The sequence below is a fragment of the Centroberyx gerrardi genome, chromosome 7 (assembly GCF_048128805.1).
Source record: "Centroberyx gerrardi isolate f3 chromosome 7, fCenGer3.hap1.cur.20231027, whole genome shotgun sequence".
NCBI lineage: Eukaryota > Metazoa > Chordata > Actinopteri > Beryciformes > Berycidae > Centroberyx > Centroberyx gerrardi.
Genome location: NC_136003.1, coordinates 3274205 through 3335609, shown reverse-complemented (window position 1 = coordinate 3335609; position 61405 = coordinate 3274205). Strand labels below are relative to the sequence as shown.

The window sequence follows — 61405 nt, the reverse complement described above, 5'->3', positions numbered from 1 at the left end:
AACATGTAATCTTTGGCTGTGAAAAGGGAAACCCCATTAGATTAACTCAACCCAATTAAAGGGATAACTAGAGCTGGCTGTTAGAATACTTTGGTTAACAATTAGGCCTGATTTGTGCAGCCCGGCCCAATATAAACCAGAGAAACTTTGGCCCTTAACCATCAGAGTGGAGTTGTCAGCACACAAGTCAATCAATACATCTTAATAGGATTTTAGGGTGGAGGTGCACTCTGCTTCATAATGCTAGAGTACAATGTGGGAAACATGTAGCACTTTTGAATGGCATTTGATTCCAGTTCCTGGCGTTTCAAAACAAATACCCTCTTTCAACACTATATGAGAAAGTATTGGTGCATTTTCTCTAATTTTACTACACAAGTCAATGTAGAAGTTAGACAGAAAAGCCTACTGAACAGTGCGCCCTCTGTACTCGTATGTGTCATGATGGAAGGAGGAGCTGATCCCAGTAGCTGGAATCGAACGCTATTCAAAAGTGGTACACGTTTTCTACACTGTACACACTACTCCCATTGGTCACCTTACCCAATGTGTGGTGAGAGAATTTGCACCAAAATTTTTGATAGGGTTGTTGATCAATACCAATGATGTAACGATTACTTGGCCAGATGCTGAGATTTCCAGCTTTCAAAACTCACTTTCTGGTCTGCACTCTGCACAACTGTTTTTGCAGTTCCTACTGGTTGCCCACAAGTCATAGATTACTTAAAACACCATTAACATGTATTGAAGGGATCTTTTATAAGAAGAACCTGAGTGCTATATACAGTACAGTATTAATGTGTCATGCAAATTTAGGCTAGGGTTAGATTCAGGTTCTTATGCTTTCATTTGGGTTGAGCTTTGGAATATTGAACACCATAGTTTGAATTTTTCGATCATTAGGCTATAGTTTGATATACCAGTACACCAAATGGCAGTTACTTTGAGAAGATAATTATGGATAGATCGTGAATATATGTGAGTTTGAATTTGAATTTTTGCATCCCATAATGTATGATTTTGCCATGTTTGTTGCTTTTCTTGTTGTTTTATTGAGTGGAACCGTAGAACTCCTTGAAAGGACCTACTCACAACAATATAGACCTCTCAAGCGTGACATCATTTTTTGTCTCAAATAAGGGATTCCGGATCCTATCCCTGTCAGTCATAATGTAAAATGACTGCCTTTAACTACACCCAATGCTAATCTTGCATTGCAAAAATGCATGTCTTTGTTGAGGTGGATTCTGATGGTTTTGAGGCTGCAGTGAAAAAAAAAAATCACTAGCCATACTTAGCATTGCATGGCTTTGTGAAGCGAGGATAACAGACAGTTAACATAACATCCGTCCCATGGTTATTAGCAAAATAGTAATTAAAAATTTAAGAAAACGGTGTTCCTACACAGTTCTGGAAGAGTCTGGAAAATGTATGGAAAAAATGTGTCTATTTCCAGGTCTTGAAAAATTGCAAAAAATGTGCACAAAAAAGTTAAGGAAAGCATGGAAAAATATTGTTGTACTGTCCCAAAATACATATGCTACACGTTTTCTGTGGTTTTAGGCCCCTATCATCTCACCTATTCTCATATTTGTTGCTGTGAATGTCTGGTAAAAAGTCTGGAATTTTGAAATTGGAACTTTGTAGGAAACTGGAGAGAAAGCAAATGCTGTGATTTCTTAAGGGGGAAGAATAGGTAGTCCGGATTGGGATTACAACTAATAATGTCACTTACTCACTTACTGTTTTGCAGAAATGTCTGTTACATCTTCTAAATAAAACACAAAGTGAAACATCAGATGAATCAGATTCTTTACTCCTCCTTGATAATAACAAAAGGTAAACTGCCTTCATAATGCAATTTCTTTGTGTTTTCCCTTGTTGGTCACTAGGGGGGATCCTGTGCACACTAGACAAGAACAGCAGACTACAGTCAAGACTAGAGCAGCAGAGCGCCTCCTCCTCCATACTACAGATACAGAATTTCAGATCAAAAACTCCTCATAGGTGAGTTGAGGTGAGGTGCGTTCCAGAGCACAAAGTCAGGGAATTTGATAAATTCTCAGGGGAAGTCCGGGAACATCAGGGAATTACGAATGGCTCCATTTACAGGAATATAGCAGAATGTAGCTTCCAACTTGTTTCACACATTCATTGCATTTCAGACCAGCTGGAGTGGAAACCAGAGTGAAAAGCAACATGAACAAAACAGGATCCAACAAAATCCAACCTAGTTATGGAAAAGTCCTGGAATACACTACGAAACCAAACCCCTTCATTTCTCAGTACATAAACATTAATTATCCATTAAAAATAACAGCTTTAAAAAAGTAAGGTTAGTATCATGGGTTTATAAGGGACTTATTCATGGGTTGATTCACAGAGACACTAGTAATCAAGGGATTTTTCATGCCTTTTGAGCATGGTTCAGGGTTATTAAGTGGAAATTAATGGAAAAGTTCCTGTCTCCCTGAATTTTTCATTAAATTAGAAAGTAAGGAGTCAAGATGAAGGAGGTTTCGACGGGATCTCCTCCATTAATAACTCCCTTCATTCATTTTAAGGGGACTTTGCATGAATTAAGGGATGAATTAATGAAAATGTAAGGTTATTTTAAGGGATTACTGGTTCATAGAGGGCTGCTTTATGTCAAAACAGGCTCGTTTGTCCGATTGACTGTTGTCTGTTCCCGTTGCTCTCTTGGGCCGATCTGATTGGCTGATCCGGCCCCAGCTGGGGTAAGTCCCTCCTCCTGCTGGGGATCCAGGCCAGGGAGAGATTTATCCCGGGTACCCAGCTCTCCTGTCGACCTGCCGGGCTGCAGACCAGAGGCTTCACCCGCAGATCTCGGTGACCATCGTCCGATCCTCGGTAAGTCTCCGCTCTGACTTTTATTACCGTCATCGGGCTGAGTGGCCGCAGCCCGACGCGACTCCCGACCCGTCATATCCAGGTTTGCAGAGTGATTTCATCCCGGATCAACAACACAGCCCCCTCTCATTTCGCTTGGTTGCGTTTCTTTCTTGCGTCGCTTCCCCCGGACTCGGTGCATGTTGTTGCTGAACCCGTCAGAGCATCGGGTGCGTTGTGGCCGCAGTCTGCAGCGTCTATATGCCAGGAAAGGAGTTGCAATCCCGTCCTAATTGATTTATTAATAATTTATGGCCTCTAGTCTAACCTATGGCACTCAGGAGATCGCTGTTCTTTGCACAAGCCAGCCAGATCCAGTCGGAACCAGTTGATTGTATCAAAGGAACGCAGGATTGTGAAATCCACTTTCAGCAACTGGGTGCAAGTCCCCAGGCAGCCTGAACAACAGGCTTGTGTCATGCAGACTGTTTTTAACAGTGAAGTCTCTGTCTTGTCTCACTCTACATGCGTCTATAGCAGTGATTCCCAAACGTTGTCATGTCAAGCCCCCCCCCTCCTATTTGTAAAGATTTTGAGGTCCCTGGACCCCACTTTGGGAAAAAAGGGTCTATAACAAGGAACTGAATAATATTTATAATATGTGTATATTAGCCTATATAATATGTGTCAGAGGTCACAATGCAAGAGGCGTCAACAGACTTCACAACTTTTGAAAAATTTCCCCTGTTATGTCCAGAAAGAGACCAATTCCTTAAGGTTATACATTTCTTTTTTTATACACAATTTTTTCTAAAAGCAAACCTACTGGGCCAATAAAACTGATCCTTATTCATATCAACCTCTCACTCGCTGAGGGGGAAATGCACAGATGAAGCTTCATTATCGCATCATCCAGTCTATCCATCTCCATCTCCAAAACAGTCTTCGTGGACCTTGTCAGTAATGTTCTTTTGTAATGTCAAGTACAGCTCAATTTGAGACCTGCACAGAAACACTAAAGGTTTGAGACCGTTTAGATGCAAAACAAGTGTCATTTAGTGAGCTTGCTTTGCATTAAGTTGTCAAAATTGTTGTCTGTTAAAGTTTCTTGCATTGTGACATGTGACCCAACTTGCAAATACCGTTCAGTTCCTTGTAGAGGGAGAACCCCCCCCCCCCCCCCAGAAATACAGGATATTAAAGTCCCATATGATTCAGTTTTCATGACTTGGTGTTCAAATATATTGTGGCTCAGGATAAGAATAATGTGATGGTTTGCAAAATAAATGCAACTTAGTTAAAAGGGTATTTATTGAATGACTCAGTCCTCATAGGCAGAACAGTCACAATGCTGGATGACAATACCAGCTACTTCAAATGAAGTATAACCTGCTGAGCGGCGGCTTTCCATTTGCCTGATTGGAAGGATTTCAGTAATTGTTGAGTGAGGGGAGCCAATCGAGACCAAATCAAATTGTGATGTGTTGACTAGAGTTAGTGTAAAACTCAGACAAAATCTAATTTTATATCACCGTGCATAATACTGGAATAATAATACTGCTTTGGTTGCTTTTTTGTCTTGAGAACAAGCCTTTTTTTTGCCCCTGAATCGCTTTGGCTATATTTGCTGTAGGTCTGGAATTGCTTCAATTAACAGTGGTTTCACTGAATAAAAATCTGTTCAGGCCAGTCAGCATCCGTTGCTAGGCAGAATTCGGAATAAGCAATTTTGTGATTGGTTATGGGATAGCCTAAACCACAGAATTTAAATGGATAGAACAGCTCTTCCACTGATTGCCATGGTAATTTGGCTAGTAAGCATAAAATGGCGATTATGGAATTTTAGGGTGAATTGCTGTGGTGACAACACGAGTCTGGACAAGGGTTAGGGTTAGGCCGTAAAGTCTGTCACACTTGCCTGAGAACTGTGCAGTTGTGTCTGTTGCACGAGTGCTTAGCAAACTGTCAAAACTCAACTGAAAGCTAACGTTAGCGACGAGGCTAACGTAGCTTTATCAAAGCTTCTCTCTCTAGCTCTTCTAGTCAGCATTAACATATAAGCAATCCATGGCAGGAAGGCGAAGGAGAAGCTGCTTTGGTTCTTGCTGTAAAACCTCTTGCCTCAGTGACTTGGCGTAAGTCTGTTTATGCGGAAACTGGCCCAACAGTACACATAAAAATGGCCGACGCTAGCTAACGTGTTGCAACGATTGCATCTTTAATGGAATTGGACATATGTAAACAACAAGCTGTAGTAGTGGGGAGCGGTGGTCATTAACGGCTAGTTGTAATTATACCATGATCGGCTTAGATTTTGTTTGGGGTGAGTAGTAAGGCGAGAAGATGAATTTTCATTATCTTTACAATTTAACAAATTAACAGTGTTTTTTATTTTTTTTCAACAGTAGAAGGGCCACTGCCGCTGAATAAATGGGAAACACTGCACTTGATAGACATTCTAGAGGTGTTTTGTTAATACCATCTGTGACAGAGCACCTAAGGATAGTAAACAGAGGCATTGCGTTACAGGAACAGTAGCCAAACTCCATATTTAGGTCACATTCCTGACTCGGTGACCTGACAGCTCTCTGCCAGCTGCCAAGAGTTCAACTCCAACTGCACCGCTGGATGAATGTGGCTTAGATCGTTATAATGATCAGACAGACAGACCCTGTAATAACTGCATCTGATTGCCAAGATAGAGCAATGAGCAACAATCTTTTTATCATTTGGGGTGATTAAAACAGGCTATATTTCCTACTCACCCTGAAGTAAGACTGAACAGTACAATTGCAAATTCAGGAGTGACATTTCTGTTTTCCCTGAAACTTGTGTTGCAAAACATGCTGAACCCATTTCTATCTTTATCACCACTTTGATGCTCCCACATCCTGTTTCTGGGACTCTTGGCTGCATGCCTGATTAATGAAGATGAAACATTATAGGCAATTACAACGATACCTCTCTTCGTTCTAACTCTTAGCTCTGCTAGCTTTGACATGCTATCTGCCTCATAAACCTTTCCCACTCTCTTGCTACCCTGACAGCCCATATCTTTATCTCTTGCAGTTTAATGCTCAGAACAGCAGGCATTCAAATAACTCAAATAATATATATTCATGTCTATCAGTCTCAGTTCAGTTTAGGCCAGGCCAGGTTCTTTATTCAATCCCAAAGGGCAATTGCTTTGCAAAGACAAAAAGTATGCAATGACAAGTAATACACAAACATGCAATACAGTAAAAACAAAACAGTAAAATGTGCAGTAATAGCAGTGCCTTTCTATCTCTCTCTCTCTCATGCGGGAACCTTGTTATAATGATCAAACATCAGCGGACCAAGCGGCAGGGCCAGTTCCAGTGTTCAATAATACCCCACTGCAGCTGTGGTTACACAACAGTCTTTTTTTGACTCATTATTAGCCTTTGTCTCTCTTAGCAGATGCTATTCTACTCCATATAGTCAAAGAGCACCAGTCTGAGGGGAGATATATCATCAATGTTGCTATTGTGGTAGTTATCTGTTCTGTTGACCACTGTACAATGGTTTTCGAGTATACACTCAGTATCCATCTTATTAGGTATAGGACTAGGCTTGGGCCGATATTCTATATTATCGAATATCACAATATTTTGTGACTAGAAATTTGATGTCATTTGGAAGAAATAAAATAAAATACCCCTCCAAAAAAACCCGGGGAAAAAACGGACAAAAAAAAACAAAACAAAAAAACGTGCGATAATATCATATATCGCGATATTTTGGCAGGACAGTATCGCAATATTTTATTTTGGATATCGCCCAAGCTTAGGTAGGACCCCCTTTTGCCTCCAGAACAGCCTGAATTCTTCAAGGCCTGGATCCAACAAGGTTCTAGAAATGTTCCACAGGGATCTTGGTCCATCCTAACTCGATAGAGTCACTTGATTCCTGCTAATTTTTTGATGGTACATTCATGCCGTGAACATCCTGTTCTACCTCATCTTTGAGATTATTGCAGATGGCTCTTTGCTTCTGAAATCATATGATTTGTAGCATAGTTAAGAGTGATCCTCTTGCCTCTTTTTAGTTTGAATCTGATCTGATTGCCATGTAGAGGATAGGAACACTTCCATGCGGCATGCTGGGATTCATTCATGTCCTCCTGTAGATGAGAAGAAAGGCAGCAGGTTGCTTTTAGGAGCAGCCTATGCTGGTGTTTTGCAAGGCAAAGCACCATTGACCTAGAAAGGTGTGTGTTTTGTCTTTGTGTGTGTGGCTCAGCCTGTTTGCATGTTGAATCGGAATGCTTACACAAGTTTAGGACCAAAATTTCATGTTTTCAACTTGAGAAATGTCTGCTTCAACAGAGACGATTTGTCACAGTCATCACATAACCACTCACATTTTTATACAGACTCAAATTTTATACATACTCTCGAAATAAATAGTATATAGGATAGTTTTAGTCATAGTAATTTCCTCAAATCTCTTAGCAAGAGATGCTATCCAAACTGGTCTCGGGCTCTTTTAGAGTTGTATGACAGAAATATACATACAAATCCAAAAGCAGGTCTTCGGAAAAGGCTGGCAATTTGTTGGCTAAAATGCTATAAAAATACATGTATGGTTTACACTCTATGGTTAGTAGCAGTGGTAGCAGCAGCAGTTGCCGTAGAAGTACCCTTAATTGTCACTCATTGGGGAATTGGTCTTCCAACACATTAAAAATAGACAGGACAATCATAATGGCAATATATTGATTGCAGCGGGAAAGGGAGGTTTAAAGTGTTTGGGTTGGTCAAAGGCCTAAATGAATTCTTCACCAATGCAATGACCTGAGGAACTACTGTGTTCTTGTTTCTTGTATCTGGGTTTTCTTGCTAATGAGTTGGCTGGCGGTGAGGTGTGAAACGGGGCATTTTAACTTGTCGCCCCTGGGCGACAAGCTAGCTGGAACCGGCTTGAAAATGACAGTGATGAAGGAATGAGCAGTTTTTTTGACCCGCCACCACTTTCGCAGTATAGAAGATGCTCCTCCCTCTTGTTCATCTCAAGACAGGAATATATGGGGGTTTTTTGCACTGAAGCAACTGTTGTGGAAACTGGTGAGCTTGGCTTATAGATGAGAAAATCTTATGCAACAGTAAAGATGACACAGGAATGAACATATAGCTGGATAACCTCATTGCTTAGAGTTAACTAGCAACCCCAACGATGGACACAACCACTCTCCAAGCATTGTGTTTGAGATGTTTGTTCCTGTAGTCTGAGAACTGTCAGGCTTTGAACAGCTGTAATCAACTTTTCGTCCATTTTTCACTTGCCAGGTGGAACTATGTTCATGCAACAAAATCATATCGGTAGGGAAACAAGGAAGCGCTGATATCTGATTGCTGCTGACAGTTTATGACCGCAACATAAGTTCGCTGCCCTGTTGCTAACACATTTGACATCTCTAGTAGAAGCAAATATTAGTCTTAGTAGCAAACAAAACTAAAAACCGGTTTGTTCAGGTTAACTGAGTTGACTCTTCTCAAGCTACAACTCAGAGTGTTTTGGAGTAGAGAGACTAGGGCTAAAGACAAGACAGTTTACTGTGACACTGTAACCTAAATTTAGAAACAAATTATGTTATCAGACCATTCACTTTTACTTTTAACATTGCTGCACTCACAGTCTTTCGCAGATATCTCGCTTTTTCTAGCCTGGTTGTTATATATTTGGACATTATTTGCGCACAACCTATTCTCCACTGGGCCAGATGTGGTTGATAGCAGATGTGACGCAACTGCAAAGCCTTTATAGGTCAAGCATTACAGTACAGTATACGCTCATTTAGCCGAAACCCTGGGAGATAAAAAGATCCTCATCAATGGCCATAACTAGGCTAATGTTTCAAAATGCTAATTTGAACCCGGATTTTGGATTTCATCTGCTGTGCTCAGTCAGATTTCACCTCACTGCACAACAAATGACAACACATAAGCACAACAACTAAAGTTTGCTCTGTTGGCAAGCTGTGCCAGTCACTGGTGGTTATAAAACCAGTCCTCCAAACCTTTGTGGAATTAGGAAGTACCGACTGGTCCAGTTCACAATGGGCTTGCTGTTTCAGTCCTTGTTCTGGTCACCTTGGAAACTGAAGGCAGATTTTTCAGTTTCCTTGGAGAGGCCTGACCGCCATTTATCCTTTTTGTTTATATTGTATTTAGCCGTCACAGTTTTCTTCCTCCACTTTTCTCTATTGCTCTTACGATTTCCTGCCCAGTACACAGTTTTACACTGGCTGTCACTCTGTTGTACTCTTTCTTTCCCTTCATCCTTGGACGTCCACTCCTGCAGTCTCTCAACATTTGCCTTGTAACTCCTCTGAACCGACTAATATACACACTCAAGCTCAATCTCTCTCTCTCTCTCTCTCTCTCTCTCTCTCTCAATCTCTCATTCATTCTTTTCTCCTAGACCACACACACACACACACAACCACACATACACCACATCTTTAGTTCCGTCCCTCTCCTCCTGTGCCTGTCCTGTTGCCAAGGTGACAGATTAGAGATCTCAGCTGCATATTAACCCTCACACTGTTTGATTCCCAGATGAAGATATAGTGGAACAGCAGTGTGCACAGAGACTGATCATGTATGACTCCATGTATGTATTTAAAGTAATAATCTGTGGATGTATTAGATAATCTCAAACAATCAGAAAATAGAATTTAAAACTTTCTGGTACACTCGGCAAGTATATAATCCTCCAAACGGCTCGTATTTTAATGCATGGTCAGGCAAAGTTAAGGTCAGGCAAAGTCATTTCCTTCTGACCTTTGAACTCCAGGCTGGATTGAGTGTGTTTGTGTTAGGACTATGCAAGCAGTGTCACCATCATTAGACCAGTAGCCTGACAAACTCCTTATATAAGAGCCCAGGACTAAACCCTGCATTCATTTCAATCTATTAAGCTAGTGCAGAAAAGCAATGAAGAGCATGGAGGTAGTGATCTTTTTAGCCTATCCAAAAGCCGTCTGAATGTAACAGTGCAACAGTTCCTGCATCTCTGTTTGCACAGGTTATCACTGGATATTATCAGTAGCCACTTTTACAACTGGTAGGCAGACATCTAACTACATGCGTAAAACAATTCCAAGAATTCAAGCATTCCAAGAATTCCATGCAGTAACTTCACAAAGATTTAAGAAACCTGTCATGTTTTTTAAATACCTTATACTTCGTGACTTCTTCTCGTTGTTTTTGCCATTTTGCTTACTCAAGCGCTTTTGGCGACATGTAATATGCTGTAATCAAGTAATTGCTACACCTCCTGTTCCCCCCTGTATATATTGTCATATTTTAGAAATACATAGACACTGATTTGGTTATTTTATTCCACAGTTTTACAGCATGACATTGTATTTCATTTGTACATTGGGGTTATAATATTGCTGTGGATGCAGACATCAGCCGTAATGTTGTGCGGTCTGTTGGTGTCTTTGCTTGGCTGGTGAAGGGGATTCAAAGTCCGGCCTTTCAAGTGTGCGTGTGCAAACTCTTTGAAGTTTAGCGATGCTCTTTCCTTTGGTTCGACGTTATATTTGCAGCGAAGCTGACCAGCAATATATTTTCGGAAACGGTTTAGGATGTAGCGTTCACTATATTAAGCACAGGTTATTTCTCGACTATAAAGAAAAATGGGCTACTGACATCTGGCTCAAACCAAAACTTAGAACATATAATCAAATTAAAAACATGTATAGTCCAGAACCTTATTTTACTTTACCCTTGGAAAGATCCAGAAGATCTCTGTGTGCCCAGTTGAGAACTGGTACCCTCCCTCTGGCAATTGAGGTGGGCAGGTTCAACTCTATTGATGAGGAGGAGAGACTTTGTACTGTATGTGAACTGGGTGTTGTTGAAGATGAATTTCATTTTTTGTTTCATTGTACGTTATATGAGGAACTAAGACTGCTTTTAACTGAGAAAATGCAAAACAAGAAGCCGGAGGTATTCTGGTTAGGAGATGAGGTTAAGTTGGAACGGTTATTCAGAGAGGAAGTTTTCAGTGTGGCCAGTTTTATTGGGAAAGCATGGAAACTGAGAATGGAGAAGCTGTTTATTTGAATGTATGACTTTGATTTGTATGATTTGATTATTATTTGTATATGGTTCTTGTTTGTTTGGCGGAACTCAACGTCTCTGTGTCTTGGAAGCCCATACGGGCTGGGCACGGGCATGTGGTGCACAACACATTAATAAAATCTATCTGTAGCACAGTCAACAACATGGATCTCGTTCCAAAGCCACATATGATGTCATCAATCAGCACATTGTTTATTTAATATTATGACCTATTTATTTGTTATTTCATGTGCTCAGTTTATTATTACTTCCTTGGGGGAAAAAAGATAAATTGTAAATCGCAATTATTTGTGAGACAATATCATTAGAAAATTTCATAATTGGCCACAGCCCTAGCTTTAATCATTACTGTGTTACTTCAATCGGCAATAGAGAATAGCAAAGCGCACGTCTTATTTATATGAACATTTTATGTATTATTACTTCTCATAGGCTTGCAGATTTTCTACTTACCATCTAGTTGTTTTTCAGTAACACAAGCAGCATCCTGATAGGCATGAATGTCTTTCTCTCAATTTTCTCATTGCCAATTGCTGATGTGAATGTGATCTTGAAGTGTGTTATCATCACAAAAGTTCACTATCCAGCAATCATATTTTATGTTAAGTCGTGATCACAACAAAATCACTTTAGCAGCTCCATTTTATTCTGCTGTAGTAATCACAAATGAGACCATCACAATTTCACAAGTTCTACATCCAAATTACATTATTTGCACTTTGTAATGACATTTTTAAATTGTTGTTTACATTCTAGCAAGCCAATTCCATTGCTACAAAAATTTATGGCTCAAAAATAAACAGAATTCTGCACAGTCATACTTTGTTGTCATTGAACTTTTTTTTACTACATCGTATCATGGTTGTATCGAATCGTGAACCCCACATCATGTATCAAATCGTATCGTGAGGTAAGCATATCGTCCCATTCCTATGGCCTTGACATAAGAGGAAAAAAAATATGCATGCAACCAAAGCAGCTGTCTGCTTCTGTAGGAAAAACAAGGATGAAACTGCATAATAGACTTTGCTAAAGGACAGTTTAGTGCAGCAGGACAGCCAAAGTCTGGTATGGTAAAGAGGCCTCATGGTCAGATTTGAATGAGTCATACAACTGGTTCTTTCTCTAAGCGATAGATGCTGTAAACCGTAGTCTGCTAGGGGTGTTACATCACCTCTAATGGTGTTGTCTGACATCTGTAGTCAGTATACTTAGCACAAACCTGTGGTGAGTCAGGTGCCTCATGGTTATTCCTTGAAAACAGCCATTTCACATGTGCACATCCATATGCACACACAGTTTTCATACCCTTATCCGGTGTGTATTGCTCTCAGTGTCGTATGTTCACTTTAAAAATCGATTGTGGCTTAAGCAGCATTCACACTGCAGTCCTTCATGTTCACTTCCACATTACTGCTCATAGCCTATCTGATTTTTTTGTGGATGACTTCATCTAGGATGTAACTCATATCGCATACCATTATGAATGGTTGGCAATGTGCGGAGTAACAATAACAAAAGATGTCACATCTGTTTTTTTTTCTTTTTTTCTCTCTTTCTTTTCACTTTCTGAACAAACTGTTAGCTAGCTAACTAGCCAGCAAAGGTACCGATGTTAATGTTAACATGCTAAAGCTAGCTGCTACTAGCTACGTTAGCTAGTGTGCTAATCAGATGTGTTAGCAACAAGACCGTGATGGTTAGCTGACCAGATACTCTGGTTAGCTAGCTAACAAGCTGACGTTATCTAAACACTAAATCAATCAGATGGATCAGTGATGAAATGATCAGTTCCCAGCCAGCACAGAAATTACAAACGTTTTTGTTTCCAGCACATTCCAGTCACAGTAATTTCTCTATTTCCTCTTCCCTTCCCCCCCTATTTTTCCTTATCGTTTTATAATTTACATCAGCTTGATACTAGTTACTACTATGAATTTACCTCCTACAGATTTATGTTAGCCTAAAAAAGACTGTTAAAATCTATTCCGCAAATCAAAATGTGGGTAAAGTGAGTTTAGGTGGGTTTACTGCATCCCTGGCTGTAGCCAAATGGAAATGTATGACTTTGAGTTTATTATTGTCACTCTGACTCACAGTACTGACAGGTCCTCATCCTTCATCAGTGTAAGGCTTTACCCAAACAGCCGGGCTGCCAGGGAAGAGAGGCTGCAGAAATAGGAAAGTAAATTACCATGACTGTACACTTCATGAAAGGTGTTTGAAATTAAACACTTTGCGTCTCATTCAGTCAGTCACTCGCTCTGTTGGTGTAGAAACCCTGAATTCTCTTGTACACTGGATCTAATGTTTGTCGTTTCATGGTGAAAATAATTTGCATTTTAATGGCTTTCTTCTGTATTTGACATAGAGAATTAAAGGACCATGCCAGTGTTTTTGCATGTTTTAGCCCATTTACTATACTGCACGCATACTTAACATTACTACCAACCATATTTCAAAGCATACCATATTTTTTTTTGATTTTGGAATATTTACTTGATTTCCCTATTTTTTATTTTTTTCAATTCAAATGTTCAGGTGATAACCTAACATTCGTGCCTGTTATGGCCGTGGCCGTACCCCCAGAAGATTCCCTAGTGTTTCCTTGTGTTTCCCCTTCCCTGTGTTCCCAGTGCTCCCCTGTCTGTGTCTCTCTCTGTCTGTGGGTGCATCCCAAGTCTCTTAAATTGCATCCATGTTTCCCTCACGCGTCTTAGTCCGTCCCACCGAGGATGCATGGAGAGACGCAAGGAAACCATGCGAGGAGAGAGGAAACGAGGAAATATGTTTTTAGAGAAATGAGACGTCCTTTCCTCTGAAGCGTCATGTGAAGCGACGTCCGTTTCTGTTAATGTCATGGCGTTCAGCTGAAAGTCTTCCGGGAAGGCTGCTCTCGTGTATCCTCGCTCATAGCTCCTCAGAGATCCCTCCTCGCTCCTCGCTCCTCGCTCCTCGCTCCTCGGAGCAGAAATAAGAGCTTTGGGACGACCTTCAAAATGGCGGACCAGAACGACTTCCGGTTCAAGCGAGGATCGAGGAGCGAGGAAATATAAAATAAGAGACTTGAGACGTACCCTATGTTTTGTTTGTATGTGTATTGGCGTGGGCGTGGTCTCCCTTCCTCGTTCTCCTGGCTCCCGGCTCTGCTCATCCTGCACACCTGTCTGCAATCGGCTCATCACCTCTCCCAGTCTGCTCACCTGCCTCTCATCAGCTCATCTGCCTGCAGTATATCTACCCCGGCTCTTCAACCATTCTTCGCCAGATTGTTGTTTCAACCTCAGTGGTAGTTACGCTTCAAGGCCAATCTAGCTAGAACTCCTAGTGACTCTGTCTCTTCGTGTTTCCTGTGACTAACCAGCCTCTCTTGTATCCCAGGATCATCACCCGCCTGCCTGTCTTCCTGCTTGTCTCCCTGCCTGCCTGCCAGCAACCTCCTAGCCTCTAAGCTACCCCTGCCTGCCACGCTTCCCCTCATCCCACGCTCACGCCAAGCCCCGCTCCTCCCTACCATCACTCACCCCTGCTGCCACCGGATTCCCATTCCCTGCCATCAGCCCCTCATCCAGATCCTTCCTTACAATAAAACCTTTTCCTTACCAACACCACCCTGTCCGTGTCTTGCGTTTGGGTCCCTCCAGTGTCCGTAACAGTGCCCGGGTTTAGAAGACATTTGAATTTAGTTCATAAAACAATCTTTTTTTCAGGGAGTATTTTCTGGTGGAGATGTTAGTATAGATAGTTAGTCAGACAAACTATCATTACTTTATTTAAAGCAACAAGAAGCCAAATCCACATCATCCTTTACACAACATCCATGGTTATCCATGCTGTTTGGCAGCCAACATTGAAGTCCAGCATGTGAACGCACCAGAAGACACGTAGACTTTTCAAAATCAGTGTGGGAATTAAACTAAATTACCACTAACAATAAAGGGCAGGGTGTTTACTGTGATGGATTACCTATCTCAAGCAAGTTTCAAATCTCTGCAAGTTGATTTTTGTATCGTACTGAAATAAGTGGAAACAAATGGCTGCCTGGGAGGTAGGAAAAACCCATTCAAACATAAAAAAAAGTGAGGTATGCTTTGGAAAATGGTCAGTAGTAATGCTAATTATACGGGTATTGTAGTAAATGGGCTAAACATGCAAAAACACTGGTGTGGTCCTCTAAGTGTGTGTGTATGTGGCTCGGGGAAGCGGTCTGTTGGTACGGACACAAAGATAATGAAGCTAATAATAATGTATTTTCTCTCTCTATACATTCTTTCTGACGACTCTGTAGTGTGTGTGTGTACAGGGAACATATGCATTTGTACATACAAGCACATGGGTGTGAGGGGCCAAAGTGGAAAGAGACATGAGGAATGATGATCAGCTCACTCAGTGGTGGATTAGAGCCAGGGTTCTCGAGCGTTTTCCTGCTGAGGGCAGACGAAGAAATGAAAAAACCTAAAAAATGGTCAAGAGGAAAAAGACTTTTGGGCGACACTCAAATAGACCAAATATGGTTCATTTTACTGCTGGGGATCGTTGGAGAAGAAGCTCACTAGAAAGACTTTGTGGCTAATGTAAAACCTGCCAAGTGACTTTTTGGCCCTATACCCAGGATTATCTGTAATCTCAGAAACTGTAAAGGCATGATCGCTCAGCCCTAAAGCCTTTGCAAATGGTGTGATCATGACAGGGTTCACTTGGCACCAGATGCTGCCATATTTAGTGATGCTGCTTAGTCAATAACAGGCTTAGGTCGATTATTAATTGAAGTCCTTAATAATGCGAATATATGGTCCAGTGGGTCAGGTGCATAACGATTTCTCCTATTAGAAATACAATAACATGAAACCAATAGTCTCTTAACTTTATGTATCTGCCCCACTCATTCCAATGGGTGACATTAGCCAACATAGATCAGTCCCAGAAAAATACATTTGTATTGTATACATTGACATTGTGAAAATCAACAAATTCACATGGGATTAGTACTAATGGGATTAGCCCTATTCACATGGGATCAGTACTACAGTATGTGGGGACCTCATGTAATTAATGAATTATTTTTGCACAGGATTAATATTAACAGTGGACCTCTGTCTTAACCAAAATATGTCAGGTAATTTGCGCTGGATTTTTTTCTTTACAAATTACAGGATTAAAATTGCTGACGATTTCCACAGTTATTACAAATCGCTTCACGATCCCATGTAATATTAGTCCTGTGCAAATAGGGCCTCAGATAAATGATGTGCCAAGCAGTGCTTAGATCAGACCAAGGCTTTGGACACACTAGAGGATTATCGGGGCGATTTACACCACATTTTGCAATCCTGACAATTGGGAGAGGAAATCGTAATTGGAGGCTTGGCCAAGATTATCTGGTAGTATGAAGGGTTTACAGATTCGATCTTAACCGCCCGATGGACTGATAGACTGATCTGAACCTCGTTTCCCGAAAGCATCTTAAGGCTAAGATCCATCTTATGAAGCCTCTTTAGTTTGTGAGGTGTTTCTGAAAAGCATCTTAACTTAAGACACTCTTAAAAGTGATCATAGATAACGACTGCCTCTGATTGGTCCTAGAAAGCTAAGTGCGTCTTGAGAACACTCCCACTAATGATCTCGGTATAAAATGGATGGATGTGGTGGTGAGCTTCAGGAGACGGGAACACTGAGTTATGATATAAAAAAGTCTTTGGGTGCTGAGGGAACCGTGAAAGAGGAGACAAAGCACAAAATGTGTGGCGTCGGCGATTGCTGCAACTGGAGTGGTGAGCTTTTGGAGAAGGGACAGGGAGGGGAAAAAGTTACTTTCAAAAGAATGTTCAATAACTTGCTGACATGCAGTGAAACCAGTCTTTTAAGGTGTGCTTCTGTTGTGGTGCCGCAATGGACGGCAATGTTGTGTGAAACTGCGAACACCTGAACAATGTGTCATTAAAACTTACAGTTGTCTTGATCAGAGAGCAAAAGCTGTGATATGAATCATCACTCCTAAATCTGAGGCTAGTTATTAATTTTTGTAAAAGGGCAAGTATCTCGAGCAAAAGAAAAGACATTAACATTAAACCCACGAACATACTGTATGACTATTGCATTAAATGAGATAACAGTTGGCTGTAAGCTCTCTACAGGCGATTTAAATAATGTCTCTGTGGCAATTCAAAGCATATATAATTGTTTCTGTTGTGTATTTCATTTCTGTTTAGTAGCCTCTTTGATGTATTTGCACAATATCATTACTTAATCTGTTATTATGAAACAAAGTCTGGTGCTGCTTGGAGAAACGCATGTAGGTAATGAACAAACCTTCGTAGGACCACACTTAAAAACACTCCTTACCTCTAACAGCCATCGCTATTGGGAAATGAGGCCCTGAGCCACCCCGATCATATTAAACATGTTTGATGTTTACGATCCAAGATCTGGAAGGGTCCTCTAGTGTGTGTGGATCACAGATTCATTCCAAGAGTGGAGACCGCCAATAGCCAATAACAGCCCAGTTTACAGTGTTAAAAAATATTTATTCGTTATTAAAAGGTTTGATTCATGTTAATAATGTGTACCCATTTAATGGCTTTTACATCAATGCGAATATAAATACACACTGACTGACATTGGATTGCACAAATTCCAGCATGATTAGAGGTTGTGGCATCAGTATCAGGAGTCAGCAGGATAATCTCAGTTATATTTGGAAATCGCTTTCAAAATTGTTCAGGATTTTAAAAGACTTCTAGTGTTTCCCCAGCCTAAAACAAACGGACACGGGATTCGTGTAGACACTCTAACATTGTTTTTATCCTTATGGGAGTTATGTGAAGCCTGTGTTTCCCCACTAGTGTTTCCCTTTAAAGCCCAGCAGAGGAGGAAGTCAAGTGGGCCGTGAAGCTTTCACTTATCCAGCCTGTTTCCATTTCAGCACTCACACTGGAGATGGGCTGGCAGCTCTGTAAATTGTTTTATGTGCTGTATAACCGCCAGACCAGACCGACCAGATCAATCCAAATCGTTTGCAAAAAATCTTGTTGTACTGGTATGGAGTTGTCAGGAGACTTGAGCCCATTCACACTATGGTAATATAATCTGACCAGCTGTCTGACTCAACTAGCCCACGTACATTCTGTTGACTAGCCTGGACTCATTCCAACTAGCCCAGACACATTCCGTTGACTAGCTTGGACTCATTCCAAATAAAAACAACTGTAATTTATATAACACTTTTCAAAACAAAGTGGTTTCCATAAAATAAAAGATAAGAAGAGTAACAATTACAATACAGCCCAACAAGGGATAAGCAAAGCAACAAAACATTGATTAAAAGAGGCAAATAAGTTAAACAATAAAACCACAAAACAATAAAACCATAAGACAAAGATAAAACACAGGTAAAAGGGGTGTAGATAAAAGAATAAATCAATAAAACTATAAGAAGGCCTTTGTATAAAAGTGAGTCTTAAGAAGTGATTTAAAAGATGATACCGATTTTGCTTGCCTGAGATACTCGGTCAGTGAGTTCCATAGCTGAGGGGCCTGGACCGAATAGACCAAATGATGGTCGAAACGGCTGATGGTATGATTATAGTGTGAGGAAAAATCACTGTTTCATTGTTTATTGTTTTTTGATTATTGGTTCTGCAAAGAAAATACCTTTTACTCTGTGTTGAGAATGCATTTAAATACGGTGGGGGAAAAAATAGTTTTTGCCTTTTTAGAATTCACAGTAGCAACCTTTTTGATTTTTAGAAATAATAATACAGTAACTGCCTTTTGAAAACAAAAAATAATGGATCGGATTTAGTGTAGTAGGTCAGTCTTTTACACCTCGCATAAACCGAATGACCAAACGGGCAGTAAATTATGGCACCAAACAACTTCTCAGAACTCATACAGACAGCCCCACCTGGAAGAAAACCTTGATTAGAAGGAATGATGGAATACATACATAATACATACATATATAATTTTGTCAGAACTGCCGTTTTGATAAGCTTTTTAACATACGACGTAATTGATGGATGCTGCAATACTCCCGTTCCTGCTTTGTTGGCGTTGGCTTACATTCCATTGAAAGCATCACAATTTTAAATTGAATCCCCTACCAGCGTTTCGTTTCATTGAGCAACTTACAACCAAGCAAAACACATTTCAATTTTTTTTTATTACCTTTACTTAAAAGACTTAAACTGACTTAAAATATCATATCACAATCTTTTTAGGCAGTAGAACGATCCACGATCTAGATCTAGATCACGATTTCCAGGTGTTGTTCATATCTACTGTTTTTTCTGTAAATGTCATTTGTTTTTTTGCCTGAGGTTTCAACAGTTCATTTAAGGGCAGGTATCACACCGAAGTATTTCGACACTTCTTTATTCAGAACACTCGCCTAAACTTTTGATAAAACTAAAATAAAAACTTAAACAATACTGTTAGGATCTCTTACATAGGATCTCAGGCTGCGTTCTGGCTCATACTGGGTTAAAAGAAGCACAGAAGGTTGCTTTGAACCGGCCTCATGACTAACATGCCATTACTAGGGTCCCAAAGACTTACAGAATACAAAACAACATTCCAAGCACTTCATTTTTGTGTGCAGTTTCCAAACGGCTGCTCCGTGGTGGCTCCAACTTTCACCCTTCCTCCTAGGCCTTAGTATCCTGTAGACAGTACCCAGTGGTGGAAAGAGTACTAACCCTAACCCTGTCCTACTCAAGTAGAAGTACTGTTACTTTGCTGATATTTTACCGAAGTATAAGTAAAATATTGGTGTAAAAAGTAAAAGTAAATAGTAGCTCATTTAATGTACTCAGAGTAAAAGTTGCTGAGTTACTTTTTCGAAAAGAGAACGTTTTACATGTGATCTCTTCCATGCAATTCTAAAAGGACGAGGGGAAACTACATTCTTTTAATTGGAAAAATTTGAAATTAGTAAATTAGTAAGTAACGGCAGATTACTCTTCTCTTCTTTGTTGACTGACCGTTCACTGTGAATGGCTCTACAATTTGTCAATTCACCATGGTCCAGTTTCTGATGCTGATGGAGAGCCACAAAATCTGTCCTCTAATGGATGCGATTTAAAATGTAGTGAAGTAAAATACTTTAATAAGAATGTACTTAAGTAAAAGTAAAATTACTAACTTTAAAAAATACAAAGAAAAGTATAAGTACGCAAAAAAGCTACTCAATTAAAGTAACATGAGTAAATGTAATTAGTTACGTAGCTTTCGGGAGATGGGAGGTAAAGCTAATGCTAGCTCGCTGATGACGTCAACCCAGAGAAGGGGCGTGCACGATACTTTGCAGGTTAAGAAGTGAGTTCTGGATGACAGTAAAGTTTATATTTTGTGTAAAATACAACTTCTTAACCCGCACATCTGATTAGTACACTAGATAACGCATCTAGTAGAAGCTAGCGTTGGTAGTGGCTAGTAGTCACATGTCACACATAACATCAGTTGCTTTGCTAAATTAACCTGCTGGCTAGTTGGCTAGGTAACAAAGCCACCTGTGTGTTCAGATTCTTTTCAATCCACAACCACAAAAAAACACTCCTCAGTCACTCTGGATAAGAGCGTCAGCTAAATACCAAAACTGTGAAGTGTCTTCAGTTCATCACACCGTCAGTGAACTGGAGTGAACAGTGATTGTAAGCTTAGCCTCATTTCTAACTCTAGCTCGACGCAACACCGCTCCCTCTGTATTCCCTTCTTTTCTTCTGAGTCCAGTTTATCCCAGTTCAGACTCCCTTGCTGTCTCTCTTCCACCCCCCTCCATCACTTCATCATAATCTCTCTCTTTCTCTCTCTCTCTCTCTCTCTCTCTCTCTCTCTCTCTCTCTCTCTCTCCCCTTCCTCGGGGCAGATGGAGATGCAGCCTTGTGTAACACTCAGTCTCAGAACCAGTTTTATCCAGTCCATGAGGTGTCGCCTCAGAAAGGGGGTGTGTGTGCATGCGTGCGTATGTGTGTGTGTGTGTGTGTGTGTGTGTGTGTTAGGGTAGGGTTTCCTTAGCTGTGTGAAAGCAGATAGCTTATGTTGTCTGGAATTTTCCTGTTTGCGCTGCCAGTATTACATAAGAGTTGGGAAAATCAGGAAGGAGAGATGGAGCACACAGCCTTGCGTTTGTCTGCGTTTATCTGTCACTCAATTCAATAACTTTATTGTCATGACTGTTTGAAACAATATTGCCAAAGCTGTTTACATTTCCAAAACCCACAAACAACAGTTTATATATTCAAATCATGTTGAGATGATTAATAATTTGGCTTGAAAACACGGACTATGTAATAGTACATAATTACCAGTATCTATAATAACTATTAATTATCTGGTATGAAAACATCTACAATGCAATAGTACATATTCATAAATATCTACAATAATGTAAAATAGTCCAAAATTGAGAATATGTAGTTATTCAAATTATTCAAGTTTAAATTTTAGTTCTCTAACCTTTCTCTCCCACTCAATTGATTTTTGATTTCTTTATATTTGATGAATTATAATGAATTGTTTCAAGTTGCATTGCCATTGCAATGCCAATGTAAACACTGGAAGGGCAATTAATAGCAGTCCTTATGTGGTGCATTGGTACATTGTGGCACTGTGCTGTGTGTGTGTGTGTGTGTGTGTGTGTGTGTGTGATTGTGTTCGCTGTGTGGTGTGCAGATTATCTGTGGTTATGAAGAAATGTATTCCCATTTTAGAGGGAGAATTAACTGGAGACCGACTCCACTGGTCATGTTGTTATGTGATGAATCAGGAATGATCATTATGCATGGACGTGTATGCAAGCTATTTCCATAGGACCCAGGCTTATAAAAAGAAAATTGATTGATTTCTTACATTGTTTACTAATTAAAAATTAAACTATATAATGTTCATTCTTAAGTAATGAATTAATGCCATGTTAATAAATCAATTAATTATTTATATATTGTATTGCAAGTTAGGGGTTGGGGGGGCATCTTTTCTGTGAACATGCAAGCATGCACACACTCATTTATGCCAATACAGTATATGTATTAGAGAGCGAATGTGGTTCAGGGGAAACACCTCCCTCTGCTCGCTTAGCTGCTGACCTCAAGTAACTTCTGCTTCCCACATGACTCATAAACACATTCCCAGTCTCTCTCACACACACACACACACACACACACACACACTCCACAGGGTGCGCGTGAGCTAAACCCTACAGCTGTGCAGTACAGTAGTGAGCACTACTGACTACACACACACACACACACACAGAAACCTGTCAAACAAGACTGGGCATAGCTGCTTGCTCTTCCACTCACCTCCTCCTTCATTTACAATCAGCCCTCCACTCCACTTTAAGGTAACATCACTGATAAGTATATTAGGATTGCTGATGGATCAGTTTGCGGATATTACATAAAATAATATAAATATGAAATCACTAGCCAGCTGGCATTGTGTGTAGGCCTGTGTGTTGCTTATGCATGCAGATTTTCATTAAATGAGCATAAGAATTGGACATCCTAAGTCCAAACCAATGCAGATAATACAGAGAGAATAAACAAGACACAGCTTGTCTGATATCCAAGTGTTTCTATGTATGTACTCAACCTACTTAATAGCCAAAGGACTAGCAGTCTTTAGGGTATCTGCAGGTTTCAGAAAGAAAAAAAATAGTTAATTTAAGACAAATTTAATACCTTTTAAATGCTACCTGGAATTGAATTAAAAACCAATTTAGCAACCAAAATAAAAAAGCTCCTGACAAAGCTCGAAACCAGCCTGTTTCTTACTGAACATAGATAATGAAAGTTGTGAAATTTTAAATGGGAAGAATAAGAGAAGAGACACCAGGAAACCCTGTGGACATGCAGCGCAAAAAAAAAACTGTCATTGCATGGTAGAAAGAAAAAAAATCCCCCCCCAAAAAAAGAGTAAAAAAAATAGACTGCTCACAATAATATTGTATATTGCGATATTTTGGCAGGACAGTATCACGATATTCGATTTTGAATATCGCCCAAGCCTACTCTAGACCCCTCCTCTCTTTCAGTCTACTTCATAAATACTGTACATATCACTGAATCTCTCTCTCTCTCTCTCTCTCTCTCTCTCTCTCTCTCTCTCTCCAGGTGACGTGGTAAAGGTGGACATTGAGGGCAGCTGGTGCCTCTCTCTCTCACTTGTCCCTGTCTCTCTGTGGTTTTGTCATGGCGTCCTCCTTGCTCAGCCGGCAGCTCGCTCTCTCCCTGCAGAACAACCTGCGGCTCAGCGCTCAAGGTAAATCTGCCTTTGCCTACATGCAAACATCCTGAAATGGTTACAATACAATAACACTTCTCATAATATACTCTAGAAATTGGAGCATGTTGCTTGTATAGCTTCATATTTTATGCATTTTGAAGGCAAAGCAATCCAAAATCAAAATGTCTGAAAAGAAATGATCTAAATTTAAGGCCTTAAATGTTGATGTTGATTTATTTATTTTGATCATGTACTGTGACACAAATATACAACAAAATTTGCATGTAAAATAAAATATACAAGTTTGTTAATTTTATACTAGTAATAATATTGTATGACAGTATTTTTTAAATAGTATTAAACAGGCTCACATTTTGCTGCTAACAGAAAGGTCAAAGCTCTCAGTGCTACTTTTGAAATGACACATGCAGTTTGTTCATCCAATAGCAAAGTAGGTATCAGAATAACATTGGTGTAATACAAATTGTTTTAGTCTAGCTTATGTACTGTGCTATCTATGAACTTTGACTCAAAATATGTTTTTGATAAAATTTGACTTAAAATATGAACACTAAAAGTATACAGTATCTACATCATCTACATCATTATCATCAAGAGGTTGCATATGAGAATGTCGCTTTTTCATCTTCAAGGCTGGATTTCCAAATTTGCAAAGAGATCTTATGTTCTCAGTGGCTAAACTGGGAGAAACCGCATTGGAATGTCATTTTCCCTTGTTTAAACAGCCATGAAAAGATGAACTCTGTGCTACAAATGGTTAAAATTTGTTTTTAATGTCCCTGTGGAAATACAGCAGCAGTTATATAATCAGTGTAAATGTTTGACCTACCTGCGGCCGTGAAATGAAGTTTACAGCCACTTCAGAGGCTGGTGCGCGAGTGATGGCTCGAAGGTCCTCTCTCCTGTCAATGATCAACAGGTGGATCTGGCTGGATCCGGTGTGCTGCTGGTTTGCCTGTCTTGAGGCAGAAAAACACAACAGTGGTTCTAAAGCTGAGGGTCAGGAACCTCCAAGAAATTACTTTGGTTGGTCGCAAGATCATTCAACGGGGCATCAAGTAATCTATGACCTCTAGCAGCGACCAGTAGAATCTGCAAAAACATCAGCATAGGTTGCCTCCTAATACTGCTTTCTCATTTGCTTTTTTGGATTAAGAACAAGGCTTTTTAGCCTTCGTAGCTGAAATGTGTAACGAATTGCGAGTATCCTAAAGCAGTGATTCTCAACATTTTTTATATCAAGGACCCCTAATTTAGTCCACATTAGGGCCACAGACCCACATTCAATGAGATTTTGTCTCTCGGACCCAAATCTGAGAATATTGTTATTGTTAGATATGATGCACTGTCTGTATTGCAGGTAGAGATTAACAGTGAAACTATGACCAAAATAGTAATTCTTCTACATTTTCTAATTGTGTTAACAATTCATCAGTTTGCTGGGGACCTCCTAAAACCCCTTCAAGGACCCCTCGTGGTCCCCGGACCCCACGTTGAGAACCACTGTCCTAAAGCTCCAAATCCTCAAACTCCTGGGTGGATTGTTTTTTTTTTCCAAAACCAAGTATGGACTGGAAAGTGAGTTTTGAAAGGCAGAAATCTCAGCACCTGGCCAAGTAATTGCTGAGTCATTGGTAATGATCAACAACCCTATCAGCCCCTGCAGATATATTAAGCCAATTATAGATATTCACGTTTAACGAGGCAGATCATGCTCTAAAATTATAGACATGCATAAAAATCACAAGTCAAACAGTTACCTTAACATTTTCGTTCTTTTAAATTTATTTTATATCTCCTGCATTTCAGCCCAGCTAAACTATGCATAGTGCCTTGGGGGCGTTATTGTTAATTGGAAAGTCACATGAATATTTAATATGGGAGCAACAGTCGGACATCTCAGCCTGAATTCACACTTTCACTGGATCGGAAACGAAGTTGTTGCCATTCTCTTCTCTACCCTGAACTGACAATATTCTACTGCTACAGTGCTTTGTTTTGTGTTTGTGTGTGTGTGTGTGTGTGTGTGTGTGTGTGTCTGTTAGACTTGGGCCGATATTCAACATTATTGAATATCGTGATATTTCGTGAATATCGCGATATTTCCCGTGATATTGAATATTGCCCGGAATTTGGAAGAAATAAAATAAAATACCCCCCTAAAAAAATTTAAAAAAATTAAAAACGGGTTAGGGTTGGGCTTATGGAATGATGTGTGTATGTGTGTGTCATGTCCAGACATGACAATGGTTGAACTGATGACTAACGACATATCAGTCTAAAATCTAACATGTTGGAACTATGCAATGATGATTCTAATGTGTTTTCCAATTAAACTGCTAACACACCAGATGTTGTTATTGTTAATGAGGAGAAGAGAGAAGTGGCAGTCAGCATATATGGAGAAGGCGTTGTCTTTTGTACCCTTAATGCCATTGCTAGGCGTCCATGTGTGTCCAGGCATTGTTCTGTGTCCCTATTGTTATATCCTTGCTTTATTATTGACATTGCCTGTGTTTTCTCCCACAGGCTGCAGGTACGTTAGCAAGGCAGCACCCAAGACCCAGGTGGAGTTTGAGTACGACGGACCCTCCATGAAAACACAAGTCCCTGGGCCACGATCGCAGGTACCACACACACTCACACACACACACACACACACACACACGCTCACACACTTGAATCTTTTATTTATGAGTGCACTACACTGACCCATGTCTTAAAGGAGTATTAACTGTCTTTTCTTCCATACTCAGGAGCTGACTAAACAACTGGGAGATATCCAGGTAAGCTGAGTGGTGTGTGTGTGTGTGTGTGTGTGTGCGCGCGCGCGCATGTGTGTGTGTGTGTGTGTGTGTTAGGGTTGTTTCGATAACCAATCAGTAAATGGAAAATAGAGCACCTTTAAACATCAGTACATCGGTTCTTTGCTTATGGAACAGGCTTGTACCACTGTGAATAAAGTTTGTGTGTGTTTGTATTCAGTTAGTGTTCGTCACAACTGGGGGAAAGTGATCTGAAAAAATACCTCAATCTACGCTTCTCATGTATCTATTTGTTACACAAACACAAACTTTTACACATCTTTTGCAAACGGGCACAGTGATATCTTCAGGTTCACCTTTATCATTGGTTTTGTAGGCAAAATACTGTCATATTTGACTTTGAACGCCCTGCTTCTCTACAAGTTCAGGTAGTGTGATCAACCGCTGCCATGCGGCCACAGGCTGCTAGCCCCACCCACCATGTCACTTGAACTTGAATCCTTAGAGGCTCAGTCTTTATTTACCCATGGATGGCGAATTTTGCAAAATGCTGGTATAGTTCAGTTTTAAAATTTTGGTACTATGGTACTTTTATACTACGGGTATACCCTGTGTACCCTGTATACCCATGTGTCTGTATGTTGTATGCACTCTACCCCAAAGGTAATTTCCCCCTGGGGATAATAAAGTTCATCTAATCTAATCTACCCTGCAACCCTAGTGTGTGTGATTGTGTCTGTGGTGTGATGTGCAGATGATGAAGATTCCTTTTGCCAGTAAAGCAGCAGTAGAATGAAAATGGCAGCTTAAAGGGAAAATCAACCAACCTTTTTGGTCTTTTTGTTTGGTGAATCAGAAATTGAGGATAATAATGGATGCACCCCCCCTCTATCTCTCTGTATGGGAATTTTCTGTAGCATAGTAGGGACTACAGACATGGCTCCGTGTGTATAGGCAGATTAAAGTTCCTATAATGTAAAGTCAGTGAACTAGTTAAAATCAACCCTGGAGGGTTAAAAGAGTGTTCCACATACAGTATTATGCTCATCTGCTACAGTGGAACTTTGCTGGCCTCCAGGTTTGTATTCAATTAGCTATCTAGTTTCTGATCTAACCTTAACTGAGGGCATCAGCAAAATTGGTCACGTTCCAAGTCTTTGCAAATCAGATAGCTACCAGTTACAGTGAGGAGAACTAATTATAGATTCATTTAACAGAAGGCTACTCTCAAAGTAACTAAAAAAAATGGAACTATATGACTGAATGCCTGAATAATTAAGATGTGTTCTGCTCACTAGATACTTCCTGCAGTTAAACCGACATTTTTATATTGAAGCTGACGTTTTGTGCTGTATTTTGTGTTTCCCCCATAATGTTTCTCGTGTCAGAATTGAACAATATGAATAAATAAAATGTGGAAAGAAAATAACATTTCGTTGTGGATTTTACAGTAAAAGGACGATATTGGCTTAAGTACCTACCTGTTGTTTGTAGGAAGGGTAACTTGGGACCAAAGTTTTCTTATGGTTTTACAGAATCGGTTCCCGTGCCTGTAATGGTTAAAAATGGCTGGACACTAATAATGCTAATATTCTGGTCAGGCCTAATGTACTCTTATACACAGTATGACTCTTTTTGGGTGAGCAATGACATGGCAGGCGCGACTTTCCATCCTACCATTAATATAGGAGGAGAACCTAAACCTGCAATAAGTGATGTCAGACCTAACCAATTCTGAAACTAATGTGTGCTATGTGGAGATTTCATTGAGACATAATGATATAAACCAATATCCACACACGTGGGCCAGCTGTGTTGCTGTTTTCACCTCTTTTCTAAAGCTTGTTGTCAAATTCCACTCCAGAATGAAGCTCCTTCTGCTCCAATCAGTAGCTTTTCATTTTTTAAAAACTAGCTTGTCTCCTCCCTCGCTGTTTAAAAGCATCGATCAACCCCTCCCATTCCTGAAAAAAATTATCATAATGGCGCAATCGATGAAGCGAGTGAGTAAACTTGTTAAACTAGTAGACTTGCTACCTACCTCTTTACTTGGGACATGTAATCTTCAGCGGGAGAAAAAACGGTCAAAGTGAGACGTCACTTCTCCGCAGGTACAGTTAGCTTAGCTATTAGCCTTTATGCATGGTGCTTTGCCAGGTGGAGGGCCTCCGTAGTCCAGTAGCTTTGCTGTGCTTTATTTACAAATGTGTTGCAGTTTCTGTCACCCTCTAGTAGTTGGAAAATCGCTTATTGCAGCTTTAAATTGTATGCTATTCCCAGGGTTTATTCTGTAATAAGTCCACCTTGAAGAACATGTCTCTTTCTCTCTCAGAACGTGGGCGCTGTGCACTTCTTCTGCAACTATGAAGAAAGCAGAGGGAACTACCTGGTGGATGTGGATGGCAACCGCATGCTGGACGTCTATACTCAGATCTCCTCCATCCCAATTGGTGAGTACTAAAAGATCCTAATAAGCATAATACGAACAATATTAAAATTAAAATTAAAATAATGTAATTTTCAGTGATGTGTGCGAAAATCATGACATAATTCAAATTCAAATGCAAAAGCTCAGTTTGCATTTACAAGTTTAGGTATGTATGTATGGAAGCATAATACTTACAATATTAAAATTAGAATGAAAATAAGTCACTGTATTCAGTCACTGTATTCAAATAATTTTAATTTTAATTTTAATATTGTCCGTATTATGCTTCCATATAAACACCTACCTGGATTCATTATTCTTTCACCAGTGGATGCCCACCAGTCAGTCGGTTGATATCTCCGGACACATTTTCTGTAAATATGCTACATCCGTTCACAACTATGTTCTGGTTATGATAATAATAACAAAAATAGACAACAATGCACATGCACTTTGCACATTTTCACATATGGTTCCTCCATCTGGGGTTTGATGGCTAGTAATGAACATATCCAAATCTGGGTTTTCTGTTTTCTTCTCTCTCCATTCAGAGCCATTGTATGGCTCAAAATCACCCTTGTAGCACATAAACACAGAATAAACGCAAAACAAAGCAGATTCTGCCAATATATAAAAAAAAAAACTAGTCTAACAAGTGTAATACTAAAATCTGGTTGGAGGAAATTTATGCCGATGGAACGAAGAAAATAGTACATTTACCAATAATTGTAAATGAGGGAAAACAAGTGAGAGTCCTACTTTTTTTTTTTATGGAAATATACATTTGTTCTGTATTCTACTGTATGTATTTGTCTCTCTTTTGACGTGTTTTATATTGTAAGTGTTCGTGTTTTATATTGTACTGTTGTCTCGCTTTGTAAAAAGTCCAACTAGGGACGAGCATTGGAAATTAGTAGTAGCTAACGATTCTGTGATACATTACATTAGAAAATTGTTCTACAGTTCTCTGTGTATACTGTATCTGTCCCCATTAAATAAATACAAAAACATGGCTTGATATGGTACAAAGCCTGAATGCCTCTGCCTCTTCAGTGGTATAGAGGAATGCCATCTGCTGAAAACAGGTTTCTATGTCTTATTCATGCTCTGTCTGGACATAGAGGAAAGCTGTGTGTGTGTGTGTGTGTCTGGTTTCCTGATAAGGAAATTGTGTCATTTTACGATTAAGATTGGATTGTTTGATTTAGGTTTTGCATATTGTTTGTTGGACTTCTTCACTGTACGTGGGCTTAATCCTTTGCTGAGGATGTAACGTTAGCATAGTAGGCCTAAGTGTATGCTAGCAGTAATATTAGTTTCATACTAGTACATGGTGAGGTGACATGGTAGTACAAGCATGTAATGAGGGTTAATCTAGTTTTCCGTTATAAAGAAGCTATTACTCACATACAATAGCAATACAATAAAATCACATTTTCACAATGGAGAGGAGTAAGCTAGCTAAGTAGAGCAGATCCAACAGAATTGTCTAGTGAAGAGGTAATATGTCACCATGCAAAATATTGGAATAATAATACTGATTTGTCATTTGCTGTTTTGGCTTGAGACTGAGTTTTTGTTCCAAAACAGAGTAAAGGCCAGAAAGTGAGTTTTGAAAGTCAGAAATCTCAGCACCTGGTTCAGTAATCGATGAGTCACTGGTATTGATCAACAACCCTATCAACCCCTACAGATATATAGATATATTATGTGTTGGGAGTTAAACCTTACTTAATCTTTAATTTGTTTCACATTTGACATTTCATGGTTCTGGGTCTTAGTCAGTGGAAGTCAGTGGAACTAACTGTTGTTCTGCTCCACTGCTGACCTGGATCCAGCGGACTGAACTGTGAAATGCAACCATAGTAACACTCGGTCGCCAGGGTGACCAGATACAGATTGGGCATAACGGTCATACTCCCTGGTAAGAAAGGATATCATGCAGAAGAAGATGCAGTTCATAGGCCAGAGTGAACTATAAAGCTAAGATGTTGAAGTGACTGGATGCTGGTTGGCAACATTAATGTCAACACTTTCCCTCTAAAAGCTTACATAGGGACAGACAGATGAGTCACCTTGTCACTTGCTTACATACACTCACCCTCACTGACTGTCCTGGCCTTGTCCACAGATATTAGATTAGCTTCCAGTTTAATATCTGCTCCCTCCCTCAGTGGGAGTCTGGGCTCCAGTTAATCAGAATAATAACTGTGTTTGACAGAGATGCTGCAGTGAACAGTATGTGAAGTGTGAAGGTGAATTTAGTCAACGGAAGTCTAAGACCAGCACTTTGATGTCAGTGTTATTAACAAGTCACAATGAAGCCGCATTTTGAGAGCATCTTGCTTCCTTAATGGGATGTATTTCCTGTTGAAACAGGATATTGGGGTGGGACATAATGCAGGGAGGGATCATTCAAAAGTGTAAACCAATGGGATATCAGTTAGGGAGAGAAACGCAGAATTCCATGACTATCTGTAGAGAGATAACAGTGAAACTATGATCAAAATAGTCATTCTTCTACATTCTCTAATTGCGTTAACTAAATTAGATAATGGTGATAATGCTGGGGAACCCCTGGAACCCCCTCAAGGACCCCTGGTGGTCTCCGGACCCCACTTTGAGAACCACTGCTCTAGAGTGTTCTCGAGAGAAGGTAATCATAGAAAGCGTTAACCTTTATTTATACGTGACCCACTGTCTGGAGAAGTGACCTGTGTAATTAGGGAAGTGTACTTACTAAAGTGGATACTGAGTGTATGAACCTACTAGGATAAGAATTTCATTTCTTTACCCAATAATCTTTCTATAGATTATGCTATGGCATTTCTTCCTTAGACATTACATAGTTGATGGTGACAGGAAAGTGGGAGTAACGAGCGTGTGTGTTTTGGTTGGCACTGTGGGTGGTGTCTGGTGTTTGTGGACTAGAGGCTGAGAGATGCGGCATGCAGCATGCAAATGACTTGGGAAACAAAATGTTCATAGCCCCCCACCCCCCTCCTCCCTTCGCTGTGCATCACTGCTTCACAAGTGTAGTGAAAGTAAACCCGCTGATAGCAGAGAAGTTGCGGAAATAGACGGAATCACCGACGCGAGAACATTGCTGCAGAGGTTTGTTTATACATGTGTCGCATGTGTCAGAGAACAAGAGCGAATGAAGCGGGTTTTTGGTGAAGATTAAGCTCTTTGTGCTGCAGAGATATGAGCATTACCGAGCTTGGTGTCTGCTGTAGTGGTGTTTGGGTCAATCTGATTTTCCCCTCTCAGTGGAGAGGAGCTCTAATTAAAAGAGCAGTCCAATATTTTGTCAAATTTTTTTGTTGTGTCTCATCTGAAACAGCAGCCAAAAAAACCCCAAAGTATTCATTTTATGATATGAGACAGAGAAAAGCAAGCAAATTATAGCATTTTTGAAACTGTAGCCAGCAAATGTTTGGTATTTTACTTGATAAATGACTGAAATTATGATAATAATCGATTATCAAAATTATAATCGATTAATTTTCTGTCAATCCACTAATCGATTAATAAACTAATCGTTACAGCACTACTATTATGCAGTTGTAGACCCACTATCATTTAAAATATTGTGATGTTTAGCCATATATCATATTGAACACAAACCAAATCCTTCAATTCCAGTGGAGTCTGGAGAAGACAGGTAGGACTCTGGACAAGCCAAGGGTTTCATTGAGGCTGGCGCTCTCTGCTGGTGGGAGGTGGAATAGCACTGCAGGGCTTTATGTAAGGTGGCTATGTAAGCTTAAGTAATGCATCTTATTATCATCTACATGAGCACAATGCTGTAAGTACAAACCAATAAATGTGAGTCCTGTGAATTATGAACTAGCTCAGAAGCTGACTGAGAGTTGCTGATAGACTTCAGTATTGTCAGGCAGTGATTGGGTTAACAATATATAACCAAGTTTACATTCATTCCTGTTGACATGCAAGTACAGCATTTTTTGATTTTGATACAGTATGACACACTATTATATACTATTTTACTGTGAGAAGGTCATCTCCAGTTCATATTCTCTTGCATCAATAACCAAATCTCTCTGTCTGTCTGTCTCTCTCTCTCTCCCTCTCTCTCTCTCTCTCCTCTTCCTTCATCATTAAAGAGAATAAATTCTGGAATGAATTTCACTATTTTAAGCATATAGGACTCGACTTACTGAAGGGTATTTTTCAATTTATTCATTTGAGGAGGAAGTGCAGTCTCAGTGACCACATATGCGCTCTTCTACGGGTAGCCATGTCTTTTTATTTATTCCTTTTTCTATTGCCAATTGGTGATCATTGAGCTTCTGATTAACATCTCTGATCTGCTAATTTAGGGCCAGATAACAGTTCCACTTTGAGCTTTTGTTATTTCATGCCTCTCTACATGTTTCAAATGGGAGTAGGGTTGCAAAAGGTGAGAAAATGTTAGCTTATAATAGTGAGCTTTAATTTATTTGGAAAATATTCTTCCTCAATTCATTCAATTCTTCCTCATTCTTGCAGCATGTTTTGGTTAAAACATCACTCATTTAATGGGAATTAAGTTGAATTGCAACCCTGCACTGCGTTCTTCCATCACATGCAGGTGAAATGATCTTTTTTGGAGGGGGGTCACAGGGAATACATTATTCCACATTCCTGTTTTGTTTTTTTTGCTGTTCAGTGAAAGAATCCCATGTGAAGAATCAACTAATTTAATTAAAACTCAACTAAATTGTCAATTTTTGATGTCCGTTTGCATTTGTGTCTGCTTACGATACGGCAAAAAGTTTCTGTTTCTGTCTGCATACGACATGGTAAATACAGCCTGTGCAAATAAACTCTACGGTTTCCCTTTTATTCCCATTAATTCTCACACATTCCCATTAATTCCCATTAATTCCCATATACTCCTGCTAATTCCCATGGAAAGTTTCAAAAATCTCGAATGGGTTCGGATGGCAGTCAAGGTTGCGTAGGGCCCAACTTCACTCCCATATAAAGCAATAGGTTGAATTCAGCTTTCAAATATTTTTAACCAAATCTTAACAGGAATGTCTATATAAAGGTTTCTTTTTGATGCCATAGCCTATAACTGTCCTTCCTTTTTCCTTCAAGCTTCTTGACTGATCCAAATGCCCTGATAGATGTTAAATAAAATTCTGTCCCTCCCTCCCTCCTCTCTCTCTCAGGCTACAACCATCCTGCCCTCCTGAAGCTGATGGCCAATCCCAACAATCTGGTAGGTCATCCAGCTGAGAGAAGAGACGATGTCGTCCTTTACAGTGAGAGTCTATTATAGCATAGTCAAGGATGCAGTGGAGGGTAAACCCACTTTACTCACCTTTTTAATTGCAGTTTAAGCTGACATAAATCTGTATAATGTAAATTCATAGTAACTATCATAGTAAGTATCAATCTGATGTAAGTTATATGAGGATTGTGTCTTTTAAGGAAATGCTATATTGAAAGTAGAATAGATTTCTGTTCATATTGGTGGATTTTTCTTATAATGATCACCAACTGGAGGTCATAGTTTACTCTCCTTTTTATTTACCTCTACACCATTGAGTATAGTATAGCAGTGTAGTAAATGGTATAGTGAATAGTAAATAGAGGTAGGAACACTTTATACTAGTTTGATGAAGAGCACATGGGATTGAAATGTGAATAAAAGTGAATGGAGTCCAAGTGTGACGCTGACCAAAATGGTGTGTGTGTGGTGATGTGGTGATTCATATATTTGTGTCTTTCTGTGTTCTCTCCTCTCTCTCCTCCTTTCAGAGTGCATTTGTGAACCGACCTGCGCTGGGAATCCTGCCGCCCGAGAACTTCCCAGACAAGCTGACTGAAAGTCTTCTCTCAGTCAGTAACACAAACGCATTCACATTGGGGTTTTTTTTCCACATTATTTGTGTGCGTGTAACCCCTCTATTTCGGCTTGACCACAGCATACTGAAGAGACGACGCTACAACTTCTCTCAGGTTCATGTTGTTTATTCCAGTCTGTCAGATAACACAGAAATCAATGTGGTTGAGACACATTCAGCTCCCACCCCTACACACAGTCTGGAATCGTCAGCAGGCAAAAGGGCAGTCTTTACACAATGTGATCGTATAGTTTTGTTACATAAGAAATAATAAAAAAACACAAACAAAAGCTTATTCATAAATGTACACTATACATTGTACATTATGTAACACCTGAGTTTACTACATAAACAACCATGGACCCATTTTTATATATTTATATAGCAAATAACTTTCTATGCAAGGGTTTACACAGTGCTTATAAAAAATAATGAACAGAAACACTACGCCTCATATAAGTTATAAACATACCTGTCAGATAACACAGAAATCAATGTGGTTGAGTGGTGGCTGAGACACATTCAGCTCCCGCCCCTACACACTAGAATCAGAATAAAATCAGCACACCAAAGCAATCGCCATTTTATATAAGTTGCACGCTGCGTGCGTGAGGTACAGCAGCTAGCCATTAACAGAGACTAACAGACTTTTAGCTAGCTGGATTTCACTCGACGTAGCACCATGAAAATTCAACTTAGCAACTCAAACACAGTCACAAAACGTAGCCACACTATTTATGTCACTTTATATGCACTTTGATTTAGACTGGAGTAAGGTTTTCTAATTTAATATGTAGAAACACTGCGGAGCTGTTTTCACGACATACCAGTCTGGAATCGTCAGCAGGCAAAAGGGGCGAGCTGAGCGATTCCGGTTACTATGGTTACCACCACTCCCCACGTGAGGGTGCTTGAACGAAACAAATTAAAAAGGCCTTGCATAAAATAATACAGGATATGAAAACATTTCCACAAAGAAATAAAAATAGCAAAAATAAATTAATGAATACTAGAATGAATTTTGACGAACTTCAACAATTTTTAACAATCCTGTTACATGCGCATCCATTTGTCATGCGCAATATCTATATATATGTATATATATATATACATATATATATATATATATATATATATATGTATATATATATAAGACGCCACTGATCCGATTTTGACAAAACTTAGACTACAGCGGTGAGATGCATCACTGCACACGGTTTGGCCCAAGTATACTGATTGGCCCAAGGGGGAATTACAATTACAGCTCAAAACAAGGTGACATATTTGTTACTGATTGGTCCAGATGGGGGCTGTTCACTGTTTACTGTTAACCTTGTTTTTCTTTCCTTTCATTCCTTTCTCCTCCTCCTCTATTAGGTGGCTCCCAGTGGAATGAGTCGTGTTCAGACGATGGCCTGTGGTTCTTGCTCCAATGAGAATGCTTACAAAGCCATGTTTATTTGGTACAGGGTGAGTATGAATGAATTAATCAATTTATGTGACAATTTCATAAAATGACAGCACAATAAAGCCCTAAGGCTTATTTCCAAAGCTCATCACTTTAAATATAAGTCATTTACATAAACACAAAATCTTTTGTCAAGACTTGAGAAGCCAATCAGCGCCTTTGTGGGCGGGACTAAAGTTTGAATTGTTCATGCAACAGTTTTTTTATTGGCATTTCAGCAGAATAATATTTGTTGAAATCACCCTCTTAACCAACATATTGTCTTTGCAAAGACGATATTTTTGTCAAAAACGACCGACCTTCTTGGTGAAGTTACTAAATACGCCCAGCACCAGTGTCACCGAAAATGACATCAGAGCGACCGGATACATCAGTCACTAGTGATTGGTTTGGGGAAATTCAACCCCCCCACACACGGAAAATGGCTAACAAGGAGGCAATCTCAAGATGAATAAAAATAGATCTTATACTATCTCAACAACAAAATTCTAATTCTGTGGCTTTCCACATGACTCTGAGTCCCTGACTGTGTGTTTGGTTTTGCTATAGAACAAGGAGCGAGGCCACAACACACCATCTGATGACGACCTCAGCTCCTGCATGGTTAACCAGGTGGGTGAACGAGTACACTACTAATTATAATATGGGATGCCCCGCTATATTGTACTAAATATATGCCTCTCTCTATCTCTCTCTCTCTCTCTCTCTCTCTCTCTCTCTCTCTTTCTTTCTTTCTTTCTTTCTTCCTTTCTTCCAGGTACCAGGTTGTCCAGACCTCAGTATTTTATCATTCATGGGGGCCTTCCATGGAAGAACCATGGGTGAGTTATAGTATTTAACACTATCCCATAATGCCTCACTTCACCATTCTATACGCTGGCCTGTTTGTTTAGGTGACCGTTGGACTCATTGGACTCTACAGTATTTTGCTAGTATACTTTAGTGCAAAAAATTGTCATGAAAAATTTAAAACAGTTTGTTGTGGCTGACAGGTTCAATTTTCATTTTTGGGTGAACTATTCCTTTAAGAAGTCAGTTATCACCTTAAAGGGACATTCCACCAAAAAATAACATTTAGCGCTTTTAACAGATTGAGATTCAACTATATGAATATGTCTTGGTGGCCAGGCAAAGCAGTCTGTGCTTAATTCTCTTCATCACAATTTCTGGATTTGGAAGAGGTTGGCATCAAAATGACATAATCCTCTTCCCTCTGGCTGTTGAGGAAGAAGTACAGCCGGCGGGGAATTTTAATTTTCAGCACCCTGCCCTTAGGGGTTGCAGTCTCAGAAGGGATGTTGATCACAAGCAAGTAGCCGGTACAGAGAGAATCAAACTCGACAGCTAACGTTAGCTAACTGTAGCCAGTATTCCAAATTTTTCTATCAAGCAAGCACATATTTCCCAGCAGTTCAAAGTTCTTCAAAACTAAAGAGTAGTAGAGCTTGATACTACAACAGTAATTATAACAAAAAGAAAATAATGTTAATTAAAAGGCAAGTTTGTTGACCCACTTAAGTGTGTGGTAGAGTAGGCAAACTTACAGCTAACGTCTCCCATCATTATGGCTTTAACTTTAGGCCCAACGTTACACAGCTAATCAACACATTAGCTCACGTTAGCTAGTTGCTAAACATCCACATAGCTAGCTTCTATGCATACAAGCAAGCTAAGATCATTTCAAAAATAGCACTCTTTTATTTAGCTATACGGCAAAATATGAGTTCTAATGTCGTAATGTAACCCAGATTATTTTACCTTCGCGCCGGCGTAAGAATTCCTTATGTGAAAAATATGTCACAAGCTTTTCTGAACTCAGTGACAGCTTTTAGCCTTAGCTAAACTGGAATCTCAAAACATGTAGCTTTTCCAGTTTAAACTAATTTTTTATCACAAAGAGAGCAAGTGATACATTTTCCATGACATTCTAGACATGATGCATTAATGGATGATTTCCTCAGTCAGCTATAAATATTACATACATATTAGTCTTGTTGAACAGACTGTGGCAGTTCTAAATGTTGCTGAGCGGGGCGTTTGCAGTTTGATCCCCACTCAAAGTAAAGGCATTGATGCAGTGTGGCTGACTACAAGTGATGCGAGAATCAACCTTGACATATTAAAAACTCTTTATAGCAGGCTACATTGTGCACAAATAAGATACATCTTAGTTGTGTTCATTTTATTTGTTAGAATTATTACTTTTACACTTGCTTTTCAAACAGAAAAGTAGAAAGCTCTAAAAAGTAGAGCAGAGCTGACAATGAGATGCCTAAGCTTTCAACATCAGATTCAGAAAACACTTTATTGCCAAAACAGTAAATGTTCCGGAATTTGTCTTCAATATGAAAATAGGTCTGAATGAGAGAAGATGCCCTATGTCTCTCTCTCCATTCTTTGTTTGTTTGTCTTGACACTAGCGGCGTCTAGCTGTCATTGGCTGTGTTGTGGAGTGTCTGACAGTTGGACATCAGTACTGTTTACTGATAACGACTGCTGGTTGTTATGGAAAGAAATCCGCTTGTTCAAATTATTCTCACAAGATACAATTAGGACAGCACTTGTTCTGCATATAAACAGAATAGTGTGAGCGCACCGACCAGCCATCAATATGAAACTCAGAACCGTATTTGTGGCATTGTAGATACATCGCTAACACAGCGCCCCTGCCTCTTTAAGGTTGCCTGGCAACGACACACTCCAAAGCCATTCACAAGCTGGATGTGCCGTCGTTCGATTGGCCAATTGCCCCATTCCCCAGACTGCAGTACCCACTGGAGGAGTTTACCAGGGAGAATGCACAGGAAGAGGCCCGCTGTCTGGAGGAGGTAGGTGTGTGTGTGTGTGTGTGTGTGTGTGTGTGATATGTACAGTGACAGCACTTTTGTGTGTGCACATGAGCATAAATTATGGCTATCATCTTTTCCCCACAAAATTGAATTTGAACAAATTTGGCTTATAAGAATATTTTGAATGTGAATATTTACATGTAATTAAATTTCTCTCTATATATAATGGTGCTCTTAATGTCTTCCCTTTCCTTTTTACAATTGCAAGCAAATGTGGCAATAACAACAACAGTATTATCATATTAAATTGTTTTCTTAATCAAAGTGATCTGGAAACCACGCTACAGCATTGCTGCTAGCATGCATGATACACAGCACATTTAAAGGGAATTCACACTTTTGAAGATATTATTTCACATCTGAGCGTTAACTATTTAACAAAATTCTAATTTGATTCAGAGGTCAAAAAATGGCAGTGCTAGTGTGAATGAGAATAAACATGCTGCGTGTGTATGTGTGTTCGCTAACTCCTGTATGTGTTTCCGCTCAGGTGGAGGATCTGATTGTGAAGTGGAGGCAGAAGGGGAAGCCCGTGGCAGGCATTGTGATCGAGCCCATCCAGGCTGAAGGTGGAGATAACCATGCCACCCCAGACTTCTTCAAGAACCTCCGCAACATCGCTCGCAAGGTGAGAATTATCACTATGGCAACAGTTGGTTCAGATGGCCTCTGCCTGTTCTCATCGTGAATAGCTTCAACTTGACAATGAAGTTGTGTTAACTGGTTACTGAGGACAGACTAGATACTAGTATGTTTACATGTACAAATTATTCCAGATGATATCCCAATTAAAGAAATATTCAGGATATACATCTTCATACTCCAACTATGAGTGACCCTATGTATATATCCTGTTACCATGGAAAATGAACTAATTCAGATAGCGAAAACCAGCAGTATTTTTAATCAGGATAAACAAGGCCTGTCTGGATAATTGTAAGTAAACAAACTTAAACAAGTGGAAATTAGCTTGGTGCTATTTACATGCTTGTCACCTGTGAGCATCTTGGCAAGTAATGTAATAACTGTGACAGTCATGGATCCAGACACCTCTAATCATTTAGCAACACATTTTATATAGACAACAAATGGTTTGGAGTAGATATATGTTGTATGTCTTTAGTGTAAACAAAACCAAAGAAAACAAAGACAACATGGCTACCAAGTGCTTATGCCATCAGATAGTTGACCAAATGTGCTCACAATCCCCAAAATATACAAAATCCAAATCGTAGCTACAGCTACTGCTAGGAACACACTGGTGTCAAGCCAGCTAGATTAAAAAGTAGGATTTCCGGATACAACCTTAAAAATAAAACCTTGATTGATGAACTTGTACATGCCACACTTCTGGTACATTGAAGGCCCTTTTTTGTCTATAGAAAAAGAGATTTATAAACGTTTGCACATCCTCTTGATGGACAGCATTGCGCGGGGCTATGTTACAAGTAGTCAGTTACCACCATGTGCAGGCCAGGGGCATCAACAGAGATACTGTATATGTTTAGTTGGCTAAGTCTCTACTAGGGGCGTCTTGGGAAGACAATTTTCAAAAAAAAAAAAAAAAAAAGAACAGCCACAAAATGGTTGTTCCCCATGAGTTTTGAGAGTAGCAGTAGACCTAAAATCAATAAATAATTTGGCTTTGTTGTTGCAAAGAATATTTCTTTAAATTGCTTACAAGTTTGGTTATACAGTAATTCAACACCAGGGAGTGTGTACAGATTTGGCCTACAAGATCTATTCTCAAACTAAGTGTTGCAGCAAACCACCTGCGTATGAAGTAACAAGTATGTATGGGGTCTAAAAAGTGTTCACCAGTATCGCCCACCATTCTAATCCAGCAGTGGTCCAGCATCGGGCCATCAAACTCTTCTGATGGAGGTTTGCCTCTATGCCTTGCATCCTACTAAATGACATTGAAATCATGGGTGTGCTCTGGTCCTAGATTAGTAGTCCTACTTTTCGGTGTCAACAATCTCTTTTGCTCTATCTCTTTCCCACTTCTCAATCTCTTAACCACTGCCTCCCCTCAGCATGGCTGTGCTTTCCATGTGGATGAAGTCCAGACGGGTGGAGGGGCTACAGGAAAGTTCTGGGCCCATGAGCACTGGGGCATGGATGACCCTGCTGACATTGTCTCCTTCAGCAAGAAGCTCCTGACCGGTGGCTACTACCACAGGGATGAGCTGCAGGCTGACAAGGTCTCTCTCTTTTTTTTTTATCTTGACTACAAGGAATTTCAGCCCACATACAGGTCCTGCATGTTCACTTTACAGCGTTCATTTGCCAAAAGTGAAGCTGGATATGTGTGTAACCGTCCATTTACAAACTGTTTTAAATTTCTAAATTCCTTACCTGCCCCTCTCTCTCTTGCAAAGATGACATCAAGTGATCTGATCTCCATTCAAACTGATAGAAGGAAACTTAGGCTATAAAGGAAATCTTTTGAGCACATGGCATCAGCATATTGTTTGAATTAATCGGTAGACTACAGAGACAGAGGCTTGAGTCTAAAAATCTAAGAATATTAAGTCAATGGTCTATGGACATATGCTTGTCTTACAAACATATGGGTTTAGCTATTCGAATAAAGACATGACCGAAGAATAGAACACAAATATCACATGCAAATAACATTTGAACTAAGCTATTTGAACGTCTATTATAGGCGAGTGTAACTGTATGATAATAGGCCTATAATACACATTCATTATGCAAAAAAAAAAAATCAACAGATTAACATCTTAAAATATTTTAAAAATACCAAGAAAAGTGAAAAAAAAAGGTTATCTATATGAGCAGTATAGCGGTATATTCTCAAGCAAAACAGGCCAACATCAAGATTAGTGTTCTCATTTTGATAAGTGTTATTTACAGGTGTGTGTGTGTGTGTGTGTTTTGCGTCTAGCCATACCGTATCTTCAACACATGGATGGGCGACCCCTCGAAGAACCTATTCCTGTCTGAGGTTCTCAACGTGATTCGTAGAGAAAACCTTCTGGAGGAGGTGACGCGTTCCGGGAAAGCCTTGCTACATGGGTTATATGAGCTACAGGTAGGCCCAAGTGTGTGTGCGTGTGTGTGTGTGCTGTTTATCGTACTGTGCGTGGAAAAAGTTTACCAGGGCTTGTAAACAAAAGTCACATGAAACGGTGTCAGTATGTTATCTTGAAAAAATTGTAAAAAACCGAGCTTTCTGTCAATAGTTGTGTTCTATTTGGATAGGAACTATTTTTTCTCAAAGACGCACTACTTTCTAAACCGGTTTAAGCTCCACGAGAGCCAGAAGAATCCAAAAATAACTGCTGACAGAAAGCTGACGTTTTTTTTTACAGTTTTTTCAAGATAACATACTGACACCGGTATAATTATACGGTGAGCACTGTGTTTTGCAAAACAACATTTATCATAGTTTTCAAAGACTGTCACGTATGCCCCTAGGTTTCTATTGCAGTAAAGTGGGAGGGGGCCGCCCGGTGTTACCGGACAGGCGGAGCAGGCGGCTAGCGAAGTTATGGTTTCCACTAATACGGATCATGACAGAAAACATGTTATTTGGGCCCAGGGTTCAAAATACCAAACTATTCCTTTAAATGTCAGTTTTGAGGCTATTTTCGTGGCCTTGTTCAAATGAATGGGAAGTACAAATCTGAACGCTACAAACTCGTCCAGCTGCATCCAATCTTGATGATTAGTTCATATTCTGGTTTTCATGGCGGTCAAGTGCTTTAAGGCATTGTTCTCACGTGAACTGAAGGAGTAAATGCTCCAGAGTTTGAATAAATTGCTCCAAAACATGCCTGGTGTGAATGTGCCTTTAATGTATGTGTGTCCTCTTACCTTGCCCTCCGGTCCCCAGGCCCAGTACCCCAGCATACTGAGCCGAGCTCGAGGACAAGGGACTTTCTGCGCCATTGACGTCCGTGATGACCCCACACGCAACAGCATCATCCTCAAGGCCAGAGACAAGGGTAAGAAGCATTCTGCATTTATTCTCTTCATTCGGTTGCGCTGTTGTACCTTAAGTCCCCACAGAGTAAGCAGTAGTTGTCCTTCATAGTTTAGATTGGATTCCAAATTGCACTTGGATTATGTACAGGGTTTCTACTGTGGACTTGTCCATGACTTTCCATAACTAAGTCGGCGCGCTTTCATGACCTTAAAACTTTATTGTTTACTGGTTGGTAATGTTCAGTTAATGTTTCAGCTCAGAAAATGTTTAGTTTTAGTCTAGTTTTATATTCCTATAAAGCGACCCAATTTGAAATCCTTTAATATTCCCTGACTTCCTCAATTTATCAAATTCCCTGACTTTCCCTGTACAACTCTCAAAATCCCATGATATTTCACAAATGACATGACCAGTGGGAACCCTGTATAAATGAAATTCTTTGACCTAGACAAATCCTGGGTCCAATCCTTGGTGTTCTGGCTGCCAGCCGACGGTCAGACAGCCAGTCACCAGAGGTGGGGGACTCGAGTCACATGACTTGACTCGAGTCAGACTCGAGTAGAAAATTTGAAGACTTGAGACTTGCTTGACTAACATTGATAAAAGACTCGACTTGACTTTGACTTGGTATTCATGACTTGAGACTTGACTTAGACTTGAGACAGATGACTCGAAAGGACTTGACTTTTTTTTTTATTAAATATTTGCATTTTTCCAGATACTGAGAAGTTACGTTTTGTTTTTGAAACATGATTGGGTGACTTTTAGTGCAGTGCGCGCAACCCAGGCTTAAAAGACAGTGTCTAGCAGGACCTAGAAAACAATGCAAGACAGGATCGAGCTGAAAGCATGTTGAAAGGATTCTCCCATACCTGCGCTGATTTTCTCTCGAGCCATATATTACCAGACCGTTTCTGATTCAGACAAGACAGCTTATGAATTGACAGCTTTTCAAGACAGAGCTTCATCATTCTGTTCGCGGTCCCTCACCAGTTGGAGCCTTTTAATCAGAATAGTAGTCCAATCAGAATAAAAATGCCTCAATCAGAATAAACTGGCCGATCCGAATGAAATTTCATTCCGTTTGAGAGGGGTGGTATAACCCTTTAATAATCCGGTCGATGGATACAATTTCGTCATGTAAACGCTCATTCCGATCACTTTCCTTATCTCGCCTCTTTCTGCACATGCTCGCGCATTTAACGTAAGTAACGTCAATTACGTTACCCTTTTTTCCGGGAGGATTCGAATGGATGTGCTTGTTATTAACCCCGGGTCGCTCGGGCTTGATGTAGGCGGTGCAGCCCGTTTTTATATCAAGTCCTGACTCCGCCTCTCCGGGCCAGTGTCGGTTTACAGCGGTGAAAATTACAAATGGACCCAATCATTGCGGGGGCAAAACAAAACGTCTTTTTCTGATACTTATGGAGTCGTATGTTTTGATAAAACTGTTGCTTCATCAGAAAGAACAGCAGTAAAGAAATAACCGACGCAGGTCCATCTTTTAAAAACGTAAGCCCATGTTAGAGTGCTGGATTCGGTTTTTTGCGCATGTCAGAAACTTTTATTCTGATTACATACTGTGGAGCATGTAAACGCACATCTCAATGCGATCGTTATATTTAGCGCTCATGTAAACACTTGCGTGGCAATCTTCCTCCGGAATGATTTAATTCAGAATGAAAACAAATGTCTCATGTAACCGCAGAATGGTCTCTCCCTCTCTCTAATCAACTGTGTGACAAATGCAATCCTGCGAGATCAGGCAAACAAGATGGTGTTTTTCCTTGATGAGGATTAAAATTTCAGTGTTCTAAATTTATGGATGTATTAGTCTACACAATCCACAGCAGAAAATAGTAATCATCAGATAGAATACCATGTTTCATTTTCGCGCAATTTGAACAATTGCCTGTACAGTAGGTACTCGCATGTGTCGCATAATAAATACAAAGTGGGAAACTGCCGCGGGTATAATAATCTATTTCAACATTCAAAGGGTCTTAGATAAAGATTTCAAAACTGCCGTGATCATCCAGACATGCTAGTCACCCTCCACACCTAATATCAGTCATTTCAACTCTCTATTTTAACGTCACTATCCTCTATGTTGAAAACTGTCAATGGAAGGCCTAATTAAAGGAAAAACGACAAAATGCTTAGAGATGAAATAGCATACCAATATTGTATGCTATCATATATGTCTGTTTTAATGTAATAAGTGATTTTAAAATGTCAGTAGTGTAACCTAATGTAACCAGAGCAGCCTATATTTTTAGGAAGGAGGTTGAAAAGAAAAACATACCTGCAGCTCACAAAGGTAGCAATAACTAGTGATTGGTGGACACACACTATATTACAGTCATATTCCCATTAAGTTAGTGAAGACCAACAGAAACAGAAATTTCTCAAGTATCAACAACTACCAGACATTTACAGTATCTATACCAATTGGTCCCATCATCATGTTTTGTCTGAGAAAACAATCTATTTCATTTTATCAACAAAACTATTTTGTTAAATATTTTTTGCCCAAACTAAATAAAAGTAGTACTGATAATTTTTTTAACAACATGCATTTTGCACTCAAAAGAGTATTGATAAGTATTGGTATCGATAAGCAGTATCAATAGTGGTATTGGTATTAATAAAATCCTAACCATACCGATCCCTAGTTGTAGAGACTAGCTAACTAACAGGTGCAGTTTTCTCATGACATGGCTCGCCATTGTACCCCTTTCTCTCTTGTTTTAAGCACTTCTTTCATGGTGACTTGACTTGTGACTTGCTTGACCTGAGCAATGACTTGACTTGTCTTGCTTGACGTATAGCAGTGACTCGACTTGACTTGCTTGAGTCTAAACACAGTGACTTGGGACTTGCTTGAGACTTGAAGGTTAAGACTTGAGACTTGCTTGTGACTTGCACATGTGTGACTTACTCCCACCTCTGCCAGTCACAGAGTAACTGCTTGTTCACACTGATTGTGGGTGGTGTGAGGACCTGCGATGGCATCTATGTAGTGGTCTGATCTTGTGCAGCTACAAAGTTGTGACCAAGATTATGAAGTATTACCTTTCATAGCACCACATGGTTTTCATGAGTTAACAAAGCTAGCTAGGACGTGCTAATTAGGTAGCTTTAATTGATAATAAACAGAAGAACTCACAACTCGCAACCACTCTCCAAGCATCGTTTTTGAGACATTTATCCCTGTAGTCTTTGAAATAAAAGTTGCAGAGAACTAGGAAGTTTTGAATGGCTGTAATCAACTTATCCATTTTGCACTTGCTAGGCAGAACTACAGTTCATGAAATCAAATCAATTTGGTAGGGAAACAAGGAAGCATCGACATTTGATTGGGTGTTATTGACCGCTGACCACGAATAGCTCAGCCTACAAGCTTGTTGACCATCCACATGTCCACGCCGAGTTTAGTCACAGGCCTGGTCACTCAAATCTATCGGAAATGAATGGACTTCTGGTGACTTGTTGATTGTGCTGGTCATAGTGTGGATGCATGGTAAGTGTGTCTCTCATCAACAGGTGTCCTCCTGGGAGGCTGTGGTGAGCGATCAATTCGTTTCCGCCCGGCGCTGGTTTTCAAGGAGTACCATGTCCACCTCTTCCTCAACATCTTCAATGACGTGTTGGCCCAGCACAAATAAATCCTGACCCAGCAGGAACTCGACTGACCAACATGAGTTCTAGTCCAGCCAGGATGGAGGGGAAAGGGTCCATGCCATGATGAGCACAATCCACACAATAACACACACACACACAGCTCATATGTATTATATAAGTTGTTCCAAGGTCCGAGGACAGTTGAGCGTGCAACAGCAAACATTCACCACTCTACTCCTTTGCCACATATAAGAATGACGGTAGCTGAAAGGTTTCACAGAAAGTTTCAGGACTGATGCCACTACTGTGAAATTAAGCTTTGGAAATCACTGTTAATTACAACTATTAAAATCAAGAAGCTTTCTCATCTGATTTCTCCATTTGGGAAAGTCATGTTCATAAATGTAGACTGACATGTCCGAGGCCATAGCAATTTACGCAGATGAATTCTTGACCGATTGCCCCTCATGTGGCAGCAGATCTAGCACCATCCGCTTCACACCCATTTCCGTCGGCACTATTATTCCCTCCACACTTAGGGAAACCTACCAACTGCTTAACTGCTTAGTAGTAGATAAGGTGTTGAAGATCCCCGCTCTTACTGGACTTCACCTAGAGGCCCAAAACACAATCTCACCTAACCTAAGTATGTACAACTACTCTTTGTTTAATATGCTGGTATGCCAGTTCTTAATAGTTCTACCGCCCGACTTGCAGTCACTGAAGTGATTATAGTTACAAGTTTGTATTGATAAGACAGAGCAGAGTCCCTGGAGACAGATTACTATTAGTTCAAGAACTGTGTCAGTAGTGACTCTAACACATATAGGCTCTATTTCCCTGACATGAATAGTCCCATTCAATCAGGATTCCTAATTTCTTCCGACTAAGCCCAGTATACTTGTGGAAACCAGCCTTTTAGTCTTTTTTTAAAGCTCATTGTTTGTCCAGGAGTAATAGCCTAATGTTCATCACAGGATGATTCTATAGAAACCCAAATCTGTCTCTGTTCTGTCTGAAAGCAGTGAGGTGGCAGCCTGCATGTCATCCTGTCCATTAGAAATGTCCTTGTTATGCTTCTGACTCTTTTGCGTTGCTTTTTTTTTAGAAATGACTTTTCAGCTTGAGACGTTTTAGCCCAGAATAATGTGAATTTTGTAATGGACCAGGAAAATGTTAGAGATTATTTAGTGCCTGCATGTTACTTTAATGCGTCCATATTTTTGCTCCCTACTCAAATAATGGCGACCATCGGTAACTTAACTTGAACTCTGGTTTATAACACATTCATAACACTTGAAGAAGAGCTTCATATCAGCTGCGGTACATATTTATGAATACTGATTCACCCATGTCAGCTTTCACTTGGTTGTGATGTAATACTTGGCAATACTTGCCATTCATGACAAAGGATAGTAGATGAAACGTGTCAATTTATTGAACTTTTCTGACATTTCAAAGTGAAACTCCTGGGGATTGATATCAGAAAAATAAACAGAAAATGTACATATGGTAAGCAATGAAAATGTGTGTCATCAAGCTGTTTTTGATGTTGTATGCTGTTTACATAGTCTAGGCCTACCCCTCTCTTTTACCATCTTTCCATGTGCTTCTCAATCTCTTCACTGGACTTATGCTCACAGTTCAACCAGTTAACTGCTGCTAGCCTCCAGCTACTGGTTGGCTGGTAATTATAAGAGCTATCTTTAGCTAATTACCTTCCTACACAGCTTACTAGCAGTCTGTCTGCAGCCTAATACAGTCAGATATTTGGCTAGCACTAGCTTGCTACCTTTTTCCCAAGCATTATGATGACTAACTTTTGCTAGACAGCTAATGCACAAGCCTTTTCAAATGAATCAAAAACTGGCAAGCTAGCTTGTTAGATGACTAGCTCACATTAAGGCTATATTTCTTTAGTGCTGACATGTAGTATGTTAGGTAGCGCTAATATTAAATTTATGTCAAGCTTTGTTTTATCATGTGTTTTATGTCGTGCTACGTTGTGCTACACAAATTATATTACTATTATAATGCTTTTTGCATGAACCTGGAAGATGGCAATAGTCACTATTCAGGGACTGTTGCAAGCTGTGTAACTAGTTGCTAGTAATTAACAGTTAGCCAACCAGGCTATGTAAACCTTGGACTGTAAACTCCAGTGAACAGGGTGGGGAACACATGCAAAGGTGGGTACTAGAGAGGGTTAGTGCATACAATGTATAAAAAACAACTTCACAGCACAAATTATGAAAACTTTAAATTGTTTTCTAGTTGAAAACGGCAATTGGTTGGAGGACCTTTATTTTGAAATTTCTGCTCAATAAATTGCTGCTCTACCACTATGTCACAAATTAGTATAGAAAGCTTAAATGAGACCTGCGTCAGCTTGTGTGAATGTGCCACGATGTAGCTGTTCTGAAGCTTTTGAGCAGGTGTTAGGAATGTGTCACTGAGTTCATTAGTGTTACCCAACTGATTAAGATCCAATTATTAACATACTTATCCTGCCTAATATAAATATGTATAAATATATTAACATCTGTTTACATTCATGTTGCAGAAATTCTGTCCAGTAAGGCTAATGTAGAAGTATTTGTTGATTCGTAACGACACATGGGGCCAGTTTCACAGAATTAAAACGTCATCCTGCACATAAATGCTTATTTTAACACAGATCTCCTCTGAGGGAAACAGAATGATGTTCCGGGATGTGGCTCAGTGCATGTCCGCCAGACTGGCCCCATGATGTTGGCCATACTTTAAGCATTATTGTTGAGATTGTCAAACCCATAGTTGATGTACAGCTAGGTATTGACATTGTTTTAAATGCCTCTTTCAATGTTTATATCTATGTTGTGGTCACATTAGGAGGTTATCCTAGTCCGTCTATAATAGATTGAGGATTATGATGGTGATGGTGATGGTGATGAGAGTGCCTGTCTCCTCGCTGGGTCAAGTCAGTATTACATAGAGAGCTGTGTATCATTAATGACCTGTCTTAAATTTTTTAACAGTACTGTTGTTTGCACTGTTAATGTGAGATATAAAAAGATTATTGATGTAATTATTTTAGATGGCTCTAATTGTTGTTGTCTATAAAGCATCCTCTCTATGTACTGTAAAACAATAAACCATAATGCAATTTTGAGTAACTTCTTTGGGTTTTTATTGCTAACAATCCTTTTTGACTTACTAGGCCTACCTTATTTTCTCAGGAAGATTTGTGTCAGGAAGTGTGAGTGTGTGTGGTGTGATGGGGGGGGGGGGGGGGGGGGGTCTCAAATAGGTCTTCCTTCAATATCTGCCACTTGCTGCCCCTTTATCACTCCAGACTGAGGTGATGAACTCCCAAAGTCTTGAGTTTGAGTGCTACTCTCAACCTATACTGTAAGTTTAGGGTAGGGAAGGTTACTGTCAAAATGGAAGAAGAACAACAACAACAGCTTTTGAATCACATTTTAGTTTATTTTCGATTGTTTATTTGATTGTGATGAATGGGAGTCGTACTCATTTCTGGTTTTAAAACTCGATCTCTGTTGGTGTTCATGTAACTTGTTCCCTCCACTGTGACCTCACTGACCAGCAAGACCGAATTCACTTAGTTTTTCATATCAATGATTTCATTCGTTTTGCTCATTGAATAGAATACTACAATCTTTGGTCAATTTTCGTTACAATCAGAAGGTGATCATAACCAAAACAAATGAAAGATCATGTTGAACAGTTTTAAAAGCACTAATTGACATTTCCCAGTGCAGTGCTTAAGCATTTCATTTAGAATGCCATCAGATCCACATGCCTTATTACTTTTCTAGGCTTGGAGTTTTTTACTTGTCTTGTCTTGTATCGTGATGGGGAAGTCAAGTGGGTTTTGATTGTCTTTAAGCCCTATTCGCATGGGACTAGTATTGTGGCATATTGCAGAGAATAGTCAATGGGTCATGTGACTACGTGTTATATTGTGAGTATGCAGCCCGCGCTGAGGTGCATGCGCGAGGACCCAGCATGGCCAGGGAGGCTGATGCCAATTGACTCTGTGCTTTGAATAAATGCTAAATTAACAACAGTATACTGAGCCGTATCATATATGTCAACAAGAAACAACACATGGTACCAGGAGTACACGAACTCGCCTTTGACTCGCCAGTTGTGAAACCTGAGGCGGCAGAACAACGACTCGTGTTGTTAGATGTTAGCACGTGAAGCTGAAGCTAGCTACTACCGCGCCTGTGAAGTCGGCGCAAGCTACGTAGCAGTAGCACAGTGGGACGGCGCATTCAGGTATTCGACTTACAGTTGTATGAACCTCGGCAGACTAGTAATTGTGAGACAATGGAGCAACCAAAACCTCCCACCGAGCTTAAATTTACCGGGAACGTAGAAGAACAATGGAAATGGTTTAAGCAGCGCTTCACGCTCTATCTGACTGCGATAGGGGCGACGGAGAAGGAAGACAAGCAAAAGGTTGCGCTCCTTCTAACGGTCGCGGGAACCGATGCCATAGACGTCTTCAACAGCTTTCAGCTGACAGCAGAAGAACAAGAGGACTACGACTGGGTAATAAGAAAATTTGAGCAATTCTGTACACCAAAAAAAAAAAGAAACATATGAAAGATATGTATTCAACAGTAGAAATCAGGCAGAAACAGAGTCAGTCGAAGAATTTGTGACGGACTTGAAATTGAAAAGTCAGTCATGCAACTTTGGAGAGCTGGCAGACTCTCTAACCAGAGACAGAATAGTGATGGGTGTTCGAGATAAAAGACTCAGAGAGAAATTACTGGGAGAAGTAGATTTGACACTGGAAAGGGCCATACAGATATGCCAAGCCAGGGAAGTAACTCAACAGCGCCTGAAATCTGAGGCTGAGTGCAAAGTTGAGACTGTAGTGAACAGAAAAAACAACAAGCAAGCTAAACAAGCTTTAAAGGGAGACATCGACAGAGAGCAACAATTGCGCTCATGTGGCAACTGCGGAGGAGAGCACCGGCCTCGACAGTGTCCAGCATTTGGAAAGGAATGTCGACTCTGCGGAATGAGAAGCCACTTCGCACGTGTATGCAGACAACAGAGACCAAATAAAGAGAAGAAGGTGAACCACATCAACCAGGTCCAAGGTTCGGACGAGGAGGATATAGAGGAACTCTTTGTGGGATCGGTAGAAATAACAGGACCAGATGACGAGGAATGGACTGAAACCTACAACGTGAATGGGGCTGACATTGAATTCAAAGTGGACACTGGAGCCCAGGCAAACGTCATACCTGAGACTGAACTGCTGAAACTGCAGGTAAAACCTCGGATGGATACAAAGACTAAAGTGAGACTGAGGGCATATAATGGGGAAATCATACCTCATGTAGGAAAATGTAAAATGATGTTGAAAGATGGTCACAAAACTCATGAACTAGAATTTGTCATCATCAAGGACAAGAAAGCATCTATCCTAGGATTAAATGCAAGCACCTTATTAGGACTGGTAAAAAGAGTACACAGTCAATAATAAGTCAATAATGAGGGGTTCGTGCATAATATTGAGGATGAATATGCTGACGTATTTCAGGGGATAGGAAAACTTGAAATAAAGCACAAGATACAGTTACAGGACAATTACAAACCAGTGATCCATGCACCTCGAAAAGTACCACTAGCCCTAAGGGATAAACTCAAGGCTGAGTTACAGCAACTAGAGGCACTAGACATTATAGAAAAGGTTGAAGAGCCCACAGAATGGGTCCACTCATTAGTAATAGTAAAGAGACAAGATAAGCCACTACGATTATGTATAGACCCAAAAGAACTAAACAGATATATAAAAAGAGAACACTTCCAGCTTCCAACCAGGGGAGAGATTTTTGGAGATTTAGCAGGGGCCAAGTTAGATGCCTCCTCTGGGTTTTGGCAAGTTTGTCTAGACAAGGAGAGCACTAGGATTTGCACTTTCAACACCCCTTTTGGGCGTTACTCCTTTAAGAGACTGCCTTTTGGCCTTACATCCGCCCCTGAAGTCTTTCACAGGACTGTACAACAGATCTTTGAGAGAGTGCCAGGCACAAAAGTTTATATAGATGACGTACTGATCTGTGGATCTACCATTGAACAACATGATGCTAGGCTAGCGCAAGCATTAGAAGCTGCCCGATCTCATGGGTTAAAACTAAACGCAAAAAAATGTGAATTCAGAAAAACTAAAATCACCTACTTAGGCGAGGTGCTAACAGCTGAAGGCGTTCAGATAAGTCAGAGCTGAGTGACAGCCATCAAGAACATGCCGCCACCTACAGACAAAGAGGGTGTACAACGCTTCCTGGGCATGGTAAACTATGTAGGCAAATTTGTGCCTAATCTAACTGCACACACTGCACAAATGAGAAGCTTGTTGTGCAAGACCACTGAATGGTGTTGGAATAGAAATCACCAAAAAGAGTTTGAGGAACTCAAACAACTAATCATGGAGGCCCCTGTCCTAAGGTTTTATGATGAAAAACGTAAAACTAAAATTTCAGCAGACGCCTATAAATCAGGCCTAGGAGCAGTGTTACTGCAGCAGTACGGTAACCGATGGCGACCAGTAGCGTATACCTCCAGAGCTCTTACTGTAGCAGAATGTAACTATGCCCAGATAGAGAAAGAGGCACTAGCTCTGTCATTTGCTTGTGAGAAGTTCCATGTATTTATATATGGTAAAACAGTGTGGGCAGAGACAGATCATAAGCCTCTAGTCGCTATTGCCAAGAAAGGCCTGGTGAACACACCACCCAGGGTCCAAAGACTATTTCTGAGCATGCAAAAATATGACCTAGTGCTAGAGTACAGCCTAGGTAAAGAACTGCTTGTGGCAGATACCCTGTCCCGGGCATATGACAGTACTGAACCAAATGTCAAGTATGAACAGAATGAAACTGTACATGTGAATCTAGTCAGAAAGAGCTGCCCAGTCTCAGATGAAATGTGGAAAATAATGGCTCAAGCTACCGCTGATGATGAGATCCTACAAAAGATAATGTAGCGGCTATCGATTAACAAACAGGTGATATCTCTTCCTACCAACACCCCCCCCCCCCCCCCCCCCCCACGTCATGCCCCAAATTACCGTAAGTGACGGTGAAGCAGTGTGAACACAACACAAACACATACATGGCTCCTACAGATAATGAGAGGTATAACATGTGGGTGGTCAGTAAATTCATTCCCTGCACCATATGGCAATTTCACAGATGAGTTGTCAGTCATAGACAGTGTCTTATTCAAAGGTTCTAGAATAGTGGTCCCAGAAGTGTTACGGAAGGACATGTTAAAAAAAATACATGAGGGCCATTTGGGGATGGAGAAATGCAAAAGACAGGCAAAAGCAGTACTATACTGGCCCAAGATGAGCAGTGCAATAGAGGACACAGTCAGAAGATGTGAAACCTGTCTAAAATACAGAAATAAACAGAAAATAGTCAAACTGCTGATCAAGAAGGCACTGGACTCAGACTCTGATCCTTATCTAGCTCTGTTAAACTACAGAGCTACACCACTGAAACATGGACAGTCACCTGCAGAACTGTTATTCAATAGAAAACTTAAAACAAGGCTACCAGTGTTTATAGAAACTGAAACAGACCAGGGTAGTGACAAGGTGTTTCATGCCAAAATGAAAAACACATGTGATCAAAAAAGGTACTATGACAAAGGGGCAAGAGCACTGAGCACTCTCTCTCCAAAAGACAGAGTTAAGATACATGATGGAAAAAGCTGGAATATTGAGGCACGTGTAGTGAAAGGTGTGGCACCCAGGTCATATAATGTCATGACACCTGAAGGGGTCACTTACAGGAGAAACAGGAGACACTTACTATATGTGCCACAGTTAGAGCCAGCGGAGACACAGGAGGGTGTGGATACACCTCAAACACACACTGCTACATCACAGACTGAATTGGGTGTAGGCAAGGGCGGATATTTCATTTCACTGTTGGGGGGGACAATAAACAGAAAAATTTCTCAAGAGCAATTCCTGAAGGGGACACCAAAGGTGCCGCCAAAAGTACTGTTGTATTAAATGTATATAGAGGTCCATTATGAAACATTTCCATAAGCACTTCATTCCTTTCTTATGAAGATTTTATCAAATTGCCTTTGATATTACTGGGGTCTTACTTGGCGTTTCGGTGCACTGAAAAATGATCGGATGTCTGTTTTTCTTTTCTCTGCCATTTTAACTGACCTGGCTGGCTGACAAATAGACACACACACACACACACACACACACAGCATGCAGGTTATTTACAGTAGTAGGTGAGATGCAACACCCATTAACTGAACTAAAGCTAATATATGCCTAATTAGATTTAGTTTTCCCGAAAAAGCAGATCTCTAATGTTTTACTGTCAATGTGCAAAAGTCCAGAACGCTATGAAGCCTGCCAGAAACTTACTTATATTTTAACATAATGTTTGTTGTAATTATGTCTTATTAATTAAGTCTTCATTTATTTCCAAAATTATGAACAAAATAACATAGTGGCAGCCATTTTACATGCAGTAAGAAAAAAATAATATACTTAGAACCTAATTACATAGGGTAAGTTAATCTTAAATATTATATTATAGAAATATTACTGTTACCATCTACAAAAGATAAAGTATTTTGGTATGAAATCCCGCATTTTAATTTAACCAAGTATCCTGTATCATAAATACATGTCTGGCATTTGTAACAAACCAAACCGCTTGAAAATCGGTCGAAAATTCAGTGAGTTATGATGATTTTAATTGTGGACAGACCTCCTGCCTCCATACACATACATGCATTAGGAGACGCGGCTCCGTACCAACACGCTGACGCACGAGATTCAACCGCGAGGTAATGGAGCGAACAAAATGTAGTCTGGTTACAATTGTGAATGTGTTTTATTCTATTGAGTGGTAGAAGTAAAGAAAAATGTCTGACACATCCTTTGTTTTAAGTTAACCTCAGCTACTTACTGGAGGTCTGCCACCACTGACACACTTCCAGAGATCCTCCACACACACTCGTACCGAGGGCTAATGTGTGTGTGTGGGGGTTCGGGGAGGCAGGTAGGCAGTGGACCAAACCACTGTGAGGCATATGAGGGGGGGACTCAATCTTTCGAAACTTAAAAACGCATTGTTTTGCGTCTATAATTATCACAAGTGCTTTCAATGCATATTATTATATTATTTAAAATTATATAGTTATGTTTACAATGATATATTGAGGGGGACAACTCTCTGTTAGTCCCAGGAAGGGGGGGTCCGGACCCCCCTGTCCCCCCCGTGATTTCCGCCCCTGGGTGTAGGCAAAACACCAGTACACTCTCCAGAACCATTTGAGTTTAGGAAGTCTGGTAGAACTGTAAAAGCTCCACAGAGGTTGACTGAACAAGTGTAAAGGGTTTTGCTGACACCGTATTCACTGTTGGATATACTGTAGAACTGCTAATACATGATTACAGAAGTTCTTGTACAATACCTGTAATGGTTACTAATGGTTATTGAATTATGAATATGTTACTCTTAAAAAAAAAAAAAAAAAAAAAAAAAAAAAGTCTTGATGAGGGAGATGTGGCATATTGCAGAGAATAGTCAATGGGTCATGTGACTACGTGTTATATTGTGAGTATGCAGCCCGCGCTGAGGCGCATGTGCGAGGACCCAGCACGGCCAGGGAGGCTGATGCCAATTGACTGGGGACCTCTAGTAATTTGTAATAATTGCGGAGGTCGTCTGTGATCTTAATCCCGCGCGAATCTGCCATGTCCGTAATTTGCAAAGTCAAAATTCCTCCGCAAATTACCTACCATATTTCGCCAAACACAGAGGTCATGTGATAATATTAGTCCCGTGCGAATCGGCATCTCGGTGATTTGGGTTTTTTTCAAGGTTTTTTGTTTTCTCCGCCTTTTTTCTACCTCTTTTCCGGTCGAGAATTATGGAGGCTGCGTTGGCAATTATAAATGAAAGTTTTGACAGCATTTTGGGTGCAAATTCAGGAGGTTCATCTCGCTACACAGCGTGGAGACCCATTCGCAGAAAGAGCAAGCTCAAATCCATCAGAAGAGCGAAATCTCGAAAGATGACGAGATGGATGACATTCATGGCAGCATGCGGCATAATTTTTCTATCTTTCAACAGGCTCAACAGTTATGTGGTAGCCTATTAATAGTAACGTTAGGCCTATAACTAGCGACCAGACACTTTCCACTTTCATCAATATTTCTCCAAAAACAGTGCACAAACAAGCCAGGTGATTCATATCATAATTCAAGGTTAATATATCGGGGGGATAATGTCAGTAAATTCAAGTAAAATACAGACTTTGCTTATCCCGTGCGAATGTGCCGCACGAAACACAGACGTTGGGGGGTAATTTCTAAATCACATGAGGTCCCCAGGTAATACTAGTCCCGTGCGAATAGGGCTTTTTACTATTGATTCCAGTTTTTGTAATTTCTCTTTGATGGATGTGGTCTCTGGTGTTATGCTTGAATGACTAATTGGTCTAACTGAATCGCTTTGGTTTTTGGTAGGGAATTCCAGTGATCCCAGAATGAGTTTGAATTTTACTGTCTTCGATTAAATTCAATTGTTTACTGGTGTATTTTAATTTTTTTTTTTAGCTCTGATTGTATTTTTATAACCTTTAAGAGCCTCACAATATTGAAGGCGTAAAAGCTCCTGGGTTTCTGTGTTTTTGGTTGGGCACTTTCTTTCTTTCGTCATCTTTCTAAAACTGTGTTTTAAGCTTTTGACAGTCTCTATCAAACCATCTGTCTTTACCATTCCAAGCAGTGCAAGATTTCAAATGGGGTAAGATTGCAACATTGACTAATAATTAATAATGAATATATAGTAATCTAACAAATATCAACAATCATATCAACAACAATATAACCTAAAGCAGTTCAGTAACGTTACAAGTTTAGTTAAATTTTGCAATTTGATTCAGTTGATAGCAATATTGGAAAGAGAAGAACTCTTGAAAGAGTAAATAGAAAGGGAGAAGGAACTGTAACAGACAAAACATTTTCAACATTTATCTTTTCTTCACGCAGCTGATGACATATCTACTAACAAACTGAGCTGCGAGTTCTACAGTTTTTCTATTTTCCCCCAATAAAACCTGGAGCTTTTCTCTTTCTGTAAACACAGAGAACGTTGGAATTTTCAGCATAATACTTGGTAGGTATAAATTTATGACTCTTATATTTTCACAGTGAAGCAGGAAGCGACTCTCAAGCTTCTGTTAACAGGTAAAATATGCTTGCAGAATTCAAGATGGAATTGTTCTGCTGGGTTTTTATCCCACGTTTTGCAGTTGCAATTCAATAAGGGTCCCCAGACTTCGCTGCCATAAAGTAAGATTGGTTGTATTATGGATTCAAAAATCTTGAGAGATGTTTCTTCTAATTGCATAATAGGCTCGTCATGCCTTTTCTGTCAGTGATGTGATTTCCATGTTCAGCAGCAGTCAGCACCAGCCTTTTCTGCACCAAGAGGCTCTTCACTATCAGTTTGGCTGGATAATTCTGTGACGCATAGTCTTATCTACCATAACTGATTTCCAGTATCTTAGTTTTTCCCACGGGCAGCCGAGGGCATCACGAGACAATTCAGGTCAGTCAGTCAGTCAGTCAGTCAGTCAGTCAGGTAACACTAGTGAGATGTCACTTCATGAGATGGCCTCTAGAGGGCGTCTTTGACTAAGAGATGGCCTCTCGCCTACGGGCTAAATGCCACATTCTGTCCCATACACCGATGCCATATTGGATCCCACACAGAGCCACACAGACAGACATCCACATCTTCCGCTATCCTGCAAACCTTAATGGTAGGTCACGATATTACCTGTGGTCTGTGACGTTGGTGGAATAGGTAATTGAACCAATAAACACGTTGCATTAGCCACACACACTGAGCCCCAATGTCTGCCATTAATTTACATTCATCCACATCTTCCGTTGCCCTATAAACTTTAACGTTAGGTAACGTTATTACCTGTGGTATCTAAGTGACGTTAGTGGAAAGTTAGACAGAGACAGCGAGAGAGGTGTCAGACTGTTCAGGAAATATCAGTGCCACATTGGTGGAAAAATCGAGACTTGAGTTTAAATCTTGACTCAATCCCCACCATGTGATTTTCTGTGTCTTTTCTGTGTCTAACCCTTTTGGCAATTCAGTTTGACTGGGTTGAATTGCTAATAGGCCATTTATTTTGCTTTTGTGAAGGCAGAGCTTAGCAAAAAGTTATGAAATAATAAGGCAACTGTTAAAGACATCTGCATAGGATTCATTACACAAAATAATATCAAGCCTGTGAAGACAGTAAACATCAAAACAGGACTACTGGAAAATAGGTTGAATAGGCTACTGCAAACAGCAGTAACTGCAGAGTTGAAGTGCCCTACAGTATAAACATAAGAATAGCACAATATAAGGAGCACAACAAATGGGAAACTAATTGGAATGAAAATAATAGAAAAAAAGACAGATTTAATATCAACAAATATGATACCCATAAATGCTATTAAATGATATGGGCCTAAATATTTTTTAACCAACAATAGTTAATTCAGGACAGGAGATAAAGTTTGAGGTCATTTTCTCCCAGATTCACTACTAAAGGCTTTCTAGGGCAGTATAGACTAGTAATAACAATACAGGTTTCTCATTTCTCATTTATTGTGGCTCACTTGGCTCATTGTGAATGGCACTATGTGACATAAAAATGACTGTTGTATAGCATTGAGGGTATATTTTTTCTCTGCTAAGCTCTAGTTAGTAGTAAGGAAGTAAGTCACTCACATATGCCTACTCATTCATTCATTCATTCAATGATTCATTCAATGATTCCTTCATTCCCTCACTGTTTATCTATCTGCCCCCTAGTGGCCGTTAGGAGACATGTCACTGTCTCCAGACACTTAACCAGGATCCTTCACTCTCATCCTCTCTGCAATATATTTAGGCACATTTTGTTATCAGTTAAATAATTCCACTAACGTTACTTAAACACCACAAGGTTACGTTACCTACTCAGATCATATAGTTAATTCTGTCTTGGATCAGACTGTAATTAACAACAGTAATTATGCCTGTTTTCCCGGGATCAGTACTGAGAGCTGGATCAGTGTGACAGTGGGCAGCTGATGTGTGAGGCAGACTGCTGCTGAACTGATATGGAGGAGTGTTTACTGAACAGTGGAAATATTCTACCAAAGTGAAACAGCATATTAAAGACAATGGTTGTAGAACACAAATCCTCTAATTTAAATAAAAACAGAACAAACCTGACACACATTTTTTACGCTAAATGTTTTCAGCAAAATTACCAATAACTGCATGTGTCTGATACATGGAGCGGAGTAATATTTATCAATATAGAGGCCCTATTCAGAGTTTAACTACCATACTACCATACTACCATGCAGATGAACCATAGAAAATATCAGGCTATACCGTCACAAATCTACAGGACCATAAGACAGGCAGCAACATCCATGAATAAATAAAACAAATATATAAATAAAAATCACAGGATTTTTGTTTTGAAATGTAGTGGACTCAAAGTCTTCGGTTCCTTACAGTGATAATATTATCTAGCTGGGTTAATGCTGATGTTGATATGAAAGTACATCTAAACTGTTTATTGTCTCTTCCACTCTTACAGGGATGTGAGCTTGCATCCAGAATACTGTGTGCATGGAAACACTTGTTTTATAGCAGTCCTTTCCTTGTCAGTCCAGCAGGGGGAGCAGCCGATCTGAAACTGCCCTCAGCCGAGTCTGCAACAGCACAATATTATTCACCACACACTAGCTATATACCTACCACATGTATTTACCATTTTTCTATAGATAGAAAAAGAAAATGTTCAATATGCCGCTTCTTTACTTTCCCAGCAGAGACAGAGCAGAGCAACAATATAAAACTGCAGTAAAGCAGCCGACCTGCACACATGCTGTAGCCAGTACAATCCACAAGAGGGCGCCCTCACTCCACAAAAACCTCCATGACCTGAACACACCTGAACACAGAAAAGAGCTGCTGTAAACTCTGTGCATGTTAACACTGTCACTGTTATCGCTCCACTGGTCTAAAGGCAGTTTTTTACAGTCTGAAATGTTTTGTTTCAGCTTTTGCTCCTGTAAATTTTTTGTTCTCTGAAGTAAAATCAGTCTGTATTTTGAGAAAATAGGTTCCAACACGGGTTAAAAAAAAAAAGGATTTACTGTGAAATTCTTATGAACATGATTAAACATGTATAAAACCTGGAGTAAAAGAATGTTTTATTTTGAGTGAGGATAGGTAAAGAAAGTTCCAAAAAAGGTAAAATAGAGTTGAAAAGTGGTTTCATATGAAATGATGGATCTTGTCCACTGCCTATTGGAGCACTGACATAAAATCTGACTGTGCTCTATTTTTGTATGTTGTTTGTGACTTTTATGTTTGCCATGATGCTGCTTTCTTGATCACTTCCCCCTTGACAGAATTTTTATTTTTATTTTTTAATCTTGATAATAAATAATATGGTAATAATAAACTGGTTAAATATAGGTTAAAAAAAAAGCAAAAACAAATGTCCATGTGCATTACCTGAGTTGGCCAAGAATAAAATTTCTTGCATCAACATGAAAAATCTGATGTTTTCTTTGTTTTCCTTTCAAAATTGAGATACATAAAATACAGTATCCAATTTTTTTTCCACCTATGGCTAAAATTAAATGGATTTTTGGATCCATTTACAAATCATCATGTTCTTAAAATGGGTGAAAAAATGTCAGTAGAAATGACATATGATGAAGTTATTACATATTTTAACACATTACTGAATTTTTCTAGCAATCATGGTATGGATGTTGTGTTATCCTCGCTTCACAAAGCTATGACATACTGAATGCTTTTTATCTTTTTCACTGCAGCTTCATAACATCACCTCAACTAATAAAGAAATGCAGAATAGAGGAACCTTAGAAAGTAGAAATAGTCAACATTAGTGTTGGATGCAGTTATTAACATCATTTTACATTTCTATTCATGCTCACTTAAGACTAGGAGGGGGCAGGAACAGAATCCCTTATTTGGGCTGAAAAATGATGTCATGCTTTAGAGACAATTTGACAATGTAAATCAATGATGTCAACATTGTCATGACATTTTCCTTGATTTTGAGATTAAATTACTTACAACTTCGAAAACAGCAGAACAAAATATTGGTTTATTTTAGGGCAATTA

General features: G+C 39.8%; 1 protein-coding gene across 1 annotated transcript; it reads left to right on the top strand.

Annotated features, from left to right (window-relative positions):
- Window positions 1-2794: 2794 nt before the first annotated feature.
- abat (4-aminobutyrate aminotransferase) lies at window positions 2795-49311 on the top strand. Its single transcript, XM_078284828.1, has 16 exons — window positions 2795-2871; window positions 23081-23228; window positions 25743-25840; window positions 25970-25999; window positions 28311-28428; window positions 33587-33636; window positions 34179-34259; window positions 35642-35734; window positions 36282-36344; window positions 36490-36553; window positions 38412-38560; window positions 39072-39209; window positions 40618-40785; window positions 41493-41639; window positions 42444-42555; window positions 46083-49311. Exons 2-16 carry the CDS (start codon window positions 23159-23161, stop codon window positions 46202-46204), a joined length of 1503 nt encoding a protein of 500 aa, XP_078140954.1. The 5' UTR covers window positions 2795-2871; window positions 23081-23158; the 3' UTR covers window positions 46205-49311.
- The last annotated feature ends 12094 nt before the right edge of the window (window positions 49312-61405 follow it).

What these genes read in the sequence shown, in the direction of transcription:
- abat (XM_078284828.1), top strand. Translation starts at nt 23,159, where the DNA reads ATGGCGTCCTCCTTGCTCAGCCGGCAGCTCGCTCTCTCCCTGCAGAAC. An exon ending in TGGCCAATCCCAACAATCTG is followed by an intron (nt 33,637 to 34,178) that starts GTAGGTCATCCA and finishes TCCTCCTTTCAG; the next exon opens with AGTGCATTTGTGAACCGACC. An exon ending in ATGAGCTGCAGGCTGACAAG is followed by an intron (nt 40,786 to 41,492) that starts GTCTCTCTCTTT and finishes TTTTGCGTCTAG; the next exon opens with CCATACCGTATCTTCAACAC.